Genomic DNA, 72,089 nt, shown 5'->3' on the forward strand with positions numbered 1-72,089 from the left:
CTCAATTTTACTTCCATTTTACCACTGACTTTCACAATTGTAAGAAAAGCCTCATAATAGTTGTGAGTGTTAAAGAAAACATAGAAACTTGTATGCCTACGTTACAGGGGAGAAAATACCCATTTTGTGTAATAGCATCTGATCCTTATGGTGCCTATGACAGGCTCTTTACATTTTAATAAGGCATTTATATAGCACACTGTTTTTTGAATAGATATATTACAACACTACAAAAATCATGTCACTAGGTTTTACATCATCCCTAAATGACAGACAGAATATCCATCCTGAACCCAGCAGGTAAGGGAAAATGAAATGATGGCCAAAGTCCCAAGTCTGTTCTAAAACTAACTACTATAAGCTCCTTGAGGGTAAGCATAATATCTTATTATCTCATATCCCCTGCTGAGGAGGCTGCTTTGTACAATTTGAAAAACTAAAATGAATCATGGCCTTTGTGCCTTCACATCTCCATTATCTTCACACAGTGCTATCTAATTCCACTGTAACAGAAATCACCATTACGTATTTGCAAATAGTTAAATTTCTGAATTAGAATTAAATGTGGTAAGGACTATATATATATATATATATATATATATATATATATATATGGGTTCATCTTCCAGGTGGTTATTGTCTATATTTAACAAGAGCATTCATTCTCCTGATTCTCTGAAAACTATAAAATGAAATCATCTCAAATGAATAGTTCAAAAGTTTAAATCATCCCAAACAGATGATAAAGCTAATGACAATATGCTAATTTAGTGAAAATTTACCTAAAAATTAACCAGAGGACCCAAAAAGGCTCCTATTCTCAGTTTACTATCACTATTTAATTAATTTCCACAGAAATTACTAATTCCTTCAGAAGAAACCTAGAGTGCTTCCATGTGAAGGTCTGGATGAGAAACTGTAAGACGCTGTACCAGTAGTTACTCTTGAAAGTGGTCCCAGTGATCTGCATCTCCTGCTTCGCACACCCTACGGAGTCCCCTCCCACCTTGAGCCAGGGATGTGCTGTGTGACCAAAAGCATATGGCAGAAAGAATGGTTGTCACTTCTGAGATTAGTTACAGATAACTGCTGTTTCCCCCTTGGGCATGCTCTCCCTGTGCTCTCCCTTTCTCTCTCTCTCCTTTTCTCTCTCTCTCTCTCTCTCTGAGATATACAGATGGATAGAGAGAGAGAGAGAGAGAGAGAGAGAGAGAGATCTCCTTGAAGTCTCCAATTAAAAACTAGCAAGGAGCATGGCTTCCCAACAACCACATGAGCCAATTTCAAAGCGACTCTGCAGCCCTGGGAGAGTCTTGAGCCCACAGTTCGGCTGCAATCTCTTAATTCAGACCCACCAGCTAAGCTGCTCTCTGATTCTCATGACTATCACAGGAATAATTATTTATACATTATCACAGGATAATTTAATATCTCCCAGAAATTGTCAGATAATAAAAGCTTGTTGTTTTAAGCTGTTAAGCTTGGGGATAATTTGTTATACAGAAATTGATAACTACTACAGATATGCAGGCATATCTAAGGGTTTTACGTTTTCTATCAGTGAAAGTATGATTATAGAAGTAAAATTTTAAGACAGCACAAAAAGTAAACATCTAATGACATAAAAGATGATGATCATGATTTGGTTTTCTAGGCTAAGGTTTAAGACTCCTATATTATGGACTATTGGGAAAGGCTGGAAATCTAAAAAAAGGTTGTGATGAATATTTTTTGCTATGATAAAGGAAGTTTTTAAGACCTGAGAGAGGGAAGAAAATGCCCAGATCAAAAGATTGAACTGACAGTATAAACAGTAAAAATAAATTTGACATAAAAAGAATAATGATGAAAGTGATATTAAATAATTCACAGGGAAAGAGTTTGGCAATAAAACCAAGGTCTCTCATGGGTTTGGTTATGGTCTATCTCTAGAACAGTTAAAAATAAGGATGTCCTACAAATTAAGATTTAAAATGTAACCTAAAGAAGTAAGTTGATCTCACGGATATCAGTGAAATATTCATGAGAGATATCTGGTGGGAGATAGAACGTCTGCCCAGAAAAGGAATCGATCTAAAACATAGATGTCACTGAAGAGGAAAGACAAAGAAAAAAATGCCTGGAGAGAAATCCACAGACCTAAGAGCAGAAGCATAATTGGGAACAAACTGGTAAGATTAGGAAGAGTCAAAGAAACAACATCAGTAGGCATGTGGCCTACAGAGTACTTAGCCATATCAAAGTTGGGGATTTCAAAACTGCACAGATGACAAAATAGAGAACGTATAAAGAACTTCAAGTATAATGGTATCTGGAAAGGTTATTTTTTCCTAAATGCAAAATATCTGGTAAATTCTAGACTTTCCTTGTTGACAATTTCATGTTTCACATTTCATAATACCCAAAATACTAACAAGATTTAGAAATGCTTCCATACTGGAGTCTTGGGTGACAGGGTAGGGGGAGGGTGTGGAGGGATAGGGGTGGAGATTAATGAGGAAGGAATCTAGTTTATATAAGAAATTCCAAACATTAAGGACCAATATTATTCAGTGACTTTTTTTTTTTTTAATTTTTTTTTCAACGTTTATTTTATTTTTGGGACGGAGAGAGACAGAGCATGAACGGGGAGGGGCAGAGAGAGAGGGAGACACAGAATCGGAAACAGGCTCCAGGCACTGAGCCATCAGCCCAGAACCTGACGCGGGGCTCGAACTCACGGACCGCGAGATCGTGACCTGGCTGAAGTTGGACGCTTAACCGACTGCGCCACCCAGGCGCCCCTATTCAGTGACTTTTCAAAAAGGAGGGGAAAATTATCCAATGAATATACTAATGATGTACATCCCTAGAAGAATATGAGAAGATTCTTAGAAAGCAGTTATTTCCAGAAATAGCCCAGAGTTACCAAGAAAATTTCCTTAGTTATAATATCCTGATCTCCGTTTTTTTATAGTATTATAAGACAAATGATCTAGAATGTCACTTTTTAAAAGGATATATCCTTATTTAACATATCTTTTGATAAAGTCTCCCCTGAAATACCTATGGAAAACGAAAGAACTATCTGGTTGATAACACAGTTAAGTGGAATGATCATTAGTACTAAAATATGTTGATTATTAGATTGATTAAATTTTAGTAAGGTTCTAGTGATCTATTAAAAGTGGCCCATTAATTTTGGAGGATATATTAAGGACAGATTTACCATACTATTCATAGCATAGTCAGGAAAAATAAATTTGATGACAGAACTAATTTTTTTTATTAAAAAAGTAAATAACAGGACACATTTAAGGTCCTGGATTTAGATTAAATGAACTGTATACATACAGATTGGGAGACAACGGTTAATTAGTCAACTGAAAAGCATTCTTACTGTATTTGACTAAAATCTCAATATTTGTACACAGAGTGATATACTGAAGAAACCTGTATCCAATATTGTTTAAAATGAGGATTATCTGGGGCGCCTGGGTGGCTCGGTCAGTTAAGCATCCGACTTCAGCTCAGGTCATGATCTCACGGTCCCCAAGTTCGAGCCCCGTGTCGGGCTCTGTGCTGACCGCTCAGAGCCTGGAGCCTGTTTCAGATTCTGTGTCTCCCTCTCTCTCTGACCCTCCCCCGTTCATGCTCTGTCTCTCTCTGTCTCAAAAATAAATAAACGTTAAAAAATTTTTTTTAAAAAATAAAATGAGGATTATCCAACTTCTGAAAGGTAAAAGTCACTGTATTCTGCACTGACCAGATAACCTTATGGATATGTTTAGATTTGGGCACTACTTTTATTTTATTTTATTTTTTTAACGTTTATTTATTTCTGAGATAGAGAGAGACAGAGCATGAACGGGGGAGGGGCAGAGAGAGAGGGAGACACAGAATCGGAAGCAGGCTCCAGGCTCTGAGCCATCAGCCCAGAGCCCAACGCGGGGCTCGAACTCCCGGACCGTGAGATCGTGACCTGAGCTGAAGTCGGACGCTTAACCGACTGAGCCACCCAGGCGCCCCTGGGCACTACTTTTAAAGGGACAACTGGGGGGAAAAATATAGAAAGCTCAGTGGTGACTGATCACTCATTCTTCTAGCAAGACTTCTGGATATAAGCTTTTAATTGTCTAATCTGTTCTAGACATTATGCTGGGACTGGACATAATAAGATTAAAAATTATCTTATCCTTGTCCACATGAGCATATGACCCAATAGGGAGGAAAGCAAATATGCAGTGTGCATCTGTGAAGACTGTAATGCAAGAGAAATCTGAAATAATTGGAATGCTCTGCCTGGAGGACGGAGTTAGGGGAAAATGAGAGAGGTCTTCAAACACTTGAAAATATGGCTTAAGGGACACGTCTATATTCATATGTCATACCAAAGGGCAAGGAGGAAAATTACAGAAAGGCAAAATTTGGCCTCAGAACTTTTCAACAATTAGAAATGTGTACCTAGAGAGTAGACTTCATATAAAGTGGTAAAACTTTATCTTAGAAAATTTCTGATCAAAGGTAAATGAAAGTTGAAAAAATATCATAAGGATTTGTGCCTCAAGGCACGGCTGATGGTGGTGGTGTTGGCGTGTTTAAATGTATTTAACAAGGAAAGGAGAAGTAGGGCAAAGCGATTTACTCTGTCTCTAAGATTCTTTGATTTCATGTACAAAAACTATCAATCTCTACCTTTATAAAATAAGATTTTCATTTTGGTTGCATGTCAAATATGTGTAATGCTTCAAGAATCGCCGTAATTTAGGCAGCATATTTATGTAAGGGAAAATGTGTCCGATGTTTAAGAGATTGATTCTGGTGTGCTGTGCCTAACGTGTTTCCTAAAATAAAGCAACTTTTAGAAAAGGTATAGTTAATAGTTTCGTGTCCAAGAGCCTTATAAATCTAAATTAACTCGGATTTAGGATTGTTTTATTTCACATTTATATATAAAATTGAAAGAAATTATGCTATCTAGGAAATCTATTCATTTTTATATAGCTTTTCAGAATTTCTTTCAAAAGATTTTCTCTTGCAGAAAGCATATTCTTTTCATCTCATTCAATGATTCTTAATACTACCCGAGCTATAAGAAGGTGACTGATATTTTCTTTTGAGATTAATTCAAACATCCTCTCAGGGGATTAATAACACAAATTCTAAGCCATTTAGCACCCACCCCCTGCCATGTGCTGCTAGGTCAGCTAAAGGAGCCAAAACCTTCAAAACACATGACTTATTTTTCTATTATCAAACACATTGCTTTGACCTATAGTTTATAAAAGACACTAGCCCATTTACTTCTTGCACAGCATAACCATGACACAGATTAAATAAAAGATAACTAAATATTAGAAATCATCCAAAAGAAAACATTAATTAGTGTGCTAATTTTTAAATGATTAAGTAGTAGGTATTTGTTCATTTGACCTGTAAAGTAATATTTTAAATAATTCTTCCATTCTCTGTGAAACTCCTCAGGCAATCCTTCATATCAGTGTTTTCCATGGGGATTTTTCTGTGTAGGCTGTCTCACTTTCCTAAGAATCCTACGTTTACAGTATTTATTGATTGCAGAGAGCCAAGAGAAATACATTGGATGGCAGAACTAATTTTTTTAAGTATATTTAACAAGAAGCATTTAAGGTCAAATTTTACAGACTGCCTCCTGAATTAGTAAGATTTAATTTATGTAATCCAAATTCTTGCCAAATAGCAGAAACACACATACCAGCCTTTCTTATGTAAGGCTCAGCTGTGATAAACCACCTGTATGGAAAACTGCCAACTACTCCTCTAGATCAATGTTTCTCAAATTACGATCTTTGGACCATGGGCACCAGGAATCAACTGCAGTGCTTTTCAATAACACAGGTTCCTGAACCTCATCCTTGATCTGCTAAGTCAGAATCTTCCCAGGTAATCCTTTAAGCAACCTAAAACTTGAAAACCCACATTAAATGTGCCTTATTATATATTTTTTGAAGTTTATTTTTGAGCGAGACAGAGACAGCATGAGTGGGGGAGAGGCAGAGAGAGGGGGGAGAGAGAGAATCCCAAGCAGGTTGTCCGATGCGGGGCTTGAACCCATGAAACCATGAGATCATGACCTGAGCCGAGACCAAGAGTCCATCGCCTAACCGACTGAGCCACCCAGGCACCCCTATGCCTTATTATATTTTGATCAAGCTAGACAACCAAAGAGCTAGAGCAAGAAAAAGACATATGAGCTCAATGTTGTATTTATTTTACAAACTTTTTAGTTGGACATTGACCATTATATCACACAATTTCCTTTCTGTGAGAACATACAAAGTCTAACTTTCAGGAAAAGGTGTTTTTTGTTTTTTTTTTTGAAGTTTATTTATTTATTTTGAAAGAGAGAGAGGAGGGGCAGACAGAGAAGGAGAGAGACAGAACCCCAAGCAGGCTCCCCACTGTGAGTGCAGAGCCTGACACAGTGCTTGAACCCACGAACCATGAGATGATGACCTGAGCCAAGTCAGACGTTCAAGCAACGGAACTGCCCAGGCACCCCACTTTCAGGAAAAGGTTTAATTTTTTCCCGGAAAAAACTTTACTTTTATCTTATTCATGATTCTTACTTCTTGCTTTGCTCTGGTCACTAAACAGCTCAGAAACAAATTTTAGACCTAGCTCTTACAATACTGTAATACATAATAAAATGCACTTAGCCAGCTACAAGTTTATTGTTATTTTTACAGATATATAGACAGTAAACTGACTCAAATCCAGTTTCATAGAAAAGTGGAATATAAGTTCATAGATAGGTCAGGGTGCCTGGGTAGCTCAGTCGCTTAAGTGTCATTTCAGCTCCAGTCATGATCTCACATTTTGTGAGATTCAGCCTGAACCAGGCTCTCTGCTGACAGTGTGGAGACTACTTGGGATTCTCTTTCCGTCTCTCTCTCTCTGCCCATCTCCCATTTGCAATCTCTCTCGTTTGTTCTCAAAATAAACAAGTTAACATTAAAAAAGATAAATTCATATATAGGTCAGTAAATCTAGTAATGCAATCTAAGATTACTTTCATTATCTTGACAGCCAAATTACAGTTAACTCTGTCGACTGAAATATACATGCTTTATTGCATACGCTTTACCTAGGCCTCCCCCACCTTTTCCTTTAAAATGTTAAAAATTATTTTATTTTTCCCATTCTCCACATCTCAGAAGTGGTGCAAAGGTATCACTGAAAAACCAGGGATTACAAACGTAGGGAGAAACTGGGTCATAGCCACCAAAGGTGAAGTAGAGTTTTCAGGAACAGTGGAGGGGTAACTGAAGAGGTAGACAGACTCATAAACTGGAGCTCTTGTATATAATCGTTTAACCAACAACCTACTTAAAGTCAGTGCCTAACCCAGATTTCAAAACCTTTTTCCAGAAAGCATATCATGAGAAAATTATACAGTGCCAAAATCCATACACACTAAATATACTGTGTTTTTCCCACACTACTAGATTAGTCAGCTGTTAAAAAGAAAAAATATATGCTGTCTGATATTAGTTGCTATCTTAATAAATCAACACATGCTAATTTCCAGTGATCACTTTCCTTCATTTTCTTTAGTAAGTGCTCAAACCAGTACTGTACAAATGATCTGTGGCAATGGACCAGTCTGTTGTTTCTTAAATTTCCAATAATCTATCTTGGACTGAATACATTTCACAAAATATCTATTTCACAAAATACAACAAAAATGACATTCTAGAAAAATGAAATAACAAAAAGCAAGATACAACATGCAACTGCATTTTAATAATTTTAAATATTTAAAAATTATTACATGTAACATTGCCAGGCAAATGTCTACAAAAGTTTCTAAAGGCTTACTCTATTTCTGTTCATATCATGCGGAGCAGTAACGGTCTGCAGATGAGCGCCTGTGTGGGGGCCACGCTTTACCTAACTTTCGATAAACAGCTGCTGCAACACTCTACTGGTTTATAACTTACACACTGCCTTTCCCATAAATTATTAGAAAAAGAATTATACTCGCCCCTCTCAATTTCCCTTAACCTTCTTCTACCCCCCCACAATCAGTCAATAACCAGTAAAAGTGAATTAGCAATCCTAGGGCCAAATCCTTTCAGCAATGTGTGACATAACAGAACCAAAACTAATGAGAGTAGCTAAAGGCTCTTTCTCAACTTTGGCCCTAATCTGGGACATCATTTCCTTCTCACCATTATTTCTTCTAAGGATTCCAGTTCAAAGACAGTTACCTTCACCCACCAATATCAGGTTGTTCTCCTGTCAGGGCACAAGGAAAACTGCATTTCTCAATCCTGTTCAAGTTGGGTAAGACTATGTGACTGTATAGCCAACGGATAGGGAGAGGACCTGGCGTCATTGTCCTATTTCTCTTCCCTGGACCAACCAAGTAGCCCAAAACAAACAAATGAACAAATAAAGAAACAAATTAACCCCCACGTCCCCCCCCAAAAAATGTGTTCTAGCAAGTTCACTCTAATGTATGATAGAGCCTGTCTCCATTGTTCTAAGTCTCTGAAATATTGTGTAAACCTGAACCCACTGCTGACCTGCACTAAAAATAAAGTATAAGCAAGAAATGAACCTTTGCTGTATTAATTACCCGAGATTTCAGAATTGTTACTATAACATTATCTGGACTACTGTGGTTAACAGTCTTTTTAAAAAGGAGAGTGGAGAAAGAAAAACAGGTATCACAAAAATATTTAGAAATAGGGTATCTATAGTAAAAGTGAAAAGAAAAGGGAAACAAATAATGACATACCCATATATCAGGAAGACTTAATTTACTCTAGGCTAGGGAGTCAAGGAAAGTCTCCCTGAAGATGTGAAACTTAAATTGAGACTTTAAGTATGACACGGAGTTTAGGAGAAGAGGGAAGATGAGCATTTCAGGCAAAATAAACTGTGTATGGTGGTCTGCAAGCTGGAAAACGTGATGTCCAAAATGTGGAAAGGGACCAAGCTTCCCTTCATAAGCTTGGTGACATTCGTGACCATGAGATACCCACCTCAACACGATGTCTTCACCTTGTGCTCCTGCAATCCAGTGTTAGACTTCTCTATGATTTTAGGTCTAGTAAGACACCTGTACAAAAGCACACATTCTTTTGTAGCAGTTCTGATTCACCCATTACTTGAAGAACCTCATGTTCACTGCATGCCTGACACATAGATGTGCCTAATAAATAGCTGATAACTGACGGAATGAATAAATAATGAAGGAATAATTGAAAGAAAATAGTTTGCATGTAGCCTCTTCTCAAGCAAAAATGAAAGCTAAAACTCATATTAGAGCTATTCTAAATTTTATGGTTTTCTAAATTGTGTTCATATTACTTCTCTCCCAAGGATAGAGAATATCAATTTGACTCTAATAAAATATGGAGAAAGGCAACATGAATTATTGAAAAAAATCAGTTTTTAAAGAGTAAAAAAAAAAGCCATTTTATTATTGCCTAATACAATAAACACAAATTCATAGAATACTAGCAATGTTAGGGAGGCATTCTACTACTAGCCTGTTTTTTTTTTTTTAAGTTCATTTATTTACTTAAGAGAGGGAGAGAGAGCACAAGCAGGGGAGGGGCACAGAGACAGGAAGAGAGAGAATCCCAAGCAGGCTCCACACTGCCAGCGCAGAGCCCGATGCAGGGCTGAACTCAGGAACTGTGAGATTATTACCTGAGCCAAAATCCAGAGTCAGACACTTACCTGACTCACCCACCCAGGTGCCCCTCTACTGGTCCCTTTTTAATGAATCAGTCTCTCCACTATCTATTGGATATCACCTGTATGCCTAGTCTTGGAGGAATAGTAAGTAGTCTCTAGAATCTGTGCTACAGATCTTGAAAAACATAAAATCATTTAAAAAAAAAAAATCACTGTCCTGATGATTAGCTAGATAGACCAGATTAGCTAGATAGACCAGAAGTTACTGGAGATTACCACTGAATCAAAAAAGTGTATGTTGAACTGAGGGTTGATGGGGGGTGGGAGGGAGGGAAGGGTGGGTGATGGGTATTGAGGAGGGCACCTTTTGGGATGAGCACTGGGTGTTGTATGGAAACCAATTTGTCAATAAATTTCATATATATAAAAAATAAATAAATAAATAAATAAATAAATAAATAAATAAAAAACAAACCAAATGTAAAAAAAAAAAAGTGTATGTTGATGAAAGTTAACATATTTGCATTAACATACTCTTTTATTTTTATTAAAATACATGAAACAAAATTAATTGAAAACAACTTACTTTCTAAAATTCACACATTTTACTCCCAAATCTTTCTCTGTATTACTATTGTATATAATAAAATTCCTCTTTGTGAAAGGTACTTACAAATAAAATTGACTTAAATTTGGATATACCCATGTGAAGAACAAAAAAGTCGAGAAAACATGTAAACAAAGATAGGCTCTTTCTCCTAGACATACTTTAAAGTTTCTGTTCTTCACAAACTAGTCTCTATGACCTTTTAAGTTCCCTTTTTCCATTGGATGATAAGCATTTATGAGACAGCCACCTTAACATTCCATCCATCTCTGACTCAAGAACTATCTCCAGTTTAAGGAAGGTACTAGTATAATGGTAACAGAACAGATCCCAACTGCTCCTTTTTGTAACACTATCACCCTTGCCCTTTCCAACAAACTACCTTTTTAAAATTCTGCTCTTTAAACTGAGAACAAACTGAGGGTTGATGGAAGGTGGGAGGGAGAGGAGGGTAGGTGATGGGTATTGAAGAGGGCATCTTTTGGGATGAGCACTGGGTGTTGTATGGAAACCAATTTGACAATAAATTTCATATATTAAAAAAAAATAAAATAAAATAAATAAAATTCTGCTCTTTACTATCTTAGTTTATTTATGGATAACCAGTAATACAATCTGTTTTCAACCTTTAAAAGTCATTCAGTTTGAGATTGTCCTGGATATTACTTCCTGATTCTCCTTGTTGATAATTAACAAGACAGTTTCCGTGATTATATTTTATATTGATCCATTTAACATTTCAACCTAATGAAGTCATCCTCACTATGGGATACTGTTCCTTTAGGAATCAGTATCAGATTAGTCACTTATGTAATCTTCAAAATCAAGCCAATGTCTCTGCTTGCTGCAACATCTCATCTACCATAAACATGCTACTCTGAGACAAAATCACTTGAAATAATTATAATTACTTTACCTGTTTTCATCAAAATCCATGATTTTAACCAACTTTATAGTTGCAGTAATGCTGAATCATATTCTGATAAATTATTCTTAATTTGTATACTTAGCTCTGCAAGGCTAGACTCCAGTTGCACAAAGGCAAAGATGGATGGATGCATTCCTCAGCATGAATACGTCTGGAGCATAAGGAGGAAAGCACTGGGTCCAGTGCCACTAACATCTGAGAGTCACAGTTTCCCATATAGGCTGGGGAGTCCAATGCATCAGGTACCCTCTAGGCTTTCAACTCTTATGTTCCTTTTCCTTCTAGCTACAAATTACCCACATCGGGGAATTATCTCACAAAACACTGCTGAAAACATTAGCAGAATTCCATCTCTAAAAATCTGCCATATTTAATAACACGGCATTCATTTATTCCAACAATGGAGACTTCTATCCCGTTCTGTATTCAAGGAACAATATTTAAAAGCAGCTGATACATACATATGGATTCTCAGAGTAATATTCAGCTTTTTAAAAATTCCACTCCCTCTGAAAGAAAAATCCTTAGTAATGTTAGGGGACAGAGTTATAAAAAGATTCTAAGAAATCATCTTGTGAGAGGATGACTTTCACTTGAAGTCCTCAAGGGTCTTTCCATCTTCCCTATGGACTACAGTTTAAGCTGATAAATAGACAGGTTCTGCCTCAGCCTGAAAGCCTGTAATTTACTTCTGTATAGAGAAGTTTAAATAGATTTTTCTTTAACTTAAACAACCTTTTTCATCAGCATTTTCTTCTCATAATATTCACACATCAATAATGTAAGATGGCTGAGAGTGGAAAGATAACTTCTGCATCTGACAATGCAGCGGACATTCCACCTTTTTAGAGTAGGTCATTGGCATCTTTACAAGGTATAGTGAATGGTCAGCAGTGACCTTAAAAGGCAATTTTTGCCCTAAGTAAAATAGTCTGGGGTTACATTCACCTACAACTAAATGCAACTTTAAGACCCAGAGATCAAAGAGTTCCCATAAATACAAAGAAAACTAACACCTTAGCTCCATATCCACTCCGAGTCACGTATGAAACTCGGGATCAGAAAGAACTCCAATAATGCTTCTTGTTTTGTACCATGCCTTCAGGAGAAAGGTTTCATCACAAGTAAATTGCAGCCCCTACCCTTCCTATGCCTGTGTCTACTGATGACAGGAGAGAGAATTTGAATTATTACTTTTTTTAAAATTTATTTGTTTAAATTTAAGTTACTTAACATACAGAGTAGCATTGGTTTCAGGAGTAGAACCCAGTGATTCATCATTTACCCGTAACACCCAGTACTCATCCCAACAATTATTACTTCTGTAATTACTTAAAATTAAGATATAGTAATGTCTACAATTGTATAGTGACTTTCATTTGCAAAGTGGTTTAGCACACATATCTCACACAAGATGGATTTAAAACTAGCAGATACTCAACTTAGAGTTTCAACAATCACTGTGCCTGCTGCCTCTTTCTAAAATCAACATACATCTTGGGGTGTCCGGGTGGCTCAGTTGGTTAAGCGTCCACCTTCAGCTCAGGTCATGATCTAATGGTTCATGGGTTTGAGCCCCATGTCGGGCTCTGTGCTGACAGCTTGGAGCCTGGAGCCTGCTTCAATTCTGTGTCTCCCTCTCTCTCTGCCCCTCCCCCCCAAAAAAATAAATATTAATTTTTTTTTTAAATTGACATACATCATTACTTGAATGTAAAAAGTATAAATGAAAAATTCTCTCCACATAATTATCTTACATCATTACAGACACTAAACATAGAGTAGTAATAAAGCAAGACAAATGTTAATTCCTTTTATTGGCCCAGACATCATCTCTGGAATCTCTGTCAGGAATACCAAAAAGGGATGAAGGCCAAAGGGCTGGGGTGACGTGAACTAGAGTATAGAAAAAGCCACTCCCATGAGAGGCTACAGTTAAGAGTGATATGAAGTAATGCACCAACTGCAGCCAGACATTGACATCTTGTGCAATGGGACTGGGAATCCTCTAGAAAAATGAGCACGAAGTATCTGTGGTTAAGTGGACATGCAACAAGTTGGGCAACTGTATCCAAAGAGTGCTGAAAACCACATCAGTGTCTAAGAGAAACAAACGTCCAAACATAAACCATGACTTCAACTTTAGACTTACGTTGGGATTAAAGCATACAAGAGACATACTTAACAATTTTTCAGATGAAATATACCTGAAAGGAACAGTTCAACATGTCAAGACTTAAAATAACTTCCCAGAAATGAAATTTTGGGGTAAAGGTGAATCAAATTTTAATAAGAATGTGTATACTTTCTCATTTTTATTATTTAAAAAAAATTATGTTTTATTTATTTTTAAGAGAGTGTGAGTGAGGGAGGGTCAGAGAGAGAGGAGGGCAGAGGATCCTAAGTGGGCTCTGCACTGACAGCAGTGAGCCTGATGCGGGTTCAAACTCACGAACCACGAGATCCTGACCTGAGCTGAATGAAGTCAGATGCTCAACCGACTGAGCCACCCAGGCGCCCCTATTATTATTATTATTACTCTAACCACGCAGTAGGGAGGCTAAGAACAAACTAATTTGACAGCATTCAATGTGAAAAGCCTTAATGACATTAGTTGACCAAAATGTCAATGAATCAACAGGACAGTGCAAATACCAAAAAAGGCTGATGTGGTTATGGGCTATACTCCGAAGACTATTTCAAAAGAAGAACACAGTGTTCACATCTTTGAAAGAAAAAAAGTCTGAATCCAGCACATATAAGTTGGCATTTGGAATGTTGCATTTTCTTCCCTATGCCTGACATTTAAAGAGGGATGCTGGTAACGCACAACAGTACTTCCCAAAATGCGTTCAATGGAATATTAATATGTCACAGAAAATAAGGCTACTGTGATCAATTAAGTTTGAAAAATACCAACATCTGCCATTTCAAAGACAGTTTTCTTTAACCCAAGTTCCCTTGGGAAATGCCTATGCTAGTGTGTACAGTGAAGCTCTAAGAAGGGATGGTTTTCAGCCTTTCACAGACGAATATGACCATGGGATCCCTTTTAAAAACGTACCTCTCAGAAGTAGTATCACGAAGGGTGAGCTTTGAGAAACGCTGATCTAAAGTATCTTCAAAAGGTCATGTATCCAGTAAGAAATTTGAAAACCATGTTCTTTGAGGTTTATTTGCAAAAACAAGGCCATTTTAGTGTTGAAAAGAAAAGACTGGCAAGTATAATTAGTGAATTAAAATAGAATACATTGATTTCCTTCAGTATTGTTTTAACTTAATTTAATTGCAATCACTGAGTGGAAAATACAGGGGCATGCTTTGGCTTGGTATAAGAAAGATTTCTATCACCATTTTCTAGGAGTCTTCCACAAGCAGCAGTGAGGTTTCCTAAAAGGCTTCAGATTTTCTCTAACACTCATCAGTTAGGAAATCTGTGGAAGAAATATTGTATGGATACAAGCTTTAAATTAAAATGATGTCCAAATTAAGTCCAACTCTACGGCTTGTATTTATGCATAACCATTTGTTCTCACCAATCCACCAATGCAACTTCACCATATTAATAACCATCTTAAAACATATCACTTCCTAGTTCATATCGCTCCCTAATTAAAACTTCCAGGGACTCTAAGAGTTAGTGGTTATCAAATAAACTCATTTCCTTAGACTATCCATTAGTCATGACGTTAAGCATACACACAGGAAAAGTCTAGTGTTGTGTGACAAGACAGAAGTGTTGACTGTGTGATGCTGAAAAGACACTGCCTTGGAGATGAGTGGTTCCCAAATGTTGTATCAAAATGGTTGGATGATGATGATGATGATGATGATGATGATGATGATGATGATGGCTTTTTTAAAAGTTAAAGATTTCAGGGGTCTCTGCCCAGAAATTCTGAATCAGGTCTGGTGTACAGCCCCTACTTTTTAGAAGCCCCCCAGTTGATTCTTATATACTAACTGGTTTTGAATCTACTCTCCTAGATTCAGCTACCATTTGTTTGGAGGGTACTGTGAGCACATATCCTCAGGTCACTTGTCACTATTACATTTATGCCTCTAAAGTGAAAAGTGGTAACACATAGGTAAAAGCTAGGACTCCCAAATCCTATATCCTCAAACTTGTTTCTACTCAAGGTTTGGCCCCAAACCCTCATATGATGAACTGAGCTGGCTTTCTTTTAAATTGCAAGGACTTCATCCAGGCTAGACCAATTTAAGTGGCCTAGATGATGCCTCCTTAAACCTGGGCTAGACTTTGGTTCTGAAATGGATTTCCCTTGGCAAGAAACCCCTCCCATGCTGGCAGACAATCCTAGGCCTATCTTTCCATACCTATTGCAAGGCATTCCAAATATGCATAATCCCAAAGATGAGCTAAAGAATACAGAATATGACTCTATCATACTCTCTTTTCCTGAAAAGAAAGCTCTTTTTTTTTTTTTTTTTTTGGAAACTGCTCTCAAGTAGGGCATTTCCCCCTTAAAAGCTGAGTTGGATGATGAATGGATAAAGAAATTGTGGTTTATATACACAATGGAGTACTACGTGGCAATGAGAAAGAATGAAATATGGCCCTTTGTAGCAACATGGATGGAACCGGAGAGTGTGATGCTAAGTGAAATAAGCTATACAGAGAAAGACAGACACCATATGGTTTCACTCTTATATGGATCCTGAGAAACTTAACAGAAACCCATGGGGGAGGGGAAGGAAAAAAAAAAAAAAAAGAGGTTAGAGTGGAAGAGAGCCAAAGCATAAGAGACTCTTAAAAACTGAGAACAAACTGAGGGTTGATGGGGGTGGGAGGGAGGGGAGGGTGGGTGATGGGTATTGAGGAGGGCACCTTTTGGGATGAGCACTGGGTGTTATATGGAAACCAATTTGACAATAAACTTCATATATTGAAAAATAAAATAAATAAAATAAAATAAAATAAAATAAAATAAAATAAAATAAAATAAAAAATAAAAGCTGAGTTGGAGAACTATAAACACTCCCCAGAAGTCAGTGTTGTGTTCACCTTATGGTTTCAGAAGTGTCACCAACATTTAAAATCTTCTATACTTTTGGTTCAAACTACCTTTCTACCTTTATTCCTCTGTTACACTTACCAAAGAGACCTGCTTGTTCTCTCCTGAACACTTAGTCTTTATTCTAATTATCCATGTTCTCTTATCATATCCCTAAGCCTCTAGACATGCCACCTTTTCTAACCTTGGTCCCTGGAAAGCCAACCTTTATTACACCAGGTGTCAACAAACATTTTCCATAAAGGACCAGAGAGTAAGTATTTTTGGCTTTGCCAATCATACTGTAACTATCATAACAACTACCCAACTCTGCTGTTATGTAGCATGAAAGTAGGCAAAGACACTGTGTTAACTGAATGGGTATAGCTGTGTTCTTACAAAACTTTATTTACAGAAGCAGACATGAACAGATTTGGTCTGCAGGTCATAGCTTGCAAAGTCCTATTTCAGATTCAGATTGGAAGTTATCGTCTCTGTACCTTTCATGAAACTTCCCTCCCTTTCACCCCAATCAAGTAGAGAGAATTTCTTCTCTTATGCTCACCTAAAATTTGTACATATTTTTATTATAGCCATTTTCTCATTATACTATGTAAATAATTTACATGTTCAGTTGCTTCTCTAAACAGTGAGTCCATCAAGGATAAAGAGCATGTTTTATTAATCAGCATCAAATAAAACAGCTAGCACCCCACAGGTATTCGATAAATGTTGACTAGTTGAATGAATAAATAAATGAATGAATGAATAATTGAACGACTGAGTAGATGAGGACTATAAACGTTAATCTGTGGTGAATCTTGAAAAACGGATAGGATTTAGCAGATGACCCTTGAAATATGCGTTAAGTACTTTTAAATCTAGGAAGAAACAGTTTATTTTTCTCCCTGAACAACCCCCTTCATTCATTCTATAAATATTGATTGAAGAGTGCCTGCTAGGGGCAAAGCCCTTGAGAATTAACATTCTGCAAAGCAGTGCTTCACAGAGTCGAAGACTATAAAGTCCACTAAGTCATTGTGCCCACTAAATGTGCCTATTATCGTCTGTGCATGCAAGTCCTTTTAAAAGTTAATGGGATCCGAATGCATATAGCAGAATAAAAGAGAGGAAATACCCAAACCAAATTACACAAGAATTTATGACACTCTATCCTTGTATGTTGAATCAAGGGATTTGGGTTATTGAAGATAGCATTCTAATGAAGTCTTTTCATCTGTTCTACACATCACTGTCCTTTCATTAGCAACACATTGGAGAGGGGAGCATGGCATAGCACCAACATACTAATCCTTTGTTTGAGAAGGTCCCTAGGTCTTTATGGTCCCTGTAAGTACCCTTAATCTTCTTTAATTAACTGTGAATTTCTTAATTTGTATTTTTTTTATTCTGTCCAATTGGCTCTCCTCATAGCCATCTGCTCTAATGTATATTTCATAAGTAATTTTCATATATTTTAGATGCTATACTACTCTGGCCAATCATTTATGCAATTATTGCTAAAAGGACTGAACAACAATTTCTGTTGGCTGAAAACTTAATATTTAAATGATGAGAATCTAAAGATTTTCTTTAAACATCTGTATATCTCAGCTTGGAACAAACACCAGATCGCATTAAATTCCTAGCTCCAGATTTTTGGCAAGCAGGCTTCATGTATGTATTAGAATTCTGAGCTTCTACAATGTTCTGTTGAGGCCAGATTAATTGTAATAACTGAAATTTCACTGGCTCTAGGACTATTTGCCAAGGCTGAACTTCCACCCATTGAAAAGTTTCCCAGAGCCAACCTGAGGTAGTTGAAGAATTCCCAGATGTTTTCCATATTCTCATGAGGAAATCCATTCTCACTTGGTGTTAGTCCTTCTCTCCCATCTCTTGGTAGAAAACATGATCAAATTATAAAGCCCTCAAAGTTTACTGCCATGGTAATAGAGGGGAGGAAGTAAGCCACCCTCTTTGTTATACTTGGTGGGGGCAGTTTGGGGGACCTATGCCACAATAGTCTACATATTTTCATGAAACAAGTCTATTTTTCATTATAATGCTTTTAAAAACATGTTTATTTTTGAGAGAGAGAGAGAGAGAGAGAGTGCAAGCAGGGGAGAAGCAGAGAGAGCGAGACACAGAATCTGAAGCAGGCTCCAGGCTCGGAGCTGTCAGCACACAGCACGACACAGGGATCAAACCCATGAACCATGAGATCATGACCTGAGCTGAAGTTGGATGCTTAACCAACTGAGCCACCCATCATTATAGTGCTTTTTATTCTTAACACAGACACGTACATATATGTCCATGGATCAGGAATGGGATCAAAGAGAATTTGCAAACTGCCTTCAGAATAAGCTCTTTCCTCTGATGCCATAGTTTGGTTCTGGGAGAAGTTACTTCCCTGATGCATGTCCACAGGGCCAGTTCTTTCCAAAGGTTCATTTCACTTCCTTAATTAATATAATCAGACGTCTCCCACATTGGCCCTTGCCCCACTCCTGTTTGCCACACTGAAATGCCAGCTTATGCTCAAGATAGAATCCTTGCTACAATATAATGCATTTATCCTGAATGCCTTCTTTAAATTAGTAAAGACTATTCATAAAAGTTATGAATTTAAAAGTATTTACTGAGCACTTATTCTATGGGAGTATTCTAGAAGCTGGAAATATAAAGTTTCAAAAAAGTTAATCCACTTCTTTATGAATAAAAATGACAAAATATAGGTCACATATATTTATATTACCAATATCTTGCCAGAAAGCACTGCTTCATGAGGAAAAGTCTTTATATTTTAGAGCTGGGAAAGATCTTGATAATGCCCTCAGTGGCAATGTTCTACAAATGAGAACACTTAGGCACAAAAAAATTAAAGGAATTTTGAAAGCCACACAGCTACAAAGTTGAATATTTATCACTGCAGTCACTTAGAAAGACTAGAAAAGTAAAAGTTTGAAGAAAAGGCTGAAAGGTTCATCATGAACTTCAATGTATGTGGCAATAACGGGCCCTGGGAGCCACCAGCACCAAGCCAGTAACAAGCACCAAGCCAGTAACAGCAGCATGTGTTAGGCAGGATAATGTCAACCTAATGTATATCATGTTTATATTATTTTCCCAAGGAAAACTTGTAACAAGAGGATGTTGGTCACCAAAAAGCATGCCCAGTCATCCATGACCTTATTCTCTGCCCTGCACCAAAATCTTAAAGCTCTTAGACAATAAAGTTATTGTCATGCAGTATAATTTCTGTATGCCCACTCCCCTTCCTCCAAACTGTAATCTTAAGGAGGTGTTGGAGTTTTTCCTATATTTATTGTACAGTGTCAAAAGATAGGTCAAAGGACATCTTTGAAATTCTCGTAGGCTAAGAAAAGAGGACATATTTCAGTGTCTTCCAAAAACAAAAGGACTCTGGGAATAGGAGCAATGAATTTGGTCTCTGACAGCTCCTCTGTTTGTGATGGTTATTGGTTACAGGGCTTTACTGCTACCTGGAAGTGTAAATTGCACCCTTGGGATTGTTCTGCACGTAACCTTTAACTCACACTTGATAGCAAACAAATGAAAGAGAGGCAATACCATCAGATGTGATGATTTATTTTTAAAGCACGAGTTTTTTGTTTAATATAAATGTAAAAACATAACTTTCCCTTCAAGCCAGCCAGGTAGTTTAGGCAATTTATCAAACTAGAAGCACTGAAGCTCTGCAGTAAGAAAGGAATAAAATGCATTTGTGCCCGAGTAATTGTCTTTCTCTTCCTGAAATCTAGGAAGATAGATTTGGGGTATAGGTGATTCCAAAGAATGATTACAGTCACACAAAGAAACTCCCTCATGCAATTAGTCTAATTTCATTTCATCTTTAATTTTCAGAGGCACTACCACATAACTAATGCTAAGTCTCCTTTTGCTCTTTGAAAATTCACTGTTTTGTGAATTATTACTTCTTCAAGAACACTCTTGTCAGCTCCTCATTCACATAACGAATGCAGTCCTTTCAAAAGCCATTTTTTTCCTTTTGTCTCCGTTGATGAAAGCTATTTTACGACCTTTGCACAAATCCTGCCCAAACACAAAGCTGATCCACATAGTCACTCTGTAAAGTGTAAATTGTGTTGTGACTACTCTACCCATTCATTCCCTCAAGTATTTACCGAGCACTTATTCTATGGAAGTATTCTAGAAGCTAGAAATATAAAGATTAACATAAATTATAAACACCTTGACCTCATGGAACCTAATATAATGAGGAGAAGACAGCAAGGGGAGAAGAATAAATAAGCAAGATCATTTTCAATAACAAAGTGATCTGTAGTAGGGAGGGCAGTTACTTTAAAGTAGGTGTAGAGATATAATCCCCTGAGAAAGTAATATTTGAGCTGAAACATGATTGGTAAGAAGGACTCAGGCATTAAAAGATCTAAGGGAAGGGGCACCTGGGTGGCTCAGTCAGTTAAGTGCCGTTGATTTTGACTCAGGTCAGGATCTCACAGTTCCTAAGATGGAGCCCCGAGTTGGGCTCTGTGCTGACAGCACAGAGCCTACTTGGGATTCTCTCTCACTCTCTCTTTCTCTCTCTGTCCCTCCCCTGCTCACGCTCTTTCTGTCTCTCTCAAACTAAATAAATAAACTTTTTTAAAAAAATCTAAGGGAAAACATTTTGTGTAGAAAAAATAACCAATGCCAAGACACTGAGTCAGGAAAGAGCTCAGCACATTTAGGGAACAGAAAGTGGGCCGGTGTGTTGAACAGAGTGAGTGATGGGGAAATCACAGAGGTAAGTTCTAAGAGGCAGACATGGGCCAGATCAGAGAGCCTTGCAGGTCACTGTAAAGGATTAGATCATTTCAAGGTGCAGTGGGCAAATATTTTAAGATTCAAAACAAACAAAGACTTGATATGGAAGTCTTCAGGAGGAAAGAAAAGAGAAAGAATGCAGTAATTTATTCTGTATTTTGGAATGAGTTTGCCTGTTTGCACAGACATTCTGAAGTTTCAGAATTCAGTGGAATGTTGGTGTAGCCATTCTACAGACTGAATGCTTTTTGACTGTTTTCAGTTAATTAAGCTTGATGTATAATCTTGTTCTGAAGATGCATAAAAGTGAAGAGATTATAGCTACCTAGCACATACACTTCCAAATGTTTAGTGGAGACTTCAATGAATAGAAAAAATAACCTAAAAGAACAACTTGAACCCCAGAAACAGGGGCAAATCAGCATAAATGTTTTAAACCTGAAGTATCTTTTGAATCATCAGGGAAATCAAATTGGCAATTAGACCTTCCATTCTCCAACAAATACAGAAGACCCCAGGCTGATTTTCATTATCAACATGACAATCAAATTTCAGAACAAGATATACTTTAAGCTGTCTTGCCTTTGCCTTCTTCAAACACATACTCACAATAGAAAGAAAGTCAAATGAGAGGGCTGTTACATTTAAATTAAAATTTTATATATCACACTTCAGAATCTGGAGTAGATGTAATGTTAAGACATTTCAAAGCACAAAAACATTAAGGAGATAGACTATACACTAAATCCTTTCATCTGTTAAATTCTGCACCATTTTCCACATACTGTCAGAACAATGGGAGAAAACACACAGGAAATTATTTCCAGAATCAGATCAGAAAAATTAAGGACCACTTTCTGTGTAATTTACTGTACACTTTGGAAACAAAGTTCTTAGGCCCCTGAAAGCCTATTTTTTTAATGGTTTTTAATGTTTTATTTATTTTTGAGAGAGAGAGAGACAGCATGAGTGGGGCAGGGGCAGACAGGGATGTAGAATCCAAAGCAGGTTCCAGGCTCCGAGCTGTCAGCACAGAGCTGGATGTGGGACTCAAACCAGCGAACCACAGCGAAATCATGACCTGAGCCAAAGTAGTATACTTACCCAACTGAGCCACCCAGGAGCCCAACCTCTGAAAGCCTTAATAAACTTTGAGCTACATTTTATGATGCTAAAGGCAATGGAGCTCAAGGCAAATCTCTACTCAAAGGTACAGCTGATCTGATGCACATTTTGAGTGTCCACTATATCACAAGAATTAGAACAGAGAGAAGAACTAGGCTCAAAGTAAGCAAAACTAGTCAACTGAATGCGTACTGCATGAGATATCCCTGCAAATATGGTCCATGTGTCTTTAAAAAGAACTGGAAATTCAACCTGATTCTCCTTGAGAAGAATCTCTCTGTACCCTCTGCCCACTCAGAATACCCTGCCATGTTCCTTCCCTTTTGGTCTTTTCATCTCTAAGACATCTTAGCAGTTTAGATGAGACTCTTGGCACATCATGGTCACTGGTGTGTTTAGGCTTGGCAGAGACTGGGCCTGATGATTCTGTCTTTCTAGTACTTAAATTCTGTTCCGCCTTTTGATCTGAAAGATCAGAGACCCAGAGAAAGATGCAAATACCAAACACCGGCAAAGCCCAAGAATCCCTCAATAGTTTTACCATTACTTTCAGTCAACATTAGGTAAATGTGAACTGAATTTGAATGCTTACTGAATACCTATAGTAGAATATATATATATATATATAATTCACAAAATATATATGCAAGAGAAGCAAAACACCAAACATAATTTAAATATTTGTTTCTGTTTCAAAATTTAAATACTTAAATTCAGTTCCTCTCTGACAATGTTCCTCTGATTGGTCTTATTATTTTTTGTGGGAAATGGAAACTGGCATTAAGTTGAAATATTCCTGAAGAAAAAAATGTAAGATTAGGTAGCCTGCTAATTAGGAAAGAGCAAGATAGCGTAGAAGTTTAGCATGTACACTCTGGAAGTAGGTTACCTGGGCTTGATTCTGGCTCTTCTACTTAGTAATCATTAACCTCCATTGCCTCAGTTTCCTTATTTGTAAAATAGGGATAATAATCATACCTGCATCATAGTGCCTGGCAGGTAATTAAATGAAACGATATATATAAAGTCTTGAAAACTGTTTCTGGCATGTAGTTAAAACCATATATACCTGTTAGCCATTATTTTTAAAGTTTACAAATGATCAGCAGATGTTGAAGATAATTAAAAGTCAATTTTGGAGACCAAATTTAATGAAGCGTGGGTAAATTACAAGTGATATTATTTAAAAAGTAGTTATAAGGGGCGCCTGGGTGGCGCAGTCGGTTAAGCGTCCGACTTCAGCCAGGTCACGATCTCGCGGTCCGTGAGTTCGAGCCCCGCGTCAGGCTCTGGGCTGACGGCTCAGAGCCTGGAGCCTGTTTCCGATTCTGTGTCTCCCTCTCTCTCTGCCTCTCCCCCGTTCATGCTCTGTCTCTCTCTGTCCCAAAAATAAATAAACGTTGAAAAAAAAATTTTTTTTTAAATAAAAAGTAGTTATGAGACAATATAAGGTAAGAAAATATTATTTTTTCTTAATTTTAACTATAGTAGGGAAAGAAATGCAAATAAAAAAAACATAAAATGGTCTATTAATAAACTGATGATAAACATCTAATTAAACAGGAAATACATTCCTAGCAAAATGGTAACATGAAAAATCATGAACAGAGTTAAAAATAGTTGATATCAAATTGAGGCTCCATCACTGATAGTCAGGGAATCTCTCTGATATTCAGGGGGTTTTTTGCTATAAAATGGGAATATTAAAAAACATTCTCATAAGCTTGAAATAAATATTCATTGAAAGGATGATTGTAAATAGCCCTCAGTGTCTGGCACATAATAAGCATTCAATAAAAGTTTTCTATTCTTTCAATAATGAGGTCATCAAGATCAGCCCAACCTTTCTACAATACCAACCCGCGGTACAATAGTCTGGGGTAGAGTTGGAGATTGAGTCTACAATTGATCTACCCTAGGAAAGCATTGACTGTCCCAAACATGTATCTTAGCAGGTAAGAGCAACTGAAATAAATTTGAAGTCCAAAAAGAAGAAGAAGAAGAAGAAGAAGAAGAAGAAGAAGAAGAAGAAGAAGAAGGGGCACCTAGGTGGCTCAGGTCGTGATCTCATGGTTTGTGAGTTCGAGCCCCACATCAGGCTCCGTGCTGACAGCTTGGAGCCTGGAGCCTGCTTCAGATTCTGTGTCTCCCTCTCTCTCTGCTGCTCCCTGGCTCACACTCTGTCTCTCTCTCTCTCTCAAAAATAAGCAAACATTAAAAAATAAAATTTTAAAAAAACAAGAAGAAAAGGAAGATTCTCCTCTCTACAGCTCTATAGCCCAAGATTTTTTTTATTACCAAGATTATGCAGATCAATGTACCTTGCCCAAGATTTATTGAATTTAGTGAAATGTGACGGCCCTTAGCAGACTGGGTTGTCCTCAAGGATAGCCACAGACCTCAAATGTATTGAACTGAGACAGATCTGGCAAGACAGAGCAAGCACAAGTCAATTAAAAATAAATCAGTGAGTCTTTATAAACAGTGGGAATCGCTCCTCTCCTTCCTGTGTTTACCTGCTTGGTGTTCACAGAAGTACACATTTGTACTTCAAGCAGATGCTTCTGCTCTTTCACTTAATGATAAGGGGGATCGCTGGGGTAGGATTGTGGGAAGGTGGACTCCAACAAATGTGGCATTTCACTGTAGTCAAAGGAAAAGGAAATCTAGCAAATAGAATTTTCATAGGCCTACTCATCTGTGCAACTACTTGCAAGAATATTTAAACTAATACTGTCATGTAAAAATATGTGAGCTATATGTTTAAGATTTTCTAGTAGCTAAAGAAAAAATAAACAGATGAAATAATTTTAATAGTATCTTATTAACTAGATATTTCAAAAATATTACTTCAAGATGTAATCAGTACAATTATTAATGAATATTTTACATTCCTTTATTTTGTATTAATATTCAAAACCTAGTGTATATACATACTACATGTCAATTCAGACCAGCCACATTTGAGTATATTAGCTGGTATATTAGCTCAGATCTAGAGAGAATACATGAAACAACAGTAGACTGGGTTTTACTACTCCTCTTTAATGAACATATTATGTGAGTCTAGCAAAAAACAAAAAACAAAAACCAAAAACCCCCTAGGAATATACCACCACTTGAGATAACAAAACCTAACTTTTTTTTGAGTCAGTTTTTAATCTATTTCAATTCCTAAGCATAACCTAAGTGAGATATATGGCTGCAACCATCTTATTTGGGATTACTCGTAAGAATTTTGAAGTAGTGGGCTCTAAGGGGAACTCAGAAATACGAGGTCAAAACCCACATTGATCTACCCTTCAAAGTCATTCTGAAATTCTTTATCAATGTTAATTACAAGTACCTAAGAAGATAGATATTTGCTGAATGAATGAGCAAATGGACGAAGATGAAGAACATATAAGTGGGTAAATTCATAATTTGTATTTTTGCTGATAAAGATTAATTCTATGTTTGTTGAATGATTTTATAGCTATGGAAAGATGATAGGGAGATAGATATTAATATGGGTATCTAAAATTCCTCTTTCAAGTAAAAATTACAGAAAACCTAAAATTACTTCTAAATCAGTTAAGGGCAGGGACTGCATAATCAAGACACAGGCATAGCATAAAGAAATCCAGGATGGACAAAGGAAGATGAAAATTAGAAGAATATTAAACTCATTACTTAAATTTTCTCAAGACTGTCTAAATCTGTCTGTTTTCCAAGTGTTCAAAAGTTGAAGAAAAATACTATTTTTACCTTCAGCTATATTCTACTTAAGCCGAAAAAAATCTTAAGATAATCATTAAAACCTCATTATCACCTGTCCGTATTATTATGACTTGTTCTTGCTTCCTATTTTTTTCCCATGTTAGCTCATCCAAGACATTAGAGCAAGGTCTTCATATAAGATGCAGTTTTCATTACACTATTTCCATACTCAAGGTCTTTTTGTCTGCTATCAGATCAACTCCAAACTCCTTGGCATCCTAAATCTTCTGTCAGATGCCCACATCTAATGTCTCCTGACTCACTACCTCATCAGCCACTCCTCTTTATATTTCTGCACATTCTGTTCCTAACAAATTATTTATGCCCAGAGTCTATGAGAAATGGTTGAGAAAGACATGCCAAAGTGTTCTATGAAATTTCACTCTGTCCTTTCTGAGGCCAGTCAGAGTGCCCATGAATCAGCTGCAACAGACAGATACCCAAACCTGGCCAGGGAACAGCTATAAATGTGAAAGAAGAAATTATGGGATCAAAAACACAGGTATGGGCAATCTGATTTTATGAGATCAAAAACACAGAATGGGAAATATGTTCAGCTGACATGTTAGAAACTCTTGCCAAAAATTGAATAAGTAACTAAATCCTGAATCATTGAAGAGTTGCCCAGTGCTAAGGATTCTTAGCAATATTTGAAGGTCTGTTTTGTCAAGGCCAGTAAAATATGCCAAATTAAATGACCTGTCCAGCATGCGAATCAGCCTTGGAAATTTTAAGGAAAGAAGTTTTTTGGCATACACAGAAACTCTGCAAATTAACCAAAATCATGGCTAGATGATAATTCTTATTACTTTAACAGGAAGTCAGACCTCAGAATTATTAAGATGAAGTTAAAAATACAATACAGATAACTTGAATCACAGGTTGCTGTGCTACCTTTATTCAGAGAGATGTAATGTCAGTTACATAACTAAATGTAGGAGAAACCCCGTGAAAGTTGATTTGACAATACCATAAACTCCATAAAAGTGGGATTATGTCTGATTCATCCCCCGCTCGATTCCCAGAACCTACAACAGCAGACACCTTAGAATCTGTCTTTCAATTCTTTTAGCTATTCATGACTGTTCAGTGAATACTCTGGGTATCAGAAGTGTGTTGTTAAATGCATCTCAGTCCAGAACCATCTACAGTATATTCTATGGCCCAACAAATTATTCTACTTCCAAGAGTCAAACAATACTCTGGAAGGAACAGATCTGAGTCCTTTATGCACAAAGCTGTGAATCTGAATGAGGAAGGGAATATTTTTACAGGGAATGCCAATATAATATGTACCCAAACAAATTAAAAAATAATATCATGCAGTTTTTAGAATTTTGGTCTAGAGCTACATAACTGTATGGATTTCGCTGATATGTAGTTTGCTAATTTGTTAGAGTTGAGTTTTTCTTTCTCTTAGAAATATCCAAAAAGCCATGTTGTTTAACAGTGTCAAATACATGGAAAGGGCTATATAAGTTTTATTTAGTATCATTATTGCTCTTTCTAATATAAAATTTTATATAAAAGAGGCATTCTTTTACTTAGGGGAAAAATAAACAATTTATAATTTATAATTAATTATAATTTAATTTTGAAAAATTTAAAGTGTGTTAAAGTTGGCAAATAAGAGGTCTACTACAAGGTAATCATATTAGAACCTCATAAGCATCAATGTATGTCTGATATAATTATGGTCCAAAAAAAAATTCTGGCCAACACTGGTGTAACTACTTTTTTCCACTGTTTTCTTATTCTTAATATGCATTAATATGCCTCAACTACACCAGGATCATTTGTTATAAAATACTTATAAAAGTCACATTGCATACTAGTCAAAGAACTGTGATATATAGCGCCCCTTTCCCCTACACCCATGCATACATATGCATATACACAAATGCACAGACACACATCTTATTATAGAAAACGGAAGTCACCTAAAATGGTAGAGTCCTACTATTATTAGGTACATATGATAGTATGTGCTGTCTCATTGACTCATAAAGAAGAAATATTAGTATTTCCACTTTACGGATGTGGAAAATGAGTCTCAGATACATAAGATGATTCTCCAAAGGTCACACCTGCAGGAAGGTGGAATCAGGATAAGAATCCAAGTGCTTTGCTTCTTTAAGCTCTTTCTTTCTACTCTGTGACTCCACTTTTTCTAGATCTTTGTCCTTGAAATAACATTTCAGGAAATTAGCAAAGCCTCACATTTTCCCTCAAATTAGTTCTGGTACAGAAACAAAGGCACACACACAATTCCATATAAAAAGTTTTGAAATGAGGGTATCTAGTCACGTGTGGTGGACATCTGCCCATGTATGAGGCATACCCACTGCGAAGACACAATGAGAGGAGCTAGATAGTTGAAGTGCTTACAAACATATTTTAGAGTCCAAGCCCGATCCCTCCACTTAACAGCTGTGTGAGCTTGAGCAAGCTGTAATTTCTCTAAGCCTCAGATTCCTTGCCTATAAAATGGGTCTAAGAATACTACCACACACTTCATAAGGCTGTCCCATGGAGCCCTTAGCTCAGTGCCCAGCACTCAGAGCAGTTAAAACAGGCTGTCTCTACAGGTTCAAACAGAATGAGCAGAAGAGTCATTTCTTGGTCCCTAAAACTGCTGTCTAGTTTTTGGAAGCAATGTTTCCCACCACTAACTGTGGAGTGTTTTGCAAAGTGAACTTTGCAGGCTTTCACAATGAGAACCAATTAACTCCCATGCTGGGCTATCGTATACTGGCTGTTGAGAGGACTGTATGGTTGAAGAGGCTAAGTTGCCAAAGTTCAAAAAGCAACTCCCTCAGCTGAGCTACATAAAAGGAGAAAAGGTCACCTTTGACTGACTTTTGCTCTTTGCTATCAAAGGTGAACAGTTTTTTGCAGCATATTCCCCATGTGCTTTAACAGCCCCCCGATGGATGCTTTTGACAGAAGGTTGGAAAGAAATGTTAAAGAAGTGAAATGTCTAAACTAAGCTTCCTCTCTGCAAGAAGCTGCCACTACCTTCTGTTAGAACCACTTCTAGCTCCACTGTGGTGCACCTTGAAAAGGACCCCTTACAAAGCCAAAGATACAAATAAAGAACAAAAATCTCTGCTACAACTCTCCCTTAAAATGCTTTTAGAATATCTTTGAAGGTTTTTGCAAACATTTAGGGACTCATCTGGAAGATTATTCAGGAAGGGATGCCCAGATTTCAAGTGCATGTTGATAAATACAATTCCACCTGGCAGGTACAAAAAAAAAAAAAAACAATTGAGTTATTAGCGTTTACCTCATACAAGATTTCAAAATCACATAGTTTGAAGGATAAATAACATATAAGCATTACTAATGTGCACAGTCTCTACAAACTAAACACTGTCTGCATGAAGCCATTATAACCATCTGAAATGAAACCAAACACTCAACCAAAAGAAGTATTTTGGTATGTATAGGGCAAAATAGTTTGTTGGATTGTATTGGGTTTTTGATTTTAATGAACCAACACGGTGCTTTCCTTTCATATAGAAAAGCTTAAGAGGTAACGTTCATTATTATAGAAACATCCACATGGACAAGAAATAAGCAGTTATGGGAAGGGGGTGAGGAGTACATACATCTAGGAACTACAAAGAGATCCAACTTGGACACAGATGGTAGCATTTAAACTTAATTTTATATTCTTCAAAGAGAAATACATGGAAGTAGAAGAAGTAGACAATGTGCCTTTGCACTTCCCAGTTAACTAGAAAATTCAGTGGCATCAGTTTTTCAAGCATGTATTAAGATCTAATATTTTGTGTGATGCAGCTCTTCATTTAGAAAGAGCTTTCCAAACCACCACTAATGGATAATATAGTTACAATGACTCTTTCAAAACTGTGATACATTTCAATAGGAAAGCAGTGTGGTGCAGTATTGTGATAAATTGGATTATTGTATTCAATTCTTTGCTCCTTCCCTATTATAAAATTATTAATCTATTCCCTTAGCCATGTAGTCTCAACAGTTCTTCCCACTTTGAGGATGCTTCCTCACCCCCATTTACATTGGGCTTGGCCATGTGACTTTCTTTGAACTGTTTGTAGATATGAAATGAACAGAGGCATTAAAAAGTGTCTGTGACCTTCCAGGGCACCTCCAATAGCCATGACAAAAGTAGACCCCTAGCACACCCAAAATGAGATACATAAGCACACGTACACCGAACATAAATCCGGAGTCAAACCCGGCTGACCCACAGCCTGAAGCAGTTCTGTTCCTGCAGACCCACAGATACAGAAGTGAGAAAAATAGACAGGTATTTTAAATTGAAAGCCTGTGAATTCTGGGGTGATTTGTGTAGCATTATTGAAGCCATAGCCCGTCTTTTTTTTTGTTGTTGTTGTTTTTTTATGAAATTTATTGTCACATTGGTTTCCATACAACACCCAGTGCTCATCCCAAAAAAATGCCCTCTTCAACACCCATCATCCACCTTCCCCTCCCTCCCACCCCCCATCAACCCTCAGATTGTTCTCAGTTTTTAAGAGTCTCTTATACTTTAAGCCATATATGTCTTAACAAGTATTTAGAATGTGTACTTCAAAGTCAGAGGACTAGATCTGAACAGCCATTCTGTAGCCTGTGTAACCTTGGGCAAACTTCTTAACATAAACTGTATATGCCTGAGATATGATCACTCTATAAATAGGTGCTGTCCTCATTGACATCATCATCATCATTTTTATAATCAAGCCCTTCCTTCTATATCTAGGCTTCACTGAGTCAGTGATAGCTTGTATGAAAATAACTTGCGTAAAGCAATTACAATAGTGTCTCACACAGAGTAGACCCAATAAATATTTCTTTCCTAAACAATCTTTCCCAAAAGGTAAATGCAGAAATGAGACTCATGACTTTTGTTTCAGGAGCATCCTATGCCAAATAACCACAGTGACCAAAAATACATTATTATTTTTCTTTGCAAAAAGTGATGCATTTAAAGCTACCCTCTTAGTCCACCCCAGACTGAGCCCACCAAACCCCTTATATTTCTCTGGTTCTTAAATCCATCTAATATTTTGAACCCAATAGTCTGTGTAGTACACACACACACACACACACACACACACACACACACATGCTGTAAGTACTGCTATGAGTCCTCAGTGGGAATTTCATAAATATCTTGGGATATACTATCTTAGGCTGTTTGGACTGCTATCACAAAGTACCATAAAATGAAACGAATGGCTTAAACAAAAAAAACATTCATTTCTCACAGTTCTGGAGGCTACAACTTTGAGATCAGGGTGCCAGCATGCTCAGGATGCTGGTGAAGGCCATCTTCCAGTTTTATATGTGGCCATTTTTTCATTGTGTCTCCCACGGGTGGAAAAACAGATTCTGTTTCTTACGTTTCATCTTATTAAGAACACTAATCCTATTCATGAGGGCTCTACTCTCAACACCTAATTATAGCCCAAAGGCCCTACTTCCTAAAATCATCACACTGGAGCAGGGTGGGGAGTGAAGATTTCAACATGAGTTTGAGGGGGACACATTCAGTCTATAACATCTACCTTGTGGTTGGCACCACTGTGTCTGTTAGACTCTGCTACCACTTCCACTGGGTACCCACCATACCACAGTCCTCAGGTCCCCTGCACTGACACGGCTGCTAACTCCATACCATGGCCTTTGCTGGTGCTACGAATGCAGCGAATACCAAAGTACCAAGCTACCCAGTGCTCTATACTAATGGGAGAAACTGATCCCTTCTCTCATTCTTCACAATGTCACAAATAAACCAATGTAATAATCTCTTCTTAGTATCTTACAGAGCTTTTGGTAAAGGTAGTTCTTTCACTCTTTATTCACAATGCTCGCTCTCCTAATACCCAAAATTGAGTCTGTCATAGAAGGAATAGGGAGGGAAGAAGCTGGACTAGAAACAAATCTGAAAGATGGACACCGTTCTGTGACTAGTACTGCCCCTCTGGTTTGACAGCTAAAGCTCTGCTTTTGGGTCAAGCTTGTTTTCTTTGCCTCTTCCTGTAACAGGAGTTATTTTCTGTAGAGTCCTTTAGTCCCTCTTTGCAAATTATCTTTTACTATACGTAGTCTCACTGATCGACAAAGTCAGACTTATAATAATATTGCCTAGAGCCCCCTGCTATAAACATAGTGCTGTTTAGTCGGTGTAAAACAAAATGAATAAAAGATGAGGACAAAAACTTGAGTCCAAAGAAGTTAGATCGAGATAGTCAGCATTATTTTATTTTTTTAACCACTTGGTTATCTAATAAATATCTCAAACTTAGCATATCACAAATTAAACTCTTGATTCTTCAGGCCGCCCCCAAAACCTGCTATTCTATAGTAGTCCCCGTTTGATAAAAAGCAATTCCATCCTACTACTTGCTCAGGCCAAGAGTCTTCAAGTCACCTTTGACTCTTCTGTTTCTAACATTTCACGCGTGAAACATCAACAAATCTTTTTGGCTCTACATGCAAAATATATTGAGAATCTAGCCACTTCTCATCTTTTCCCTCACTAACTTTGTTGATTCAGGCCCCCATCACCTCTCAGCTGGATGGCTGTGAAAGCTGCCAAAGCCATCCCTGCTTCCAAACTAGACCACTTACTATCTATTCTCAGTAGAAGCCTGAGTGATTCTTTAAAATTGTAAGTCAGGAAATACCTTTGCTCTGTTCTTAGCCTATTACTCCTTTCCATCTCGCTCACAGTAAAAGCTAATGTTCTTATAACATAATTCTTATAAGACCCTTCATCACCTGACACCCAAGTCCTTCTCTTGCTCACTGTTCCAGCCTATTCATCTCCTTGCTATTTCTTCATTTCTCCAGGTCTGCTCCTATCTTAGGGATTTTATCCTCTGCCTGGAATGCCTTTCTTCTAAATATACTCTTGGCTAACTGCCTAACCTCCTACAAACATGTGGTCAGATCTCATTTTCTCAGAAGTCCTATCTTCACACTACTAACTGCCGTCTCCCAACCCCACTTCCCCATTTCCCTTACCTTGATTCTATTCCTTCATTTTTTTTTCAGAGTATTATCGGTATCTATCATAGTAAATAATGTATCCATTTATTGTTTCACTGTCTTTTGTCTATCTCCCCTCCCTCATGTAAGCTCCATGAGGGCAGGGTGCTTTACCTATTTTGTTCATTAAACACTGCTAGTCATGAATGAGCATACGAATGAGCATATACTAAAAGGAGGAAAATCAAAATTATTTCATAAAGTAGTTAATGTTTATTTATATCAAATAGTCCTTGCCACATCAGTGCTTTGCAGAGGGCCAAAGAGAGTTTTGAAATCTTACAAAACAGTTTTCTCTCTTCAATTCTAGAGTTATTTTCAAAAATATTCTGTATACACACCAACCATCCTTTTGCACCCATACACGTTCTAATTGTTTTATCCATTTCAAATGTCTTACGGATACAAACTTCACATTTGTTGATTCTCTACCTAGTCTCCTGGAACCTAAGAGGTATACACTAGTATGCAAATACCAATTCGTTCAAATGGTTACATCATGATATAATTTTCAGTAGCAGGAAAATGTCAAACACAGCTAATGTAAAAATGATATAGATGACAGATGCCACAGAGAGAGAAAGGCATTTTTGAACAAATAAAAGTAAAGTTACATTTGAGCTTCACAAGCATGTCTTATTTACATTCTAAAACAGCATGTGCTTCTTCAAGTTCACACATATATCCCAAACATAACATGTCAAAAACAAAATGCTTTTCTCCCCATTCCCCAAACTTTCTTCTTCCTTAAGAAGAAAACCAGCAGTGACACCTAACCAGTTATTCCTTCACCTTCACACCTGTTTAATACCGAGTTCTGCCAATTCTACTCCATAAATGTCTCTCAAAACCACACCCTTTTCTTTGTAGTTATTATATGCTTCTGTTACCACACTCGGCCACCATTTCTTGCCTGGACTACAGGGACACACTCTTAAGTGAATATCCACCCCAGGTCTTGCCTTTCTCAAATTCATCTTGCACAAAGCATATTTGATCTTGCCATTCCACTGCTGGAAAACCCTTCAGTAATTTCCCTTTGCTTTAAAAATCAAGTTTTTTTTTTTTTTAAGTCTTAAACATGGCTTACCAAAAAACCTTTGATATCTTAATATTGCCTGCCTCTTAAGATACAAGTAAAGGAAAACTTTTATGTTTGAGTGCAAAGTATACAGTAGGCTATTTTAAGAGAGGTGATTTAAGTTAGGTTTCCCCAGAAGCAAACCATGAGGCTAAGATTTGAGGGCAAGGAGAGAATACTGGAAAAGCCTTGGGAAGCACCAGAAAGTCCTTACCAAGAACCGCAGGTGCCTGCCGTAAGATACCTGTTACGAATGAGAACTACAAGTGCCTAAGGGATATGCTGTTACGAATGAGAACTACAAGTGCCTAAGGGATATGGTGGGGTACCAGCAGCACCTGCTAAAAGGGTATAAACAAAATGAGTCTTTTTCCTAGTAAAACAACCGGGTCAATAAAGGATCTTGAACTACATAACATATGACTAATGGTTGAAGGAATGAAGAATGTTCTACCTAGGGGGAAAAAATTATATATACATACTAAATATATATATAAATAAATATACTATATATATATATATATATATATATATATATATATATAAAATCAGAAATTTAACTCTCCCCTAAAGAACAGTTAATATTGAGTGGAGGGAAACTGAAAAGCAAATCACTTGGACCTAAAAGTTCTCGTTTATTCAGTTTCTATATTGTAATTCGTTTCCCTTGTGCTCATAAAAAGATGAGATCCGGAATATTTATGACATAGGGAATTATATGAAGGACATGTTTGCTAACTAATCAGTTAGCCTAAAATAAAATTAAATTTGGATATGATCCAAACTCTAGGCTGTGTTTTCCATTTACTATAAAGATATAAAGATTCTCTTGTGATAAAGACATTCTAGTATGTATCTAAAACCTAAACTTGTAATTTTTACGAACTGTGAAACATGTTTTAGTTAGTTACAAAATATAATGAAACATGGTTATGTAGGAGATAAATAATATTTCTCAAATTATACTTTTTAATCACTTCAAATATTTATTAGTTATTAATGCATGTTTTTGAAGTTCCTGGCCTTAAAGTTCTGCCCTTTGTTCTCAAAACATACTTTTAAAACAGAATTTAAACAGCTAGGACAGTTTTGGGTTCAGAGATGGCTGGAACATTTCACTATCTTCTTTCTCTAGAAGTATGCAACAAACATGATTAAAAATAACAGTGCTCCTGACAGTTTCTAAACACTAACTCAGTGGAGAGCTTTTATACTTTGACACAGAATAACTACCTACAAATTTTGAAATTCTGATCTGTGGTAGAGGGATCAGACTTTCTGTATGGCCATAGGGACAGACTTAAGACAAAAGTGGGAGAAGGATTTCAGCTCAAATGAAAACCGGTGGAGGAAAAAGAGGAAGAGGGAGAGCAGGAGGAGGAGGAGGAGCAGGAGGGAAGGGAGGAAAGAAAATAAAATACTTAAAAATAGCTAGGCTATTTTTAAAAGACTGGCTAAGGCTAGCAGGAGAGTTATCTAAGCATAGTTTTGGTTTGGGAATTAAAAATAACTAGCGAACATCCAGGTGACCGGACCAGATCACTTTCCTACTCTGTTTCTAGTTCTGAGATCTAGGATTCTAAGATTCTAGGGTTTATTTAACAGTAAATGTGTAAGATGAATCAGAGGAGAATATGAAGACAGGGAAATCAGTTAAGTATCCCAATAATATGGTAAGAGGTAAAGTATTACTATATAATGATCCTGGAAATGGAGAAGAGCAAAAGACATTAAAACTTTGGGTGTTTACTCTGATGAGAAGGGCAAGAGAGTAAGGATTGAAAGATGACATGAAGGTTTGGAGCCTCTGCCTAAGGAGGTTAGCAACAACTAACAGAAACAAGAACAGAGAAGGAAGAGTAGATCTGGGAGGAAATGACAGATCCGCTGTGAGTTTAAGTTCAGACTTGAAATAGATATAACCAGCAGGTAACTGGAAGTATGAAACTGGAACTTGGAGGAGAGGTCAGGACTGGGCATACAGAAGTGGAAATGCCTGCACATCAATTGTCAAAGCCATCACATTAGAAAAGACTATCTGCTGAGAGAGACTATCGAGAGAAAAGAAAACAAACAATGAAGGATCTTTTCATGCTATCTCAGTTTAAGAAATCATAGGAAGAGGGAAAGAGAAAGAGAGAAGGAGGAGGAGGAGGAAGAAGACAGGAAATGAGGGAAGGAAGGAAAATAAGGAAGGGAGGAGAAGCAAAGGAGAAAAGCAGAAAGGGAGGGAAGGGGAAGGAGGGAGAAAGGAGGGAGGGAGGCCACCTCAAGCACAACCTTTACAGATAATGAGCCAGTAAAATATTTTATATAAAAGAGTAATATAATACTCCTAATTGTAACTAACAAATGAATAATTCTGAAAACTTTATATGCACCATAATGGAATATTCTAATTGGAAAAACTCTCACTGGCAGAATTATTTTCTACTTTCCATATTAAGTGCTTGTGGCAACCTCCTAGTCATATAAGCCTGAAAGTAATGATATGCTGCTTAGTGACGAGGAAGCATCTATTGCTCATTTCAAGTTAAAATGAGATGCCAGTTCAAAATACTGTTGTTGCCATCTTTGCTTATTTGATTTAATTCCCGGGATTTGTAATTGCTGCATTGCTTTACTTCACCTAATGATACTGGATCACAATTATACAGTTTTATGGATTTGAAAAGTGTTTTCGCATGCTTCATCTCTTTCAACTCCGATGAACATCCTGTGAACTAGACAAGGAAGGTCTAATTACCAAAAGGTTTAAGTGACTTGCCCCAACTGAGTTACTGATGGAGCCAGTCCACTACTCCTTCGCTCCAGGGTCAAAACCCTCTGCTCTGTAGGAAATCGTGGTCTCTTGTTTGTAAATTTGGTTGTGCAGTTGCAGGATTCCTTTCTGAACATTCATATTCATAGAAACACAGAACATAACAGTAAGCTACCTTATATCAACTGATTTGTCCCTTCAAGCAGCAGATGAGAAAAGAAGACAAAGGAGATGTGGGGGCTTGTCCTAGACACAATCAGTTCATTAGGACAGCAGCAAGCAGGCTATGAACAAGTTATCTGTTATGTATCTATAAAGGATAAAGATGAAACTAATTTGCAATAAAAGTAACTTTGGGGGTGCCTGGGTGGCTCAGTCGGTTAAGCGTTGATTCTTGGTTTCGGCTCAGGTGACGATCTCATGGCTCGTGGGTTCAAGCCCTGCGTTGGGGTCTGCGCTGACAGTGTGAAGCCTGCTCAGGATTTTCTCTCTCACCCTTTCTGTCCGTCTCTTTCTGTCCCTCCCCTGCTTATCTCTCTCTCTCTCTCTCTCTCTCAAAATGGATACATGAACTTTAAAAAAAAAAAGTAACGTTGGTTTTTTGTTTGATTTCTTTTTACACTAAATAAAGACATCTGTTGACAAAGGTGAATAAAATTATAAAGAAGTTTTCAGAATCTCTATTTTACAGACTTATAAAATTTTAAACATACTTAATATGAGTCAGCCTCCTCCCTCTTTACTTCTCCCTTTCCATTTCCTGTAAATAACTGGAAGTAGAGAGTGAAACAGTCGGCATCTTAAAGTAACTTCCTGATCTTTAGTCTTACCATTCCATCATCTTCTTACACGTTTTCTTTAACCTATAAAAGTTTCATTCCTGCCTTTAGTTATTGCTCACAATGATCTACTTTGGTTGTTCTCCTCTTCTATCAGAGGCACTCAGCATCACTTCTTATGGAATAATGCAACGTGCAGGGATCTGAAGACATCTTCAAGCCATGCACTACTCAACCATTATGTTTCCTTCAACAAGTTAGTGATTCACCAATGGTCAGTTGTGGCGCTGTCTTAAGTAATTTTAATACAATGTATAAAAATGTATTTACCCTTTAAAAATAAACTGGATAATATTCAAGATTATTTCTGGAACACTGCAACTATAATTTTCATGCATTTTGATACGCTTTCTTAAATGAGAGATAGAAGACTGTTGTACATCTAGAGATATGAGTTTCAGAAATTATGTTTATACCTTAGGACTGAGTTTCTGTGACTGTTCTGAGCCATATACCATGGTGACAAGAAAGGCTGATAATCATTCTTTAACCTATGCACCGAATCTTCTCTCATGAAATCCAAAATACATTTGTTTGTATGTTTGTTTGTTTGGGGGGGTATAATAATATTTGGCACCATATATCAAACAATTGCTATACGCCAAAAGCTTCACCACAACCTTGTAAACTGGGTCTTACAGAATCCAATTTGTAATTCAGAAAACCAAAGCTCAGTAAAATTAAGTAACTTGTATAATATCACACAGCTAATAAGCAGTAGAACTGGGAATCAGCCAGGATCATCTCACTCTGAAGCCTGTGCTCACGTCACAAGAATAATGATATCTTGGCATCAAGATATATTTCATACATCCTAGGGAGTACCCATAACTGTCCTAGGCTCTCCCTGAGCAAAGACTAACTCAGAGTCAGGTCAGCTAAGTCAGGAATTTAAGTTGAAATGCTGAAGGAAAGAAAGGGGGGAGAGATGGAGACAGGGAGAAGCAGGGGCAGGGAACAAGGGTTGGAATGGAAGGATTCAGAAGACAAACAATTTCTCTCTCCCCCACCCCCACTTCCCTTACCCTGGGTGCATCTCGAGTTCAAAATAACTCCATGGTGGCAGCAATTAAGTTCTAACAAATGAGGCAGGTGTGTTCTTTTCTAGGAAGTGCATAGGTGGGAGCCAATGTAATAGTTCAATTTCTCTCTTCCACTTTATTGAATATACCATGCTGTGCACATCACAGTTCTTTAGGACAAATGCATTTCAAAAGAAAAATTAGTCTTGAACATTGAAACTTGCAACTGTGTATATTTTAGCAAATGTCAATCTCTATTTGCTAGGTGATTTGAGTTAGTCTGGTTCATTATGCAATTCTAAGCCTGAGAAAGTTATTTCAGATAGAAAAAAAAAAAAAAATGACTTGTCCCAAATCTTGGACTACATGCAGTTTTCAAAAGTACAACTTAAGCCATTTTCCATCATTCAGTTATAATTTTGCTTTCTACTCCCCTGCTTCCAGCTAGGTTGCAACCTCCTGGCCATAAGAAAAATTGCTTCAACTCTTACCTTAATTCTTCCATTTTCAGATAATTTCAGGTAACAGCACATACTTATTCAAGAGTTTACCATACTATTCTTCTCTCTTCTTAAAAGCTAGTCTGGTTTTTTTAAAGTTTCTCTTCAATCTTGTATCACTCTTCATTAAGGATCAAGTGCAACATTATTTATGATCATGTAAAAGAGTACTTCTAGATACAAAAATTTCCCACGAATGGGTATTTTGATTGTCAAATTTTTCCCTGAAACCTGTTTTAATATAATGTGGCAGATTAAATTTAAACCTTTGTTATTCTCTTTACCACGATATTCTAAATGGCTGCTACTGGAAGTGACTTTTGAACACGGTTTATGCCATTTGTGCCAATAATCATAATAATCATAATAATAACATTCATTATGTGCTTATACGTACCAGTGTTTCAAATTAATTATTTCACCAAAGTAACCCAAAGAAGACCATTTCATTCTATAGTTCAGATTATTTCCTTAGCTAAAATTCCAAGTGGAGGGATTCCTAGGTCCTTGAATGTCAGCAATTTATAAACCCGATATATGATTATATCCATAAAGATTCCTTTAAGTATGCTCCCCCCCCCCAGCAATGCACGAAAACTCTTTTTATTCAATACCTTTGTTGGCATTAGGTAGTCTGACTATATTCTTTTTTCAAAAATTTCCTAATTTGACAAGCAAAAAATGAGACCTCACTGTCATTTTCATTTGCATACTGATAACTCTGTTAGACTATTTTATTTCCTAATTATCTATTAATGTCACTCTATCTACAAGGATCTTCCTAGTGCTGTTGTTCCCAATTTGAAAGAACTCTTTAAATACTGAACCGATTAACCTTTGTCACATTTATTATAAATGGTTATCCCAGTTTAGCTTGCTTCTTAATTTTAGTCATTTTTATTTTGGACCTGCAGCCTTTTTATGTTCAAATAATTAAATGTATTGATCTTCATCTTTATAAATTCTTCCGTTATAAAGCCATCTTAATAAAAGGTAAATTGTTCATGTCACTCCCCTATTTTTTTGACGTTAAGTGCTGCACTCCTCAGCATAACAAACATGACCTTTGGTGATTTAGTTCGCACTATCTCTTACAAATCATCTTTCCTCACTCTCACCCTTCAACCCTTGATCTAACCTCACCAACTTCCTCCTGTAGAGGCAACCCGCTTTCTTCCCACTTCTCATTTGTGGCTCTGTCTAGTCCTTTCTTTTCCTCCCAATACCCACCATCCTCAGCTGCATCCCTTTCTCCTGATCACCTCCTCCTTGTAACTTCAAGACTCAAATCTGTGTTCTTTTCCAGGACGCCCTTCTGAAGCCACTTGCTCTGTAGACTAACTGGATGATTTCCCCAAATGTGCCATAGCATTCCAAGCTCATCTCCTTCACAACACTTACAGCACTGTGTTGTGCTGTCTCTTCCTCAACTAGATGCCAGACACTCTGCATGGGCCAATATTTACCTCATAGCATTTCCACATTATTTCACACATACTATATGTCAGTCATTATATGTTAAACAAATGAATTAATGACAAAGTTGATGGTGAAGGCTACTGGCATGTGTGGGTACATTTTATTTGTAAAATTATGCAATTTTTTTCATAACACTTGTGTAAAGAGCAGTAATTTGGGAAAAACTAAATGACTTTCAAATCCTTTTACTACTAGAAAACATTTCCTATGGAGTACCAAAGAAAGAGCAATGCTATGTCAAGAAGCAGAAACATGTTTCTGAAACCACCGGCCATCTAAATTATGCCACAGCATCTGGTTGAAGTGTCAATAAAGACAATTGATTATGGCCTTTTGGAAGATGTGCATTTTTTCTTTCTCAAAACTACATTTCCTATTTTACTCAATATTAAGGCTTAAATGTTACATCAAGGTAGAACCAAGAGACAACACCATAATAGAGACTTTTAAGGAAAAAAGAAAAGAAAAGAAAAGCTAACAAGAAAAATCTTGGAATACTGCAGTGTAATGTCAGATAAAAGGTAATTTTAAGGGAATCAGAATAATAGATAAACACATAGACAGATGATAGATAAAAAGGTTCCATTTCATTAGATACATAAATCATTTCAGAGTGAAGACCACTGATGAGAATTATAAACTTTCCCAATGACTGCCAAGTAAAGAAGTCACTGATCTTTATTTTTCTCACTCCGCCTCATGAATTTCAGCCTGATGAAAACGTTGATTCATTTTCTGAACCTATTCACAAATCACTAACTTAAAAATACAATGGGTGGGTGTAGCAGGGGGAAGGAGGTCCTGGATCCCTTATTGCACCAAGTTTCAAGTTTAAATAAAGTGCTTTGTGAAAAGTGAATATTATTGCTCTATACAATAAAAGTGGTCTCAATAAAACAAAAAATTGATCTTATCTCAATGAAAAACAAACTATGAAATCAAATAAGCATTTTGTATTCTAAGTGTAAAAACATAGTCAGGATTTCTTTTGTATTTTAATGATATGTTTCTAGAATTAGTAAAGCAGAGATAAATACAATAAATCTTAAAAAAAAAAATCCAGTCCAAAATATCCTATGACTTCACTCATATGAGGACTTTTAGATACAAAACAGATGAACATAAGGGAAGCGAAAATAATATAAAAACAGGGAGGGGGACAAAACATAAGCGACTCTTAAATGCGAAGAACAAACAGAAGGTTACTGGAGGGGTTATGGGAGGGGAGATGGAATAAATGGGTAAGGGCATTAAGGAATCTACTCCTGAAATCACTGTTGTACTATATTCTAACTTGGATGTAAATTATAAGGAAAGAAGAAAGAAAGAAAGAAAGAAAGAAAGAAAGAAAGAAAGAAAGAAAGAAAGAAAAGAAAAGAAAAAGAAAAGAAAGAAAAATCCAGTCCAACAGACGAAAATATCCAGCACACGTCACTAAATATCTGCTTATCTTCAACAACTTTTGCCCATGTTAATTAAACCTCAGGTCTTCACTTATTTTTTTCTTTAACATAAATGTTGGGTCTTTGGGCTGAATAACACACTTTACTGAAGACTTCAGTAAAGTAACTCACACAACTGAATAAGACATATGCTCTCTTTAAGGAGCTTCTAATTTAATAAAAGTATGAAAGTAAAGTGATAGACACCTTAACTTCAAAATCACAATGGGGGAGAATGATAAACAAATTCAATAATTTTACTCTGCTTAAACTAATATTACAAAACCGATCATTTAACTCACATATTAAAAATGCAAAATGTCTACAGCCATTTAAAAGAGCAATTAATTTTACCAATAAGATTAATGAAATTTGAAACAAGCTAGTTTGTTTCATCTATCAAATTGGAAAAGATTAAAAAGATAATAATACCCATAGTGAGTGAGAGTTTGGGGAAACAGACTTTCCACTCTTCTGATGAGTGAGTAAATTAATCTAATTTTTACTGAAGGCCATCTAACAATATGAATTTTCAGTATATACATCCTATATCTTCAACCTTTTTCTTTGTATTTTTTTTTTTTTTTACCTCTTTGATGCAAGGGAAACTTGACTATTTTCTAACGATAGTTTAAGTCCTAGAAGTAAGGCAGATTTTTTTCTCTCATAACTCCACACTCAGGAGCTAGAAGTGGTTTGGGTATTCTCTTTTATTTCCCCATGCCACTTCCAACTACTACTCTAGTCATATTTACAAAACACACGCACGTGTGCGCACACACACAACACACACACACACACCGTACTATTTGAAGATCAGACTTCACCACGTACCATCCCTTTCTGATGCTGTCACTCTTTTCTGAAACCGTAAGGATCATATCCACACTAGACCAGAGACAGTATTTCCATTTGAGTAAGTTCTGACCACCAAGTTGTGAGTGATATTAAACTGTACAATCTCTGGATGTCATTAAAGCACATTTACTTCCACTTATTCCCTTTCTCTTTCTGTAGTCTGCAAGGCAGATGTTGTGGTGCCAGAGTCAATCTCTGGAGGAGGACACTACCCTAGGGGATGATGGAGCAAGGAGGTAGAAAGCGCTTGGCCCTGGAGGATCTTCTGGGGCACAGCTGCCTCCCTACCTATACCACACTACATGACAGAAACATAAGTCCCTATTCTATGCTATTTGAGTCCTGTACTTCAGGTGTCTCTCTCTCTCTCTCATCTCGTCTCTAACTTCTATCTCCATGTCTTTATCTCTTTACATTATCTTAGTTTTAGTCTTACCAATCTGTTACCGAACAAGTTGGAGATCACATAGCTAGAGATGGAGCAAGGACTTGATTCCTAATCCTGACTCCAGAGCCAATATCCTTCCCATTTACATTAGGTAAATAAATTCTCAGGGTAACAAGCAACTACTGCTGCAAAGAAATGTGTTATAGTGATCTTCTGGGTCTTCTTGTTCTCCTTACACCCTGTGGGCAGAGCACATTGAAAGTAATATGTTCTTCTTTTTCAGTCCATTTTATCAGACTTTAAGAAAAACAATACAATAGGCAGAATGGTAAGTCTCTTTCTACTTTCCACAGAAACAGCCTTCTGTCTAACAGAGGGAACATGGCCAAGTCCACAGTGGACCTGGCTATGTTCCAGACAAGGAGTCAAGCTGACTGGCAGCACTGGAAGACTCTTGCTGTGGGACATCCTCGTGATATAACTTCTGACCTCAGTCACGGCCACTTCCCCTTCTTCACGATTCCACTACTGCATCCTTCCCTGCGCAAATCTTAATTTTGCTACGACAAGCTCCTCATGCATTTTTATGCCTCTATTCTCTTCCCTTATTCTTTTTCCACTCATAGATGTTTTTTTTTTACAAAAGTTTATGTGCCTTTTGCTGATCTATTTCTTGCTCTCTGGTAAAAGAAATACAATTTGCTTTTAAAGACACACATGGATACCTATATACACTTAAACATATTAAATAAAAGCTCACTAACCCCCCCTCACATACCCAACTATACGTGATAAAGTAAAAATATAACAAAGTTAACATCTAATATAATTGTCTTAATATTTAAACACAACACAGCAAATAATTTCCAATATAAAAAATTTGGAATTATTTTACTGAATATCATGGATATGCTTTCCTATTTTTTAGTTTAATCCCATGTGTAACATACACAGACAGGGATACATGCTTATCTGATTCACTATGGAGTGAATATGGAGTCTATTTTTTTGTTGTTTTTAATGAAGTCATGGTTGAAAATCCTAATTTACACAAATAGTTTACTGTGAATAGTAGTAATAGCAATGCATTCTATAAAGCAAGAAAATTCTTTAGAGTTCATCAAAATTTATGGTAAAATTAAAATGTCATGACCATTCTTCAGTGTATTTAGAGAATAATGCTATTATATTTCATTTGTATCTTCAGGAACCAAGATTAACTCAATTATTTGTTCAGAACTTCAAAAATTAAGTATATGCTTCATCTCAGTGTTTCTCTTAATCTTTCAAATATCTCTTTTGGATCCTAGAGGAGAAAGCAGGCAAAAACCACTTTGACCTCAGACGCAGCAACGTCTTACTCAAAACACCTCCGTAGGCAAGGGAAACAAAAGCAAAAATGAATTGGGACCTCATCAAAATAAAAAGCTTCTGCACAGTGAAGGAAATAATCAGCAAAACTAAAAGGCAACTGATGGAATGGAAGAAGGTATTTGCAAATAACATATCAGATAAAGGGTTAGTATCCAAAATCTATATAGAACATACCAAACTTAACACCCAAAAAGAACAAATAATCCAGTGAAGAAATGGGCAAGACATAGACACTTCTCTGAAGAAGACATCCAGATGGCTAACATACACATGAAAAATTGCTCAACCTCACTCATCATCAGGGAAATACAAACCAAAACCACAATGAGATACCCCCTCACACTTGTGAGAATGGCTAACATTAACAACTCAAGCAACCACAGATGTTGGCACGGATGCGGAGAAAGAGGATCTCTTTTGCACTGCTGGTGGGAATGCAAACTGGTGCAGCCATTCTGGAAAACAGTATGGAGGTTCTTCAAAAAATTAAAAACAGAACTACCCTACAACCCAGCAATTGCACTAGTAGGTATGTATCCAAGGGATACAGGTATGCTGTTTCAAGGGACAGATGCTCTCAATGTTTATAGCAGCACTATCAACAATAGTCAAAGTATGGAAAGAGACCAAATGTTCATCGATGGATGAATGGATAAAGAATATGTGGTACATATATACAATAGAGTATTACTCGGAAATCAAAAAGAATGAAATCTTGCCATTTGCAACTACGTGGATGGAACTGGAGGGTATTATGCCATGCAAAATTGGTCAGTCAGAGAAAGACAAATATCATACAATGTCACGCATATGAGGACTTTAAGATACAAAACAGATGAACATAAGGGAAGCAAAAATAATATAAAAACAGGAAGAGAGACAAAACATAAGAGACTCTTAAATATACAGAACAAACAGGGCTGCTGGAGGGGTTGTGGGAGGGGCGATGGGCTAAATGGGTAAGGGGCTTAAGGAATCTACTCCTGAAATCATTGCTACACCATGTGCCAACTAACTTGGATGTAAATTATAAAAAATAAATAAATTATAGAAAGTAAAAAAAAAAAAAAACAAAAGAAGAAGAAGAAGAAAGAATAATGTGCTCCTGGGCATAAATGAAATCTTGGGTGAGGAGTTGGAAGCAGACCAGAGTTCAGATCCATCTACCAAAAAAATCCCTTGTGATCTGAATGTATGAATTTGTTGAGATTTACTGATGGCTAATCATATGCCTTCATGTTAGCAATGACAAAAAAACTAATAGCTGGACACAGTATTAAAAAAAAAAAAGGGCCTCTTTTTCATGTAATTGAATTATTCAATCTTGCACTGCATTCATTGAGAAGAACTCCTGGGATGAATTTCTTGAAATCTATGCTACTGACTTTATTTTCTGATATGTTGACCTTCTTCATCTTGAGACATGTTGCAAGATTGGAAGGCTTCGTTTTCTGTGCATCAGATACGGTGAAAGCTGTGTTAAGGCTCCTGTTGTTCAAATGTATTCAGTGTGGATCCCAATGAAGAATTTTAAAGAAATATATATATATATATATATAGAGAGAGAGAGAGAGAGAGGAAGGAATAATTAAAAGCTTGAGAAACAGAAGTGAAATGTAATAACTAATTTTATTTTTTCAAATTGTCATTAAAAGTTACAATGCTGAGACAAAGTAGCTCTGGTGATCACTTGTAAATCTCACTTACTATAACAATTATTTCTCTTGTTATCTCATATATATCTGATTTGTTTAGGTATGTCTTTTTGTTTCAAATTTAGTTTACTAAGAATGCCAAAAATATTATTTAAATATACTAAGTCTCTTACCTAAATTATCACCTTCAGATTTTTTGATATGACAAACAATACTGATACTGGGGCTTCTGATATTTTTAAATAACTCCACTATATTTGCCAGTTATATCTGTGCCCCACCAACTTCTGATTCCTTTATAGTCTTTCGACTTTACTTATATTAATGAAAAGTGCATTGTCCTAATACTGTAGATATGTCTCATCCAGCTGTGGGCGCATTAAATTTAACACAACAACTTTCATAAAATCATCTTGCCATACATCTCTAGCCTAAAATTTTGTAACCTGCAAAACTGGTGCTGTCATCAACTTGGAGCATGAAATCTACATCAGCTGTTATTCATGTAAGAGTATTGCTTTTAAATATATATGTCATATTTGACAGGACAGTGGGTTATTAAAAAATAATATAGTCTAAACCTGTAATTTATCACCAGAAAGCCCAAGTACTTCACCCATACCTGTTCAAAGAAAGCTTTTTTTATCATCTTGGTTGAGACACTGCTTTATGACACGCAATATACAACTAAATTTGTCTCCACTAAGGATCTCTTACTAACAATTATTTTTGAAAATCTACAAACATTTTGGTAATAATTTTTCTTTCCTCGAAAAACTGCAAGTTTCACAAGCTGTTTCTATGTCTTTTAAATTTTGAACGTCTTAAGCTTCTTTCTGTATGCAAGAATATACTGACCTATAATATACAGACCTGTCATTTCCATTGATTTTTATTCTTTGGCAAAATCATGTATGAAATAACATTCATTTTAAAGTCTTGCACTTAATTTTGTCTCTTGGACAAAGAGCTTAAAAGAAATCAAACTTACCAATTGGAATTGTGGTGACTCTGTACTGTATCAATTAAGCTAAAACTAAAACTACATTTCCTAGATTTCCCTTCTTATATGGTTCAGCTGGGATTCGTCACATTAAAAATTTGCATGACATTTGGAAAACAGAAAGAAGCAACTCTTCTCTCCCATCTCCATTTTTCTTCTTTCCTTTCTGTTTTGTTTTGTTTTGTGTTTTGTGTTTTGTTTTTCATTTTGAAGGTCAGTGTAAGGATGCCAGGAAACACAGCAGCTCATTCACCTTATTGCTGATTTGCCTTACAGGTGGAAGACAGAAGCCAGGTCCACAGCATCTCTCTCCAGTTGCCACTGGCTTTCCTCCTGCTTTTCCACAAGCTGGGCCGGGTATGTGTGTAGCTCTACGGAAAAGGTGCCAGCTGCCCTTGCAGGACACCCACATCATCTCACCAGGGGTGGAGATGACATGAGAAAGGCTAGTGTCCAGTATGTCCTTGTTCTTATCTACTTCATCTCCTATCCTCCTCTCCAACAGCTAGTCTGGCTGACCTCTAGCAACACCAGAACCAACACCAGACTCAAGAGACCTTGCACACACACACACACACACACACACACACACACACACACTCAAGTCCTTGCATACACATTTCCATTAGGTTACATAATTATAAAAGGTCTAATCCATACCATAAATACCTTCTTCCATACCACTCATACTGGTTCTGCTTTTCTGACCAAGCGCTTCAATAGTGAACATTTTCTCAATGTTGACTATTTATGTTTCCATACCCAACAGCTAAACATGAACATGCCTCTATAATTTTTTTCACCTCATCCTTCTGCTTCTTCTAATAATAAAAAATACTTATCTAGGGGTGCCTGGGTGGCTCAGTCGGTTAAGCACCCAACTTTGGTTCAGGTCATGATCTCACAGTTCATGAGTTCCAGCCCCACAGCAGGCTCAGAGCCCAGAGCCTGCTTCAGATTTTGTGTCTCCTTCTCTCTCTCTGCCCCTCCCCCACTCGCGCTCTCTCTCTCTCTCTCTCTCTCTCTCTCTCTCTCTCTTTCTCTCTCTCTCAAAAATAAAAACATTAAAATACTTATCTAAAGGCAATCATGTTACTTCAATTAAAATGCCACATTGTCCTAAACTCTAAAAATGTTTTGTTCCATGTTCTCTTATAACACACACACACACACACACACACACACACACACACACAGAAACTCCGTTGAAAATCTCAACACTTTGCCAACTGTGAGCCAGTATCTCCTGCATTCTGTTTCTCAATTAAGTGTAAACTGTGTTCATATAAAATTAATTCATTCAATATTGATGCCCTAATTGTGTGATGGTCAGGATAGCATCACGATCATGAGTACAGACTTGTAGAGCCCAACAGCCTGGCACTCAACCCAAGCTCCTCCGATTTGCTGTGGATCTTGGACATGTTACTTAACTCTCTACCCCTCATCCCTTTGTTGTAAAATGGGACTAGGAAGAGTCCTTAAATCACAAACTTGCTGTAATGATTACAAAATAAATGTATGCCATGTTATCAGAACAGTCCCTGGCATAGAATAAGGGTGTTCTAGGCAATAATTAGTTGCCATTATTATTATCAGCCACAAATTCAGATAAGGCACCAGGGAACACAAGATCAAAGCTCTTTCCAGCCAATGTATTGCATTTGTAACACTTTTTCCACTTGTTTTCTGTCTCATACAAATTACCAGGAGCCACAGCATTAGATGTAATATGCCCTGTTTGTGGTAAGAATCCCTGTGACACATTTTAATATTTTCTACTCCTTTCTATTTGATTTTATTAACATGCTAGCCACATAATTCTTCCTCTACAGAATCTCATGGGCCGCTTGACTCAGGCCCGGGAGCCTGAAACAATTATGATGGGAATGCTAGGGGAAGTTAAAATGAATAGCTCAAATTAATGAGTTTTTGTCCCTGTAGCTTTGATAATCCCCCAAACTGCATGCTGCTACATAATAGGGGAGGAACGAGGTGGCTGCTGAGGAGATTTCCCCAATATCCACTATCATATGTATATTACCACATACTCAGGAGTAAACACTTTGGGAAATTCTCTTTTTCCTCTTTGGACTTTAACACTGTTTAACTCCCATAATACGGGTTATGATATATTTTAATAAAATATCCTAAGAGTGTGCCCAAACCCACCAAATGCTGCTCATAATCTGCTAAACTGACCTCATGACCTACTAATAAGTTATAATTTACAGTTTAAAAAACCCTGTATTACCTACAATAGTTAAGGCATCATACCATGCTTGCTCCTGGCTCAACCACACCAAAAAGAAGGAAAAACAAAAACAAAAAACAATGAAAAGGCCAGGATCATTTCCCAGCGTCCTCATTTTATCCCTTCCTGGCCTTCACCCCCCTGTAATGCCTCTATCAGTGCCTAGCATTTTTATTGTTTAATTCCCCTCTTTCTGGGGCTCCTGGCTCAGTTGGAGGAGCATCTGACTTTGGCTCAGGTCATGATCTGACAGTTTGTGAGTTCGAGCCCCGTGTCAGGCTCTGCACTGACAGCTCAGAGCCTGGAACCTGTTTCAGATTCTGTGTCTCCCTCTCTCTCTGCTCCTCCCCTGCTCACTCTCACTCTCTCTCTTTCAAAAATAAACATTAAAAAAAAACCCTCTTTCTAACATCATAGTTAGCATTTAAGAATACAAACACTGGAGTCAGAGACTGGACTGGAGCCTTAGCTTTATGTCTTATTAGCTCTCTAACCTTGAACTTACTTCTTTGAGCTTCAGTTTTCCCACCTGCAAAAATTGGAATACAATTAACACATCTATAATATTCAAGTGAGAATGAAATGAGATGAGAAATGAAGTACTTGGAATATGGTAAAGGACTCAATACATATGAGCCAAAATCACTGGCATAAAAACTGACTCAAATATAAGATAAACTAATCACTTGTCGTTATAAATGAGTACTCAGTGTTTTCACTTCCAGAGCACTAGATGCCTACAACTAAAGCAAAGAATTTCTATCTACAAAATGCCAAAGATCAGTTACACAGTAAAGCGGGAATTTTTTTTAAATGTTTTTTTTAACGTTTATTTATTTTTGAGAGAGAGAGACAGAGCATGAACAGGGGAGGGTCAGAGAGAGAGGGAGACACAGAAACAGGCTCCGGGCTCTGAGCTGTCAGCACAGAGCCCGACACGGGGCTCGAACCCACGGACCGCGAGATCATGACCTGAGCCGAAGTCAGACGCTTAACCAACTGAGCCACCCAGGCGCCCCTGTAAAGCGGGAATTTTTATGGCCAAAAAGTGCTTTTCAACATGTCCTAAAGTCACATTACAGATAGCTATATATTTGACTCTACACTTGATGAAAAGAATGAAAAGAAAAAAAAAAAAAGAAAAAAAAGCTGAGTTTTCCTAAAGAGTACTAGCAAAATTGCTCTTTGCCTCTGAGTTAGCCTGAAAATATTCAGGGTTAGATCCAAGGAGGTAAATTCTATAACTTTCTTCTTTTAAGACTAATATTTTAGAAAAACAATTCTTGAGAAATGATTACACACTGAGCTCTTTGGAAAACAAGTGAGTTAAGGAGTGAATTAGCTGAATGAAAACCATTTTTAGAATCATTAACAATCTGTATGACCCTCCCAACCCTTCCCCAATGAATCTTCCAATTTGCCACATGCTATTTTATACTTTTGTTAAAATCTATTTATGCATTCACATTACTTATTCACAGCCAGGAGATCAGAGCCCTAAAACAGAAATCACATTAAATGCTGCAGACAGAATGTGGAAAGGCTGTAAAATTACCCATCCATAGTTATGGAGCTGTTATTAACCCTATGGCAAGAGGCCAATTTACAGAAGTTATTTAAAGTTGTCATTCAGAGAATGTTAGCACTCCATTGTGATCCCATATTTTCCACATCAATTACATTTGATTTATAAGTTTTCCCTTTTGTAATGCCTAACATTTAGCCATTGTTAGTATGGCCTTTTGCAGCTACTTGTAACTAAATAGAAATTATACTGTATATTTTGACAATAAAAGCATTGGGTAGATTTGTGTTCTTGTGTTTGATTTTACATTATTCCTGAAAATTCAATTTCCCCAAAATCAACTCCAGTGGGCTCAGCTGCTACCCTTGAGCTTGGTTAGGAGCTAAACTGAGGCACTTACTACTTGGGGACAGGGAAGAGGTAAAGGAAGAAAAGATGAATAACTTATAGAGATGTAAAAAGAAGAGTCAGAATTTAATCCTTCAGGTTTTTCCTTTCTTTTGCTGTTTTGTTATAGGGGTATCTTATGAGTGAACAAAATTTCACTAAGCTAACCAGCCATGGATTCATTCTTAATTCTTGCAAGTTACTATAATAATATATCACTCTTTATTTTTATTTATTTTTTTAAATATATCACTCTTTAAATTGACATTTCAGAACACTGATCATTACACTGAACTGAGATGGTTAAAGAAGACCTAAATTATAACTGGGATAAAACAGGAGCATGACAAGAAAATGTAAACTTGCACATATCTAGCTAATTATGGATGAACTTTTTTGTGTAATTATTTGTTTTAAGATGAACTTAGTCCCCCCAAAAAAAAATCCATCCCGTTCCATTGTGATTATTTTTCCTTCTAATGTGTTTGTTAAAAAAAATTATTCAATATATTTTAATGGATTAAAACCAAGCTAAAATAAACAGCAAAAGGAAATCAAATGCAAAGATGTAAGGAGGCAATTACTACTGAATAATTTTTATCATTTAGCAACTCCTAAAAATGCTTTCATAATTTACCATGTTTTCACAATAACACTTATACAATTTTATAAAGTTCAAATCCAAAGAAAATTAAATAACATATTATTTATCTAACAAAAATTGGTCATAAAACTTTATTTTTTTAAAGTTTATTTATTTATTTTTAGAGAGAGATGTAGTGTGCAAGCAGAGGAAGGGCAGAGAAAGAGGGAGAGAGAGAATCCCAAGCAGGCTCCACACTGTCAACGTGGAGCATGATGTGGGGCTCAAACTCACGAACCATGAGATCATGAACTGAGCTGATATCAAGAGTCAGACGCTTAACCAACCAAGCCACCCAGGCCCCCCTTAAACTTTATTTTTAAAAAGCAAATAAATGACACACATTTATTTATAACTAAATGGAAATTACAAATAGAACTATGAATAGTGATTACCACTAGGGGAGAGGCAGGTATATGAGGTAAAGGAAGCATTCAAAGAAAAATGAATGCTCCTGCTGGTTTCTAGGGCAGGGATTGACAAACTATGGCCCATATGCCAAATCCAGCTTCCACTTGTTGGATAAATAAAAATTTATTGGTACACAGCCATGCCCATTTGTTTATGTATTGTCAGTGGATGCTTTTGTGCCACAACAGCAGAGTTGACAAGTTGTAAAAGAGACCATATGGCCTACAAATCCAAAAATATTTACTATCTGGGTCTTTACAGAAAAATTATGCTGACTCCTGATCTAGTCTACAAAAATAAAGAAGCCCTGGGGCACCTGGGTGGCTCAGTCGGTTAAGCGTCCAATCGTGGCTCAGGTCATGATCTCATAGTTTGTGAATTCGAGCCCTGCATCGGGCTCTGTGCTGACAGCTCAGGGCCTGGAGTCTGCTTTGGATTCTGTGTCTCCCTCTCTCTGCCCCTCCCCCGCTCACGAGCTGTTTCTCTCTCTCTCTCTCAAAAATAAATAAACATTAAAAAGATTCTTTAAAAAATAAAGAAGCCCTATAGTAATTATTATTTATGTGTGGAATGACAGGATTTGTTAACCCACTCATTCTCGTCAGCTTTACTCATCCTCATCCCTAATGAGAAATTATTCAGTCAGTACAAAATTATATAGAAACAGTGAAAAGAAGGGCAATTGGTATTCAAAGGATTAAGTTGTTTGTTTTAGAGGTTCTCCAACCTGAAGAAAGTAAGAATCCAACATAGTCATTTTAGCATGAATCTTAATTTTGACTACAATAGAATAATAAAATAATTTTGTAGTCACCCATTGAGGCCAACAATATATAAACTGAAAGAGAATTGGGTGCCTGTGTGGCTCAGTTGGTGGAGCACCTGACTCTTGATTTTGGCTCAGGTCATGATCTCGAAGTTGTGGATCAAGCCCCACATCAGGAGCATGAAGCCTGCTTGAGATTCTCTCTCTCTCTCAAAGTAAATAAATATCAAAAAAAGAGAATTTGATGGAAATAGAGTTATTTTATACCATCCTCTAGATTCTAATTAACTTCTTAATTAGATACCAGTGAAATACAATGGTTCTTTTTGGTGCTTAACTGTCCCTTCCAGAAAATACAGATCATAATAGTAAACCACTTGTTTTCAACCCCTGATTTTGACACCCTATCAAGCCTTATAAGGGACATTTGGCAAAATCTGGGGACATTTTTGGTTGTCATTCCCAAGGCATCTAGTGAGTAGAGGTCAGGGATGCTGTGAAACATCCTATAATGCACAGGGCAGCCCAGCACTCAATACTGCTGAGGCTGAGACTCTGGATTGGATATGTTGACAATTAGAGTCTAGCTTCCGACAGTAAGGCCAAATTTCAGATAGGTAACACTCTACAAAATTCCTTCTGGATTTGGTACACATGATGCATCATACACAGACACAAAGCCAAGCACATCCTACTCCATTGCTCTATAACAAGAATACTTGAGGCAACTCCCTATAATTCAAACTTCTTGTGTATACATTTTTTCAAGTTAAAAATACTGAAGTACCCACACAATTTGCCTCAGTTCTTTAGTATATTCTGCGTGCAAGGAGACGTGCACAGATATAATTTTTTAAATTATACTAGTTTTCACTCTATCATTTCATGTACATAATGGCCATCTTTAAACAATACGAATGGCAAAAGAAACTTTCATGAGTATGGCTTCAGCATCTACACATGCCTTGATCTATGCCCAAATGATATTAATGAGCACTCTAAGAAGAGTTTCTGGAAAATTACCTGAGCTTAAACAGTTTGGTTGTCACCACCAGGAGAAAAAGAGTGGTTTCAGTAAATGTTTCAGATGTATCCCAAAGAGGCTGTGAACATTTTCACTGAAATAAAGAATCTGTTTTATAATTAGTATTCCATATGTAACCATTCCTTTTTTTTAATTTCAGTGAATTAATGGGTATTTCTAATCTTCACAAGAAGATATATGATGACAGCTTTGTTGTTCATTAAGTGTCTCATTAGTAGGCTCTAGAAAAGTAGGATTCCAGGGGCGCCTGGGTGGCGCAGTCGGTTAAGCGTCCGACTTCAGCCAGGTCACGATCTCGCGGTCCGTGAGTTCGAGCCCCGCGTCGGGCTCTGGGCTGATGGCTCGGAGCCTGGAGCCTGTTTCCAATGCTGTGTCTCCCTCTCTCTCTGCCCCTCCCCCCTTCATGCTCTGTATCTCTCTGTCCCAAAAATAAATAAACGTTGAAAAAAAAAAAAAAAAAAAAAAGTAGGATTCCAAACAACCAAAATCAGTAAATGTTAAGAGACATTTCTGAAACTTTTAAAATGCATGTTATGATGTTCATAATCACAGCTAGCATGTCCATCATTATTTATTTATAGATGTTATTAGTAAAGATCTAGTAGAAACACTTAGGAAAGAAATTGAAATAGTGTCTCCACAAATGAATAAATCAATGTCTTATTCTGTGTGGCCTACTTTAAAAGTATTAGGATTTACAATGTGCCTTAATATTGTATAGTTCATCAAGTGAGATAGGAGACATTCGCAGAATTAATCTTAATCATATCTACCATTGCTCTATCCAGGATTAGCCTAGACAAAATTACGAAACAGAGAATATTCATCTCACTCTGCTTTCTACCCAATATATTTAGAGGCTAAAAGCCCTCTTTTTATTTTTTTATTTTGTTTTTAACAAACTCCATACCTTTTGGTCCAAGTTGTTCATGTTTCCAACAGCACAATTATTAAAAACATTGTGTGGCTGACTCTAATATTAGATGAAAACCACATCCACAAATCTAGACAAATAATTCCTTCTCTACCCTGAGCTGCCTGTGAGACTACTGGGACCATACCTGTAAAAGTCCTATTCTTTAAAGGCAATAATTTGCATGGCACGCTTTTAAGATTTTTAAAGGCATGCTTTTCTGTTTGAGGTTCCACCTTAATCTTACCTCTTATGTAAACTAATAAAACATTAATTTTAAATATAGTGTGAAGCTAAGAATGTGTACTGTAATTCCTAGAGCAAGCACTTAAAAAGTAATGCAGAAACGTATGGCTAAAATGCCAGTACCTAAATTAAAATTGAAATTAAAAACATTCCATGAGGGGCGCCTGGGTGGCGCAGTCGGTTAAGCGTCCGACTTCAGCCAGGTCACGATCTCGCGGTCCGTGAGTTCGAGCCCCGCGTCAGGCTCTGGGCTGATGGCTCGGAGCCTGGAGCCAGTTTCCGATTCTGTGTCTCCCTCTTTCTCTGCCCCTCCCCTGTTCATGCTCTGTCTCTCTCTGTCCCAAAAATAAATAAACGTTGAAAAAAAAAAATTTAAAAAAAAAAAAAAAAAAACATTCCATGAGTCAAATGCTGGCAAGAAAGGAAGAATAAAGAAACCAAAAGCAGAGGTGCAAAGAGAAAACAAATAATAAACTGACTGAATAAATCCAACAATATCAGTAATTACATGAAATATTAATGGACTACACATGCCAACAACAGAAATAAATTGTCAAATTGGATTTCAGAAACAAAACAAAGGAGCAAAGGGGAAGAAAAGAGAGAATGCCAAGCCAAGAAACAAACCCTTAACTACAGAGAACAAAGTGATGGTTCCCTGGGGAGGTGGATTGGAGGATGGGTGAAATAGGTGATGGGGATTAAGGAGGGCACTTCTGATGAGCAACAGGTATTAAGTGTTGAGTCACTAAATTGTACAACTGAAACTAACATTATGCTGTATGTTAACTAGCTGGAATTTAACGTTTAAAAACAATAAATGAATGAATGCATGCATGCATGCAAACCCCAACTATATGCTGACTCTTGGCAAAGAGGTACTTCAAAAAGAAAGGACAATTAGGTTGAAAGTAAATAGATCAGGTGCGCCTGGGTGGCTCAGTCAGATGCAGTAGAGCATCCGACTTCGGCTCAGGTCATGATCTCACGGTTCTGGAGTTTGAGCCCTGCCTTGGGCATTGGGCTTTGTGCTGACAGCTCAGAGCCTGGAGCCGGCTTCGGATTCTATGTCTCCCTCTCTCTCTCTTTCTCTCTCTCTGCTCTATCCCTGCTCATGCTCTGTCTCTCTCTTTCAAAAGTAAATAAACATCAAAAAATTGTTTTAAAAACAAAGAAAGTAAATAGATGGAAAACATAATGCTGGGCTAACAGCATAAAAAGACTGAGTTATGTTACATTAATATCAGATAAGACAGACTTCAAGACAAAATGTAACCTATGACCTGAGTGATAATGAAAATACAACATGTAAAATATGTGAGATACAAATGAAACCATGTATATAGGGAAATGTATAGCTTTAACTGCTAATATTAAAAAGTAAAAAAAGTTTTAATCCAATGGCTTAAACTTCCACCTGAAGAAGCTACCAAAAGAAAAGTAAACTTTTACTAAGAGTAAATTTACTAAGAGTAAATAGGAAGAAAATAAGAGCAGAAATTTTAAAAAAGAAAACTGATGATTCAGAAAATGTAAAAAGCCAATTCTCTTTCTTTGAAAAGATCAACAAAATTGATAAATCACTGACTATACTGATCTAGAAAGAGTGAAAGAGAGAGAGAATGCAAATTACCAACATCAGTGTTGAACAAAGGGTTGTCACAACATATCTTACAGACATTAAAAAGACAATAAGGAAACAATTTGAATAAATAAATGGCAACAATTCTCATTGCTTAATAATAATATCTACTGTGAGGAGCTGTTAAAAAATAATGTACATAAAGTAAATAAAATGCTTATGTTACATTGGTGCCAACAATAAACCAGGCCTTATAAATATTGTGTCTCATATAGCCTTGTAATGCCATGGGTAGGAACAATTCATTATGCTTAGTGGATAAGGAAACTGGAGCTTAGAAGTAATAACTAACTTTTCAAGGTTTGCACAGACAATAAAGAAAAGAGTTGTTATCTGAACCCACTATCTACTTGGCTCCAAACACATACGTCTTTTAAATGATATATAACATGTTGCTTTATTAATACAGATATATTTTACCTCAGACGATCCTTGTAAAACACTGTATCTAAATATTGCCCTCTGTTTTCTTATCATCCCTCACATTCCAAATGTCAAAATTGTATGTGTTGAAAAAAAATTAGTTGATTTTTTTCCTTTAAATTAAAAAAAAATGCTACAAAGTAGTGGGATAATAATTTGCACCCTAAAAATTCTGAAAGAAATTACAAGTAAATTTCAAGTAGTATGAACACAATATAAAATAACTATAATCAAAATAACCTCTAACGTCCCTGGATTAGGAAGCATATTTTACACAACTTAATATCCTCCATAGGAACTAATTCAGTACCTTCCAAATTATTTTTAATCAAATTATTTTTAAATTTTTACTAAAAGCTATATTTATACCCCTCAAATTTATGTAAATTAAGTGGATATAATAGAAAAACCATAAAATAAAATTATTAAGAATCACATGAAAATGTAATTATAGTTAGTTAAATTAAAATTTCTAAAGCATCAGACCAAAACATCATCTGGCCTCAGGTCTCTTATCTTCAACAAGATACTAAATAACAATGAAGCAATGTTTCAAATTTCTATAGGAAATTATAATAGATCCTCACTTCTACACATGGAAAATTATAAGTCTACTATGAGTCCAAATCAAAGATATTTCCTGATACTCAAGGACTCAAAACATTCATTCACTATTCTTTCTAGTGTATTTGAATACATATATTTAAACAAGAATGCATACCAATAGATTAAAGTGCTAATATGACAGCTCTGTGCAAAAAGTCAAGAAAACAACTGGTCCAAATGTGAAGACGAAGTCACTGGGCTCCAAGAAGTATTCGTCATAAAGAATGCCATAAGAAACAACACAAAAATATATTTTATTAAAAACTCAGAGTTCACATATGAAGCAAATTACAATGTGGCATGATTTCCAACAATTAATGAAGAGTTAGAAAAGATAATTCATTTCACCTTAATTCTACAGTTTTCTTCTTCTAACAGCGAAGTCTTAATTAAACAGAGGATCTTTAGGAAGGGAATGCTAGCACACTACTTGGTTCTGAAGCCAAAAATATTGAAATAATAAAATGTATTGAGAATCAACCTATAAAATACTGACATATTTATTTAAATATGATAATGCATTAGTATTTATGTAGATATGGATGTAGATAATGCATAAGATATTTATATCAAATCAATGTATAGATGAATAATGAAAGACCCAATTATGTTTGCAAAACCAAATGTAAATATTACCAATATTAAAAATGTAAAATTATAGATGGCAAAATTCGAAAACAAATGGCAGGCATGCTAATCATGTCTTACATTAAGGCACAATCAACAGTTTCTGAATTTGATAAAATAATAAATGTTTACATATAATGCTTCATATTACAAAAAGAATAAAAGAATATTAATAATGTTTGACAATTGAAAGGGTAGAAATGTATTGAATAATATACTTAGCTTTCATAATAGAAGCAATAAAGTTGACATTTCAAGAAATAGATTATTATTTAGATGTATGGGATAAGCCAACAAAAGACCTAACACTAACAGTTGGAAATGATTGCTTGTGACAAGTAAGCATAAAAGACGAAGCTTTCCATCATAAGCCCTTCTGTATTTGAATTCTTAGCATGTCCTTTGTGTTTGGATAAAAATAAAATAATTTTAAATAAAACATAAAACAAAAAGAAAGAATATTTCATAGATAATAGCAGGTAACCTTTTCTAATAAATGAATACGCTGAATATATTGCCATTGACACGGGCAAAAAGGCATAAAACCCAAGAATAAATTATGTAAAGAGGTAGACAATGGCTGTAATTTATGTAAAATTATTCTATATGCGATATCATTAGCAATAAAGTAAATATTGATACAAGAATAATTTTACTTCTAAATATTCTGTAGGCAATGCTCTTGTATAAGTTAAAACAAATACAAAGTATCAAAATACTGCTAAGCATTTGTGGTTACAAGTTACTACTGAAAAGATCCAGGCCACCAATAAATCAAGGACTTCAATAAAATTCTTAAAAGCGTAAGAATGTTTAACTATAATCCAGTAATGAGAAATATAAATAATGAAAAATGTTGGCCAGAATAGTCTCCAACAGAATTTCGGAGCAATTCACAAGGCTTCCATTAATGTTAGGTTGTCACCAATTAAGACAATAAAAAATACTGCTCCTTCAAAGACAAGGTCTTCGGATTCACAAGCCTTTCTCTCTATTTGTAGTCTCACCCTGTGCCACCCAGAAGCCCAGGCTACTGTCACATAGTTTCAGAAATCTCAGACCTTAAGCTATGTAAGGAAGATGTAATTTAAAAGCTCACAATTACATAATAAGCTTAAATCTTGAAAATACCAAGTGTCTTGTAGCCTTCCTAGCTTCAACCCTCCTCTAGGTAGACTGGGGTCACTTTCACTTATGAACACATTCCTTGAATCACCAGGTGCTTTAAAGTACACACTGATTTCCACTTGTAACCTAAGAGTACTCTCTTTCTGAACAAAACCTTGAAAACTAAGTACATTTTCTGTCGGTACTCTGTATCTATAACTTCATTTCACGAAGAATCTACTCTTCTCTCATAGCCACCTGGGGGCTGCTCAATATCTTATGGTAGTGTGGTCCCAAGAATCTTTTTGCTCTAAAATGCATTTCTGACAATTATGATTTTTCAAGTAGATTCTGCTATATTAGTGACGGCTGGATTGTAGGACCAAGTAGTTTATATGGCTTCTGCTATAACTGGGAAATGAAACAGGCAATCTCTATACGTAGGTTTTTTCAAAGATTTAAGGAGCCGGGCATTCTTAAAATTATTACAAGGAGGCAGCAAGAAGAGATCAGTACACTCCACTGAGTGTTAGGTTAAAGGGGGAGCTGTAATTCATAGTGATCTAAAGAGATAGTTTTACTTCTCTTAAGCCACCATCCATATAGTGCAATTTCAGAACTCAAACAAGAAACATAAAGCAGAAATGCTTTCCAGAAATCCTGAAAAGCACAGGCAATAATATCAACAGTGAATCACAAGTATTGACTAGTTACTTTGTGTCAGATACTTCACCTATATTATCTCATTTAAACCTCAAAGAATCCTTTATGCTATGTGCTACTACAATCCTCATTTTGTAGATGAAGAAATTGAGACTTAGAAAGGATACTTAACTTGCCCATATCCAGCAAGGGATTTAAACCAAACAGTCTTGATTCCAAAGTTGATATGCTTAAGCAGTCTGCTACACAGCTCAAGACAGAGATTCACACATAAAAAATAGGAGTGGCAGACAGATTTTACTAGAGCTCAGCTTAAAAGATAGGTATCGATGAAAAAGGGTAATTGCTGGTACTATAAAGGAATATAAGGAAAAAAGAGATTAACAATCTGTTGGATCAGTACTAAATGAAATTGAAAGGTGTGTTAATCTCTTCTGGAAGTATCTCCCAAAACTCAAGACTAATAATGGAAGTAATTAGGCATAAATGATAACTAACAAAACATATTAAAGGCAAAGCTAAGAGTGAACACATTTTAAGAGTTTATTTGAAAGTGATTTATATTCAATGAGTATATTTTAATCAAGTTTAAGTCTATTTCTATACATGAATAAAGCATTATAAAGGAAAAAAAATGACATATAAAAATATCCACTAGATCTAATCTAAAAAATAGACTGATACAGAGATTTGCAAGGAAAATGAAGATTATGGAATAATGAGGTTCAATATTATATTGGTATTAAAGAGTCAATAACACTCATTTCTGTGTTCAACCTGCCACCTATTTTTCTCTTTTCTAGAAGTGTTATGATTGCAATTACACTGTCCCTACTTGCTAACCTCTGAACCAGATATCCAATGAGACTCTCAGCAGTCTGGTCCAGAGGAAGAAATTATATAGCCTTTGGGGAATATAGAGTAGAATCAACCTAACTGAAAAAAGATTCAAAATTCTACAACTCTAGGTCTACATTGGGATAGAAATTTTCAGGACCCTTTGGAATTGAAATACTATCTTCTTGGAGAATTCTGTTTTCTAGTGTTGTGAATACATTTAAATATTAGGTTAGTAGATAGGTGGAAAGATAGGTAAGTGGATGGGTATGTAGGTGGAAAGATAAATAGATTCTAAGAGAAACTGTGGTGAATATGCAATGTAAACTATGATGTAAAAAACAGCGTAGTCAAGGGGCACCTGGGTGGCTCAGTTGTTTAAGCATCTGACTCTTGCTTTTGGCTCAGGTCATGATCTCACAGTTCATGAGACTGAGCCTTGCATCAGACTCTGTATTGACAGTGTTGAGCCTGCTTGGGATATTCTCTCTTCTTCTTCTTCTTCTCCTCCCTCTCCTCCTTCTTCCTCTTCTTCTTCTTCTTCTTCTTCTTCTTCTTCTTCTCCTCCCTCTCCTCCTTCTTCCTCTTCTCCTTCACCTCCTCCTCCTTCTCCCCCACTTATGCTGTTCTCTCTCTCTCTCTCTCTCAAAAGAAGTAAATAAACATTTTTTTAAAGTTTAAAAAAACAGCATAGTCAAAAAGAATGAATTAAATTCAGAATTCCATCCAATATAATACACTTTTGAGATTCTATCAATAAATTTGTTGCCCAACTTACACAGAAATGTCTGTAGGACATTTTATGGCTTGTCATCTACATATGTAAATACAACTCTGACTCTCTTATTCTCTGAGTTAGCTCAGTTTTTCAAGTTTCTCTCTGGTACGGCCTTTCAACACTGCAAATGCTACACGTAATATAGTATGACAAGATTGTCCATTAACGTGTTCTCTAAAATACCCTTAAGTAACTCACTTAGTACAATATTTAGAATGGTGCAATCAGGTGGGAAATCTTGCTCTTAACTATAGTGACTGCTGAGCACAGACTACAGCAGTTTCCCTACCGCCTTTTATCTGCGTGTTTTCAGTGGCAATTTGTTCCTCCTGGAATTAGGTGCTCCAAATCAAATAAAAATTTTTAAAACAATGTTTTCGGCTTTAGAGAACAAACTTTATAACAAAGAGTATTCTTCTGTTTGCTTTACTGTTTTATTCCTATTATTTATGAAAATGTTCATCACACTTAATCCCCATTAACCTCACAACTATAAAGTTTATTTGAAACTTTAAAATTAATGTAGTAGACGTGGGTTCTTTATTTCAGAAGAGATTTTTCACATGTTACTCTTTCAAGCTTCACTTTTTCTTCATCTAGTCAAAGTGCAACTGTAGGATATACTGTTAAACTACCTTTGTCTAGCCACTTTAAGGAGTCAATGTTTTCTTGCAATGGAACATAAATGTTTGTTTCTCTCCAAACATTATCTATCATGTACAACAAATCTCCTGGGTTTTGTTTTGTATTTATTTTAGGAGGAGGAGAGGGACAGAGGGAGGAAGAGAGACAGAGAGAAAATCTTAAGCAGTCTCCACATTCAGCATGGAGCCCAAAACAGGGCTCTATCTGCCGATCCTAGGATCATGACCTGAGCAGAAATCAAGAGTCAGATGCTTAACCCACTGAAACACCCTGGTGTCCCTGGGGTTATTTTTTAAATGAAGATTTATGAGCTGTTATCCAGATTATTCTGAATCAGAACCTCTGGAAGTAAAGCAAGGTGAACTTTAACAAGCCCCATAAAAGCTCTTTGGACATATTAAAATTTGATGACATTGAATTATAAATTCCATAATTCTTCATCTGGAATCCTAGACTTATTCACTGAAGCTTCATGAGGAAATGAAGAATAAATTTATATATATATATATATATATATATATATATATATATATACATCAAATAAGTTACCAAAATATTATATTCAGACTTTATACTTAGACTCATTAACTATAACATATTTTTTATTTTCAAATAAAGAAATAAGCCACACTAAATGAAATTTATGGGAAATTGGATTCTTGTTATTATTAATGATATCCATATGAAAGTTTCAAATGCAGACCCAAAGTCAGATCAGTGAAGTCATCACTTATTCATTCCTCAACAAATCTTGTGCCAATCCTTCTACTAAGTGCTAGGGATATAAATATAAATTAGATTTATTCCTTCCAGTAGAACAAACAGACTAAAAATAGATCTCTGTAATACACTGGCTTAATGCAGGAGTAGAGATATGCAGAGGCATTTTGGGAGCACTGATGAGTATAACTATCCCTAGTTGGGTGGAAATTGAAAGGAAGTGTCAAAAAAGGCTTCTTGGAGATGACTCTTGAGTTGAGACTTTAAATAGAATTATGCCCTAGATGGCTCAGGGAGTTTCTTCATACATCCGTACAGCTTAGTATTTAGGAACAAACTTGAGGGGACATCTTTTATTTTTTTAATGTTTATTTATTTTGAGAGAGAGACAGAGAACGTGAGCAGAGGAAGGACAGAGAGAGAGAGGGACAGAAAGACAGAATCCAAACTCTGAGCTGTCAGCACAGGGCCCAATCCAGGGCTCGAACCCATGAGCGATGAGATCATGATCATGATCAGATCATGATCATGATCGGAGCTGAAGGGGGCGCCTGGGTGGCTCAGTTGGTTGAACGTCCCATTTCGGCTGAGGTCTCACTTCGGCTCGGGTCATGATCTCGCAGTTTGTGAGTCTGAGCAGCATATAGGATTTTGTGCTGATAGCAGATTCTGTGCTGATAGCTCGGAGCCTGGAACCTAGGATTCTGTGTCTCCCTCTCTCTCTGCCCCTTCCCCACTCTCACTGTCAATCTCTCTTTAAATTTTTTTTTAATGTTTATTTATTTTGAGAGAGACAGAGTGCGAGTTGGGGAGGAACAGAAAGAGAGGAAGACACAGAATCTGAAGCAGATTCCAGGCTTTGAGCTGTCAGCACAGAACCCGAGACGGGGCTTGAACCCATGAACCATGAGATCATGATCCAAGCTGACGTTAATAGCTCAACTGACTGAGCCACTCAGATGCCCCTGTCAATCTCTCTCTCAAAAATAAATAAACACTAAAAACATTTTTTTAAGAGACAAAAGAATAAAGTAGAGAAGGTCAAGTCTTGAGAAATGAAGAGAACCAGGAGACTGCAGAGTTGTAAAGTATGTAAAGCATGATTTCAAATAGGAGCTCCAGCAAAATAAAAGCTAAAAGAATGGCCACTGGCTTAGGCAATTAAGAAGAAACAAGTAGCCTTTCACTCACTCAGTAGGCGAGTGTAGTTGAAAGACAAATGCCAGCAGGTAGAGAAAGTGAGGGAAAACAAAAGCAAGTATAGTTTACTCTTCCAAAGGATGAAAGAAGGAAGAGGGTTGACTAAATTAAAGCTGAAGAAAGATATAGGTTAAGACCATTTCCTTTAGTACATGAGACTTAAATTCTTGAAAGCTGAAGATCTTAAAAATACAAGAGGCAGGGAAAAATAAATGGATTAAGGTCCCAGAACAGAGAGGCCAAGATGAAGTCAAGAACACAGAAGGGTTATTTAGCCTCGGTCAAGAATCCTGACCACCACTGGTATTAGAGGAAAGAACACAGAATCAGTAACCAAACCAACAAGGAAGGCTTGTTCTGAGCAAGGATTCCTACCTGGTTTCCAGAACATAGCAGGACATTGATCTGAGAATGGACTGCCCAGTTTTGGGAAGGGAGAGCAAGGGTGTCAGAAACTGAGAGCAAGGCCCCCATCCAGACCTTTCAGCAGTGACAAAGACCCTGACTAGGGGATTGTCACTGAAGGCCTTGTTTTCAGTGTGAGCTGTCATGTCACATTCAGCACACTTACACGAAAGGAAATAAAAATGAGGACGCTGATTATAATGACAATGATTAAAAGAGATGCTCTGATATGTCCCCCAGGTACTTCCCTCAGAACTGTATTCCCCTGGCTGCTAGGAATACTGCTGGCTGACAGCCCTCTCGGCAAGTTAATCTCAGCTGAAGAGGACTGCCTTCCCCACCCTGCACCCCATGACTAGTCAATGCAAGGGTGCAGAAATCTAGCCTCCCTGGGACAAGCTGAAGAGCCTTCCCAGTTTCACTTCCCTACAGGGTCACCTGAGGCCTCTGTTGCTACTAAATAGCAAGCAGTCCAACCTCTCTCTGGGTCCACTCCAACGTTCTTCCCTTCCTCCATAAATGTGGTTGTCAGATAAAATGCAGGACATCCAGGTAAATTTGAAATCTCAGATGATTATATCCCAAACGGTACATTTTATATAAAGAATTAGTCACTGTTTACCAGAAATTTAAATTTAACAATGCATCCTCTATTTTTACTTGCTAAATCTGGCAACCCTACCCACAGGTATTAATTTGAGAGGACTCCCTAGAAAACTCCCTTCACACTAGTCTATCTCACAGTTGGCCTCCTAGGGATTCCCACTTTTAAAATAGTAAATTCTGGAATTTAACCACCTGCTGGATGGGTAGCAATGAGGAACACATGTCTTGGAATAGGTGGAATATAAACAGTTCCCAGCAGTGTAGCAGTATAAATATTAAAACGTTGGTGATGAACTGGGTTGGCCCATAGTGGAAGGAGATGCACTAGTATATGGAATTCATTACTAGTTTGAGAAATAGTAGGGAAATGGTAAATTACAATGACAGTAGAATTGGATGGTTATTGTTGGAGACAACTGATGCTTTAGAAAAAAGATAAATAGCTGAGAGTGCTAAATAGCAATTAAAGGCTAAATATGAAAGGCAGAGGATTTCAAGGAGAACAAGGAGATACCTGGTGTCGTCACCTCTTCTGCACTGGAGGGGCAATGTATTTATTGGTCTGCTAAGACATATATATTATAGCATATAAATTAAGGCATATTTAAGGTTTCCCTTTCCTTCCCATTGGGCCTTAGCCTAAAAAAGCTTCAAGAGTATTTGATCCATTGACATGAATTTCACATAAAATCACATAGAATAGAGGTGTAGCAATAGGCACACGAACTTGAAATTCAGTGGTCGTCTCACATATTGTACCACTCAAAACCTGCCAGCCTGATAGGGCAAAGAAAAGCCTGCTGAAGATATAGCTAAGGCTCCAGCTCAGAGACAATATCCTACAAGAATGGGACACTATTCTCCAGAACACAATATGCACACACATATACACATACACATCTATATATGTACAATGGCACAGTGTTCTCAAGAGATGAATTCATGGATCCGATAAGAGATGAATGAAGAGACAGTCTCACTTGTATCACTACCTGGGAACCACCTGGGCAATTTCTGCTTCCTGCCTCACAATCTGGGGATCTTTGGATTGAGAAATCCTGACTCCCAAAGGAGAAATACTTCTACTAGGGAAACTGCACAAGTGCCACTGAACTTTAAGCTGTAAGTGTCATCCTGGCACTTTGGGATTTATATGAAAAAGGACTAGCAGGCAAGGAGAGAAGTCACCATGCTGGACAGAGGAATGGAACCTGATAAATAGGAAGAGGTAAAGCCACTAGTATGTAATGGAGGCAGGAAGAAATATGTTTGGCACACAGGTAAGCCACTTAGACATTGCTTGTCACTCCCAGTTTTGATGGTAAATAGACAAGTACAGAAGCCATGGCCTGAGAAGGGCATGGTGACCAAGGACTTGAGTAGACTTCCTAAGAAGTACTACAGCAGGACAAGAAAAGAATATAAAGACAAAAGAATTCAATAGAAAATATAGAGGTCTGAACAAGCTTTCTCTAAGTTCAGAGTATATTTATTTTTCTGCTGGTCTTCTCCTGATTCTCTAAGAATTATGATCTATTGTCATGAAAAACAATTACTACATTACAGAGAATGCAAATTAGTGTTTATTGAAAACCTACTATGTGTCAGGTAGTTTTCTTGTATTATTTCACATTAATTCTCATAAAACACCTGTAAATTAAGTCTTGCTCTGTACAGATTAAGAAATTTAGTTTTTTTAAGGTTGATATGTATTTTATTTATAACATCCATTAACCACACACATCAAGACCAAAACAAACAACTATAAACATCTGAAGTATAAGGGGGATTGGCTGGAGAACAGATGCTAGTATTAAGTAGGGGGGGAAAGTGAGGTAAAGAACAAACATGAGAGGGAGTTGCTCCTAATCTTCAAAGTGGTCAGTTGATTTAAGAATTATTCTTGAGGTGCCTGTTTGGCTTAGTCACTTGTTCATGCATCTCTTGATTTCAGCTCAGGTCATGATCTTGAGGTTCATGGGATCAGGCCCCACGTCAGGCTCTGCTCTGAGATCACAGAACCTGCTTGGGATTGTCTCTTGCTCTCTCTCTGCCCCTCCCCTGCTCCTGCTTGTTCTCGCTCTCTCTCTCTCAAAATAAATAAATAGACATTAAAAAAAAGACTTATTCTTAGATTTAGGTAACTTTTGCTTCAGTGTAACCTTGTAACTGTAGGGATTTGTAATGAAGATTCAGGTTAAGTAAGACTTCTTATACATTCCTCTCATGGCTGTGAGGATTCTCTGAGATGTTTGAAAAATACTTAGCTCAGTACCTAACCACATCATTAACCTTCCAAATGTAGTTCCTAATTATATTAGTAAATATTTGACCATTATTTGGGTTTTTTAGAATATATTTTATTTATTTTTAATATATGAAATGTATTGTCAAATTGGTTTCCATACAACACCCAGTGCTCATCCCAAAAGGTGCCCTCTTCAATGCCCATCACCTACACTTCCCTCCCTCCCACCCCCCCATCAACCCTCAGTTTGTTCTCAGGGTTTAAGAGTCTCTTACTTACGCTTTCGCTCTCTCCCACTCTAACCTCTTTTTTTTTTTCCTTCCCCTCCCCCATGGGTTTCTGTTAAGTTTCTCAGGATCCACATAAGAGTGAAAACATACGGTATCTGTCTTTCTCTGTATGGCTTATTTCACTTAGCATCACACTCTCCAGTTCCAACCACGTTGCTACAAAGGGCCATATTTCGTTCTTTCTCATTGCCACGTAGTACTCCATTGTGTATATAAACCACAATCTCTTTATCCATTCATCAGTTGATGGACATTTAGGCTTTTTCCACAATTTGGATATTGTTGAGAGTGCTGCTATAAACATTGGGGTATAAGTGCCCCTATGCATCAGCACTCCTGTATCCCTTGGGTAAATTCCTAGCAGTGCTACTGCTGGGTCATAGGGTAGGTCTATTTTTAATTTTTTGAGGAACCTCCACACTGTTTTCCAGAGTGCCTGCACCAGTTTGCATTCCCACCAACAGTGCAAGAGGGTTCCCCTTTCTCTGCCTCCCCACCAACACCTGTTGTTAATTGTGTTGTTAATTTTAGTCATTCTGACAGGTGTGAGGTGGTATCTTCTTGTGGTTTTGATTTGTAGGAACCTGTATCTTAAGAAGTGAATAGTGAAAGATATTTTTAATATAATATGTCCACAAAGAAAACTAAAAGGACATATGGGCTTAAGAAAGACTGAACAGGGGACTGACTGACAACAGCACTGAAAGGTCCAAATATAAAATTCAAGAGCAGCACTCCACAATACAACTTTCTGAGATGCTGGAAATGTTCAGTATCTGTCTGTTCTGCCCATGATGGTAGCCACCAGCCACAAATGGCCAATAAGCATGTGAAATATGGTTAATGCAACTGAAGAATTAAATTTCTGATTTTAATTAATTTAAACCTGAATTTAAATAGCCACTTGTACTGAACAGCATAGGTCTAAAGTACCCCTGGATTTCTCCTGTGCCTCTATTAAAATGTACCCAGGGGTTAAGATGGCTATTACAAGAAAAACAATGCAATTCTTAATTTCCAGTATAGGACTTCTAGTTCCCTAGCCAGAATTTTCTTCTCTCTCAAGTTCTGACAAAATTGAACCCACTGTATGTCAAGATCTATTTTTTTTTTTAATTCCAGTATAGTTAACATATGGTGTTACTTTCAGGTATACAATATAGTGACTCAGAAATCATATACATCAGCCAGTGCTCATCACAAGTGCACTCCTTAATACCCATTGTCTATTTTACCCATCCCCCTATGCACCTCCCATCTGATAACCATGAGCTTGTCTCTATAATTAAGAGTCTATTTCTTGGTTTTTCATTCTCTCCATTTTTTTTCCTTTGCTCCTTTGTTTCTTTTTTTTTAAGTTTATTTATTTATTTTGAGAGAGAGAGACAGAGAGAGTGGGGGAGGGGCAGAGAGAGGGAGAGAGAACTGGAAGCAGGCCCTGAGCTGTCAGTGTGGAGCCCGATGCAGGACTCAAACCCAGGAACCGTGAGAGCACGACCTGAGCTGAAACCGAGAGTCAGACACTTAACTGACTGAGCCACCCAGGTGCCCCATTGTTTGGTTTCTTAAATTCTACATATGAGTGAAATTATATAGTATTTGTCTTTCTCTGACTGACTTATTTCACTTAGCATTATATTCTCTAGCTCCATCCATGTCACTGCAAATGGCAAGATTTCAATTTCTCTCTGGCTGAATAATATTCCATTGTATATATGTATAGCACATCTTCTTTAACCTTTCATCAATCAATGGGCACTTGGGCTGTTTCTATAATTTAGCTATTTTAAATAATGCTGCTATAAACACAGGGGTGTCTGTATCCCTTGAATTAGTGTTTTTGTATGTTGGGGGTAAATACCAGCAATGCGATTACTGGATTGTACCAAACTCTAACACTTTTTTTTATAAGCTGTAATTCTTAAATAGAGCAAATATGCCACAGACATTGACTAAAGACTTTTAGCAGCCCCTGCAAAATACAGAGAGACCCTATTATATAGAAACACTCAGAACCACTTTTCATTTTTCAAAACTTCTTGGCTGGAAGAAGTCTAACTTTCTCAAAAATAATGTAGTGATAATATTAACTTAAACAGTCATTTTCTCTGTTGTTGTTGTTGTTGTTGTTGTTGTTGTTATTTTCTACCTGTTTTTGTTAGGAGGAGCTGTTTTGGTTTTGGTTTTCTCTGTCAGACTCATTTTTAAATGTCTCCAGTTTATTTGTTTACTGTCTGTGCAACCTCCTTCTCTAGAGATTTAGGCCAAATAGATTTTTCCTGATTAGGTTGCTCATCATTATTTTCTGAGCTTCCAATTAAGTATCATCTGGCAATCTGGCAATTTTGTGAAACATTAAAGCAGGCTGTATTTCAATTTTGCCGTTTAACTTTTAACTTTCATTAAAGAGAATCTATTTTGAGGCCACTGCTGAATTGAGACTTCCAAATATTTCATAAGTTTTGACATCATGCCAAACCTATAAAAATCTACAGACTTCTTAAAAGGATCTGTTAAATCAAATTCTATGACAGATCATTTACCAGATTGAGTATATATAACTAATTTTCTGGCTTCTCTCATTCAAATCCTTAAATTCTGGCCATTTCACAACTTCCCACAAATATTTCATAATTAACACTGTTTTTCTTCAGGGAAAGTATAAAGTGAAAGAAAGACCTCATAGAGAGTATTCACAAGGTATCCATCTCTAACTTCACACTGTTCTCACCTGCTTCTTTGCTGAGATGAAAAAGAAGATGCATCTTTAATGCCCAGAGTGGACTAAGCATAAAAACACCTCTGACATACGGAGGGGCCAAACCTTTCAAATTATTATGGCTTTCAAGTAACTGGCTAGATGTTGAAAGCCATACAAAGAGAACCTGAGCAAATATTTAACTCTTCAAAACCAAAGAGCCTGAGTTGAATCTTGATTCCATTGGTGAACATTAGACAAGTATTTAATATATATACGTACCTTTATTTCTTCATCTATAAAATGTGGATGATAATACCTATTTCATAATGTTCTGCTAATTAAATAAGTTAATACTTATAAAGCACTAAGAACAGTACCTGGTATACTAGCATAAGTTCCTAGAATTCCAATAAAGATTCTTGAACGGGACTTCAGCTGTTATTCTTTTCTATGTGTATACTTAACACTTGCATGATTTTATAAACACTTTTTACACATACCTTTGGGACTTTAGTATTTAGATTCTAAAAGCAGCAATAAAATGTTAAACATTCATTTACAACTTGATATAAGCAGAATTCACAGAAAAGGGGTTTTTCATGCAATCTGGAAATTGGTAATAGTTCTTGAAAATGTGATAGTTCTGTCACTGATATAGATATGAACGTTTTACTAAAACCTAATGGAAATTATGCCTACAATTCTCATAGAGATAACAGTTACAGGAATTGCTATACCTATGGATGTATGTTATTCATTTTGAGCAGACTTACTTATTCAACCAACCAATATTAATTAATCACCTTTATTTCACCTCTTTTTGTTATTTTATTCACCTCTATTTCTAGGTATGGGCAATAAAATTATAACAAAACACCTTCCACAACATTTATTCTAGTAAAATATAAGGACATTAAATCAAAAGAAATCATACAAATGTGAAAATTCAGCTGATGTACATGAATTTATTTGAGCATATTAACTGAAGAATTTGACCTAGTCAATGAGATCAAGGAGTTTTCCCTGAAGAA

The sequence above is a fragment of the Lynx canadensis genome, chromosome F2 (genome assembly GCF_007474595.2).
Source record: "Lynx canadensis isolate LIC74 chromosome F2, mLynCan4.pri.v2, whole genome shotgun sequence".
Classification (NCBI taxonomy): domain Eukaryota; kingdom Metazoa; phylum Chordata; class Mammalia; order Carnivora; family Felidae; genus Lynx; species Lynx canadensis.